The sequence below is a fragment of the Aristolochia californica genome, unplaced genomic scaffold, assembly GCF_029961685.1.
Source record: "Aristolochia californica isolate CCGP_79_NKW_82.1479 unplaced genomic scaffold, dmAriCali1.0.hap1 SCAF_8, whole genome shotgun sequence".
Lineage (NCBI taxonomy): Eukaryota > Viridiplantae > Streptophyta > Magnoliopsida > Piperales > Aristolochiaceae > Aristolochia > Aristolochia californica.
The window spans coordinates 19,407,257-19,479,345 of NW_027182279.1; positions in this window are offsets into that span (position 1 = coordinate 19,407,257).

The window sequence follows — 72,089 nt, forward strand, 5'->3', positions numbered from 1 at the left end:
CAAAATGAAAACTTTAGAGATTATGTATAGAAAGAATTTAAAGCAATAACCAATGTACGTAAAGAAAATTTATTCACACACCACAAATGAACACAAAGTTTTGTTAACCAAGTTTTGGAAATTCCACTAGTTCAACCCTAATAGCTCGGAAATTAATAAGAAAGAGATTTTCTACACTTGTTATAAAAAGTGATATGCATGCTTGAAACATGTTAAAGATGCAAATGACCTATGGATCCAAACATTTTAAAGAGAATAAAATTAAATTCCTAAGTGAACATGTGGTCGGATATTTACCCGAATCGAACAAGCCATTATTTTGCCCATTTACAAAAAGCAGACCTAACGATCAGAGATGATTGTAAAGTGATTTGTCATTCGTAACGGGCTATACTTTTGTAATAAATTACTTATGGGTTGGAGTCAACACTCAGTTAAAAATCCCCCACCTCCCCCTTTTCCCGACGATTGCAGAACCTGATATATAAAAACTAAAAAGACTTTACAATCCCAAAAAATTACAGAAACATTTTGGAATTATCTCTCTCTATATTTTTGCATTGTGCATTTCCATTTTAAATGCATAATTTTTTATTAAATCAAAACTTGAGTTTTCACTTGCCCTTCATCTTGTAAACAAAAAAAAGATAAAAGGCAAATAGATCACAAAAAATGAAAATTTTAGAGTTTTTGTATGGAAAGAATTTAAAGCAATAAGAAATGTAAATAAAGAAAATTTATTCACACACTACAAATGAACACAATAGTTTTGTTATCCAAGTTTGGGAAATTCCACTAGTACAACCCTAATAGCTCGAAATTTTATCAGAAAGAGATTTTTCTACACATGCTTTAAAAAATCGATATGCTTTCTTGAAACATGTTAAAGATGGAAATGACCTAAGGATCCAATCCCTTTAAAGAGAATAACATTAAATTCCCAAGTAAATTTGCGGTGGGATATTTACCCGAGTCAAACAAGCCATTATTTTGCCCATTTACAAAAAGCTGACCTAACGATCATACATGATTGTAAAGTGGTTTATCATGCGTAACGGGCTATATTTTTTTAAGGAATGACTTATGGATTAGGAGTCAACACACAGTTAAAAATCTCCCACTTCCCCCTTTTCTCGACGATTGCAGAACCTGATATATAAAAACTAAAAAGAGTTTACAATCCCAAAAAATTACAAACACTTTTTGGAATTATCACTCTCTAAAATTGTGCATTGTGCATTTCCATTTTAGATCTATACTTTTTTTATTAAATATAAACCTGATTTTTCAATTTCGCATCATCTCGTAAAAAAAAAAAAGGTAACAAGCAAATAGATCACAACAAAATGAAAATTTAAGAGTTTAATGTTTGCAAAGAATTTAAAGCAAACACAAATGTCAATAAACAAAATTTATTCACACACCTCAAATGAACACAAAAGTGTTGTTATCCAAGTTAGGAAAATTCCACTAGTTCAACCCTAATTGCTAGGAATTTTATAAGATGGATATGCATGCTTGAAACATGTTAAAGCTACAAATGACCTATGGATCCATACCTTTTAAAGAGAATAACATTAAATTTCCAAGTGAACATGCGGTGGTATATTTACCCGAGTCAAACAAGCCTTTATTTTGCCCATTTGAAAAAAGCTGACCTAACGATCATAGATGATTGTAAAGTGATTTATCATGCGTAATGGGCTATATTTTTATGAGGAATGACTTATGGATTGAGAGTCAACACTCAGTTAAAAATCCCCCACCTCCCCCTTTTCCCGACGATTGCAGAACTCGATATATGAAAACTAAAAGGAGTTTAGAATCCATAAAAATTACAGACACTTTTTGGAATTATATCTCTCTACATTTGTGCATTGTGCATTTCCATTTTTTATGTATACTTTTCTCTTAAATAAAAACTTGAGTTTTCACTTTCCCTTCATCTCTTAAACAAAAAAAGACATAAAAGGCCAATAGATCACAACAAAATGAAAATTTTAGAGTTTATGTATGGAAAGAATTTAAAGCAATAACAAATGTAAGAAAATAAGGATATACATGTTTGTAACATGTTAAAGATGCAAATGTCCTACGCATGTTTTAAAAAAAGGATATGCATGCTTGTAACATGTTAAAGATGTAATTGTCCTATGGATCCATACCTTTTAAAGAGAATAACTTAAATTCCCAAGTGAACGTGCAGTGGGATATTTACCCAAGTCAAACAAGCCATTGTGTTACCCATTTACAAAAAGCTGACCTAAGATCTTAAATGATTGTAAAGTGATTTATCATCCGTAACGGCCTATATTTTTGTAAGGAATGACTTATGGATTGGGAATCAACACTGAGTTAAAAATCCCCTGCCTCCCCCCTTTTTCTCGACGATTGCAGAACCAGATATATAAAAACTAAAAAGTGTTTAATATCCCTTAAAATTACAGACACTTTTTGGAATTATTACTCTCTACATTTGTGCATTGTGCATTTCCATTTTAGATGCATACTTTTTTCATAAATCAAAACTTGAGTTTTCACTTTCCCTTCATCTCGTAAACAAAAAAAGAGATAAAAGGCAAATAGATCACAACAAAATGAAAATTTTAAAGTTTATGTATGGAAAGAATTTAAAGAAATAAAAAATGCAAGAAAAAAAATTTATTGACACACCACAAATGAACACAAAAGTGTTGTTATCCAAGTTTGGGAAATTCCACTTGTTCAACCCTAATAGCTCGGATTTTTATAAGAAAGAGATTTTTCTCTGCACGTTTTAAAAAATGGATATTCATGCTTGATACATGTCAAAGATGGAAATGACCTAAGGATCCAAACCTTTTAAAGAGAATAAGATTAAATTCCCAAGTGAACGTGCGGTGGGATATTTACTCGAGTCAAACAAGCCATTATTTTCCCCATTTAGAAAAAGCTGACCTAACGATCACAGATGATTATAAAGTGATTTATCATGTGTAACGGGCTATATTTTTGTTAGGAATGACTTATGAATTGGGAGTCAACACTCAGTTAATAATCCCCCGCCTCCCTCTTTTCTGAGAATTGCAGAACTTGATATATTAAAACTTAAAAGAGTTTACAATCCCTAAAATTACAGACACTTTTTGGAATTATCTCTCTCCAAATTTTTGCATTCTGCCTTTCCATTTTAGATCTATACTTTTCTCCTAAATCAAAACTTGAGTTTTCACTTTTCCTTCATCTCGTATACACAAAAAGAGATAAAACGCAAATAGATCACAACAAAATAAAATTTTTAGAGTTTATGTAGGAATAGAATTTAAAGCATTCACAAATTTAAGAAAAGAAAATTTATTCACACTTGTTTTAAAAAATGGATATGGATGCTTGGAACATGTGAAAGATGCAAATGACCTATGGATCCAAACCTTTTAAAGAAAATAACATTAAATTCCCAAGTGAACGTGCGGTGGGATATTTACCCGAGTCAAAGCAGCCATTATTTTGCCCATTTTCAAAAATCTGACGATCATAGATGATTGTAAAGTGATTTATCATGCGTAACCGGCTATATTTTTGTAAGGAATGACTTATGCTTTGGAAGTCAACACTGAGTTAAAAATCCCCTGCCTCCCCATTTTCTGCATGATTGCAGAACCTTATATATAAAAACTAAAAAGAATTTACAATCCCCAAAAATTACAGACAGTTTTTGGATTTATCTCTCTCTACATTTGTTCTTTGTGCATTTCCATTTTAGATCTATACTTTTTTCTCAAATCAAAACATGTGCTTTCACTTTCGCTTCATCAAGTAAACAAAAAAAGAGATAAAAGGCAAATAGATCACAAAAAAATGAAAATTTAGAGTTTATGTGTGGAAAGAATTTAAAGCAATAACTAATGTATGTAAACAAAATTTATTCACACGAAAAATTAACACAAAAGTGTTGTTATCCAAGTTTGGGAAATTTCACTAGTTCAACCCTAATAGCTCGGAATTTTATAAGATAGAGATTTTTCTACTAAAGTTTAAAAAAAATGGACATGCATGTTTGAAACATATTAAAGATGCAAATGACTTATGGATCCAAACCTTTTAAAGAGAATCACATTAAATTCCAAAGTGAACGAGCGGTGGGATATTTACCCGAGTCGAACAAGCCATTATTTTGCCCATTTAGAAAAAGCGGACCTAACAATTATAGATTATTGTAAAGTGATTTATCATACGTAACGGGCTATATTTTTGTCAGGATTGAGTTTTCACTTTCCCTTCATCTCGTAAACAAACAAAAGAGATAAAAGGCAAAAAGATAACAACCAAATGAAAAATTTTCAGTTTATGTATGGAAAGAATTTAAAGCAATAACAAATGTAAGTAAAGAAAATTTATTGACACACCACAGATGAACACAAGTTTTGTTATCCAAATTTGGGAAATTTCACTAGTTCAGCCCTAATAGCTCGGAATTTTATAAGAAAGAGATTTTTCTATACATGTTTTAAAAAATGGATATGGATGCTTGAAACATGTTAATGATGCAAATGACCTATGGATCCAAACCTTTTAAAGAGAATAACATTAAATTCCCAAGTGAACGTGCAGTGGGATATTTACCCGAGTTAAACAAACCTTTATTTTGCCCATTTACAAAAAGATGACCTAACGATCATAGATGATTGTAAGTGATTTATCATACGTAACAGCTATATTTTTGTAAGGAATGACTTATGGATTGGGATTCAACACTCAGTTTAATATCCCCCGCCTTCCCCATTTCCTGGAGATTGCAGAACCTGATATATAAAAACTAAAAAGAGTTTACAATCCCTAAAAATTGCAAACACTTTTTGGAATTATATCTTTCTACATTTCTGCAATGTGCATTTCCATTTAAGATGTATACTTTTTTCTTAAATCAAAACTTGAGTTTTCACTTTCCCTTCATCTCGAAACCAAAAAAAGAGATAAAAGGCAAATAGATCACAACAAAATGAAAATTTTAGAGTTATGTATGGAAAGAATTTAAAGCAGTAAAAATGTAAGTAAAGAAAATTTATTCACACACCACAAATGAACTCAAAAGTTTCGTTACACAAGTTTGGGAAATTCCACTAATTCAACTCTAATAGCTCGGAATTTTATAAGAAAGAGATTTTTCTACGTTAGTTTTAAAAAATGGATATGCATGCTTGAAAAATGTTAAATATGCAAATTACCTATGGATCCAAACCTTTTAAAGAGAATAACAATAAATATCCAAGTGTGCAGTGGGATATTTACCCGAGTCGAACAACCCATTATTTATCCCATTTACAAAAAGCTAACCTAACGATATTAGATATTTTAAAGTGATTTATCATGCATAATGGGCTATATTTTTCTAAGGAATGACATATGGATTGGGAGTCAAAACTCAGTTAAAAATCCCCGCCTCCCCCTTTTCACGATGATTACAGAACCTGATATATAAAAACTAAAAAGAGTACACAATCCCTAAAAATTATAGACACTTTTTTGAATTATCTCTCTCTAAATTTGTGCATTGTGCATTTCCATTTTAGATGTAAAATTTTTTCTCAAATCAAAACTTGAGTTTTCACTTTCCCTTTATCTCGTAAACAAAAAAAGACATAAAAGGCAAATAGATCACAACAAAATGAAAATTTTAGAGTTTATCTATGGGAAGAATTTAAAGCAATAACAAAGGTAAGTAAAGAAAATTTATTCACACACCATGAAGGAACACAATGGTTGTTATCCAAGTTTGGGAAATTCCACTAGTTCCACCCTAATAGTTCAGAATTTTATAAGAAAGAGATTTTTTTACGCATGTTTTAAAAAATGGATATGCATGCTTGGAATTTGTTAATGATTCAAATGACTTATTTATCCAAACCTTTTTAAGAGAATAATATTAAATTCCCAAGTGAACGTGCGGTGGGATTTTTACCCGAGTCAAACAAGCCATTATTTTGCCCATTTACAAAAAGCTAACCTAATGATCATAGATGATTGTAAAGTGATTTATCATGCATAATGGGCAAGATTTTTTTAAGGAAAGACTTATGCATTGGAAGTCAACACTGAGTTAAAAATCCCCCACCTCCCCCTTTTCCCCATATTGCAGAACCTTATATATAAAAACTAAAAAAAGATTACAATCCCTAAAACTTACAGACACTTTTTCGAATTATCTCTCTCTACATTTGTGCATTGTGCATTTCCATTTTTTATGTTTATTTTTTTCTTAAAACAAAACTTGAGTTTTCACTTTCCCTTCATCTCGTAACCAAAAAAATTGATAAAAGGCAAATAGAATACAACAAAAAGAAAATTTTATAGTTTAAGTTAGGAAAGAATATCAAGCAATCAAAATTTATCTAAAGAAAATTTATTCACACACCACAAATGAACACAAAAATTTTGTTATCGAAGTTTGGGAAATTCTACTAGTTCAACCGTAATAGCTCAGAATTTTATCAGAAAGAGATTTTTTTACGCATGTTTTAAAAAATGGATGTACATGCTTGGAACATGTTAAAGATTCAAATGACCTATGGATCCAAACCTTTTAAAGAGATTAACATTAAATTCCCAAGTGAATGTGCAGTGAGATATTTACCCGAGTCAAATAAGCCATTATTTTGCCCATTTACAAAAAGCTGACCTAAGGATCATAGAAGATTGTCAAGTGATTTATCATGCACGATGGGCTATATTTTTTTAAAGAATGAGTTATGGATTGGGAGTCAACAATCAGTTAAAAATCTCTCACCTCCCCCTTTTCCCGACGATTGCTGAACCTGAAATTAAAACTAAAATGAACTTAAAATCCCTAAAAATTATAGACATTTTTTCGAATTATCTCTCTCTACATTTGTGCATTGTGCACTTTCATTTTAGATGCAAACCTTTTCCTTAAATCAAAACTTGTGTTTTCATTTTCCCTTCACCTCGTAAACAAAAAAAAAAAAGAGATAAAAAGCAAATAGATCACAACAAAATTAAAATTTTTGAGTTTATGTATGGAAAAAATTTAAAGCAATAAAAAATGTAAGTAAAGATAATTTATTCACACACCACAAATAAACACAAAAGTTTTGTTGTCCAAGTTTTGGAAATTCCACAAGCTACCCCCTAATAGCTCGAAATTTTATAAGAAATAGATTTACATATGCAATTTTTAAAAAATGGATATGCATGCTTGTAACATTTTAAAGATGCAAATGTCCTATGGATCCAAACCTTTTAAAGAGAATAACTTAAATTCCCATGTGAAGGTCCGGTAGGATATTTACCCTAGTCAAACAAGCCATTATTTTGGCCATTTACAAAAAGCTAACCAAACGATCGTAAATGATTGTAAAGTGATTTATCATGCGTAACGGGCAATATTTTTGTAAGGAATGACTTATGTATTGGGAGTCAACACTCAGTTAAAAATCCCCCACCTCCCCCTTTTCTCGACGATTGCAGAACTAGATATATAAAAACTAAAAAGACTTTACAATCCCTAAATATTATAGACACTTTTAGGAATTATCTCTCACTACATTTGTGCATTGTGCATTTCCATTTTAGATGGATACTATTTTCTGATATCAAAACTTGAATTTTCACTTTCCCATCATCTCGTAAACAAAAGGCAAATAAATCACAACAAAATGACAATTTTAGAGTTTTTGTATGGGAAGAATTTAAAGAAACAACAAATGTAAGTAAAGAAAATTTATTCACACACCACAAATGAACACAAGTTTTGCTATCCTAGTTTGGGAAATTCCACTAGTTCAACCCTAATAGCTCAAAATTTTATTAGAAAGAGAATTTTCAATGCATGTTTTAAAAAATGGATATCCATGCTTGAAACTTGTTAAAGATGCAAATTAACTATGATTCCAAACCTTTTAAAGAGAATAATATTAAATTCCCAAGTGAACGTGTGGCGGGATATTTACCCTAGTCAAACAAGCCCTTATTTTGCCCATTTACAAAAAGTTGAGCTAACGATCATAGAAGATTGTAAAGGGATTTATCATGCGTAACGGGCAATATTTTTGTAAGGAATGACTTATGGATTGGGAGTCCACACTCAGTTAAAAATCCCCCGCCACCCCTTTTTCCAACAATTACAGAACCTAATATATAAAAAACAAAAAAAATTTGCAATCCCTAAAATTTACAGTCACTTTTTGGAATTATCTCTCTCTACTTTTGTGCATTGTTAATTTCCATTTTAGATGTATACTTTTTTTTAAATAAAAAATCGAGTTTTCACTTTCCCTTCATCTCGTAAAAAAAAAAAAAAAAAAAAAAGAGATAAAAGGCAAATAGATCACAACAAAATGAAAATTTTAGAGTTTATCTATGGAAAGAATTTAAAGCAATAAAAAATGTAAGTAAAGAAAATTTATTCACACACCACAAATGAACACATAAGTTTTGTTGTCCAAGTTTGGGAAATTCCACTTGTTCAATCCTAAAAGCTCGAAATTTTATAAGAAAGAGTCTTTTCTCTGCATGTTTTGAAAAATGGATATGCATGCTTGAAACATGTTAAAGTTGTGAATGACCTATGGATCCAAATCTTTTAAAGTGAATAACGTTAAATTCCCAAGTGAACGTGCGGTGGGATATTTACCCAAGTCAAACAAGCCAGTATTTTTCCCATTTACAAAAATTGTCCTAACAATCATAGAATATTGTAAAGTGATTTATCTTGCGTAGTCGGGTATATTTTTTTAAGGAATGACTTAATGATCAAGAGTCAACACTCAGTTAAAATTCACCCGCCTCACCCTTTTCCCGACGATTGCAGAACCTGATAAATAAAAACTAGAAAGAGTTTACAATCCCTAAAAATTAGAGACACTTTTTTGAATTATCTCTCTCTACATTTGTGCACTTTGCATTGATGTATACTTTTTTCTTAAATCAAAACATGTGCTTTCACTTTCGCTTCATCTCGTAAACAAAAAAAGAGATAAAAGGCAAATAGATCACAACAAAATAAAAATTTAGAGTTTATGTGTAGAAAGAATTTAAAGCAATAACTAATGTATGTAAATAAAACATGTTAATGATGCAAATGACCTATGGATCCAAACCTTTTAAAGAGAATAACATTAAATTCCCAAGTGAACGTGCAGTGGGATATTTACCCGAGTTAAACAAACCTTTATTTTGCCCATTTACAAAATGATGACCTAATGATCATAGATGATTGTAAGTGATTTATCATACGTAACAGCTATATTTTTGTAAGGAATGACTTATGGATTGGGAGTCAACACTCAGTTTAATATCCCCCGCCTCCCCCATTTCCTGGAGATTGCAGAACCTGTTATATAAAAACTAAAAAGAGTTTACAATCCCTAAAAATTGCAAACACTTTTTGAAATTATATCTTTCTACATTTCTGCAATGTGCATTTCCATTTAAGATGTATACTTTTTTCTTAAATCAAAACTTGAGTTTTCACTTTCCCTTCATCTCGAAACCAAAAAAAGAGATAAAAGGCAAATAGATCACAACAAAATGAAAATTTTAGAGTTATGTATGGAAAGAATTTAAAGCATTAAAAATGTAAGTAAAGAAAATTTATTCACACACCACAAATGAACTCAAAAGTTTCGTTACCCAAGTTTGGGAAATTCCACTAGTTCAACTCTAATAACTCGGAATTTTATAAAAAAAGAGATTTTTCTACGTTAGTTTTAAAAAATGGATATGCATGCTTGAAAAATGTTAAATATGCAAATTACCTATGGATCCAAACCTTTTAAAGAAAATAACAATAAATTTCCAAGTGAATGTGCAGTGGCATATTTATCCGTGTCGAACAAGCCATTATTTATCCCATTTAAAAAAAACTAACCTAACAATATTAGATGATTGTAAAGTGATTTATCATGCGTAATGGGCTATATTTTTCTAAGGAATGACATATGGATTGGGAGTCAAAACTCAGTTAAAAATCCCCGCCTTCCCCTTTTCACGACGATTACAGAACCTGATATATAAAAACTAAAAAGAGTACACAATCCCTAAAAATTATAGATACTTTTTTGAATTATCTCTCTCTAAATTTGTGCATTGTGCATTTCCATTTTTGATGTAAAATTTTTTCTCAAATCAAAACTTGAGTTTTCACTTTCCCTTCATCTCGTAAACAAAAAAAGAGATAAAAGGCAAATAGATCACAACAAAATGAAAATTTTAGAGTTTATCTATGGAAAGAATTTAAAGCAATAACAAAGGTAAGTAAAGAAAATTTATTCACACACCACAAAGGAACACAATGGTTGTTATCCAAGTTTGGGAAATTCCACTAGTTCCACCCTAATAGCTTAGAATTTTATAAGAAAGAGATTTTTTTACGCATGTTTTAAAAAATGGATATGCATGCTTGGAATTTGTTAAAGATTCAAATGACTTATTTATCCAAACCTTTTAAAGAGAATAATATTAAATTCCCAAGTGAACGTGCGGTGGGATATTTACCCGAGTTAAACAAGCCATTATTTTCCCCATATTGCAGAACCTTATATATAAAAACTAAAAAAAGATTACAATCCCTAAAAATTACAGATACTTTTTCGAATTATTTCTCTCTACATTTGTCCATTGTGCATTGCCATTTTTTATGTTTATCTTTTTCTTAAATCAAAACTCGAGTTTTCACTTTCCCTTCATCTTGTAACCAAAAAAATTGATAAAAGGCAAATAGAATACAACAAAAAGAAAATTTTATAGTTTAAGTTAGGAAAGAATATCAAGCAATAAAAATGTATCTAAAGAAAATTTATTCACACACCACAAATGAAAACAAAAGTTTTGTTGTCGAAGTTTGGGAAATTCTACTAGTTCAACCGTAATAGCTCAGAATTTTGTCAAAAAGAGATTTTTTTATGCATGTTTTAAAAAATGGATGTACATGCTTGGAACATGTTAAAGATGCAAATGACTTACGGATCCAAACCTTTTAAAGAGATTAACATTAAATTCCCAAGTGAACGTGCAGTGAGATATTTACCTGAGTCAAACAAGCCATTAATTTGCCCATTTACAAAAAGCTGACCTAACGATCATAGAAGATTGTCAAGTGATTTATCATGCACTATGGGCTATATTTTTTTAAAGAATGAGTTATGGATTGGGAGTCAACACTCAGTTAAAAATCTCTCACCTCCCCCTTTTCGCGACGATTGCAGAACCTGAAATTTAAAAACTAAAATGAATTTAAAATCCCTAAAAATTATAGACATTTTTTCGAATTATCTCTCTCTACATTTGTACATTGTGCACTTCCATTTTAGATGCAAACCTTTTCCTTAAATTAAAACTTGTGTTTTCATTTTCCCTTCACCTCATAAAGTAAAAAAAAAAAGAAATAAAAGCAAATAGTTCACAACAAAATTAAAATTTTTGAGTTTATGTATGGAAAGAAATTAAAGCAATAAGAAATGTAAGTAAAGATAATTTATTCACACACCACAAATAAACACAAAAGTTTTGTTGTCCATGTTTTGGAAATTCCACAAGCTACCCCCTAATAGCTCGAAATTTTATAAAAAATAGATTTACATACGCAATTTTTAAAAAATGGATATGCATGCTAGTAACATTTTAAAGATGCAAATGTCCTATGGATCCAAACCTTTTAAAGAGAATAAATTAAATTCCCATGTGAAGGTCCGGTGGGATATTTACCCTAGTCAAACAAGCCATTATTTTGCCCATTTACAAAAAGCTGACCAAACAATCGTAAATGATTGTAAAGTGATTTATCATGCGTAAAGGGCAATATTTTTGTAAGGAATGACTTATGTATTGGGAGTCAACACTCAGTTAAAAATCCCCCGCCTCCCCCTTTTCTCGACGATTGCAGAACTAGATATATAAAAACTAAAAAGACTTTACAATCCCTAAAAATTATAGACACTTTTAGGAATTATCTCTCACTACATTTGTGCATTGTGCATTTCCATTTTAGATGGATACTATTTTCTAAAATCAAAACTTGAATTTTCACTTTCCCTTCATCTTGTAAACAAAAGGCAAGTAGATCACAACAAAATGACAATTTTAGAGTTTTTGTATGGGAAGAATTTAAAGCAACAACAAATGTAAGTAAAGAAAATTTATTCACACACCACCAATGAACCCAAAAGTTTTGCTATCCTAGTTTGGGAAATTCCACTAGTTCAACCCTAATAGCTCAAAATTTTATTAGAAAGAGAATTTTCAATGCATGTTTTAAAAAATGGATATCCATGCTTGAAACTTGTTAAAGATGCAAATTAACTATGATTCCAAACCTTTTAAAGAGAATAATATTAAATTCCCAAGTGAACGTGTAGCGGGATATTTACCCTAGTTAAACAAGCCATTATTTTGCCCATTTACAAAAAGTTGAGCTAACGATCATAGATGATTGTAAAGTGATTTATCATGCGTGACGGGCTATATTTTTGTAAGGAATGACTTATGGATTGGGAGTCCACACTCAGTTAAAAATCCCCCGCCACCCCTTTTCCCAACAATTACAGAACCTAATATATAAAAACAAAATTTTTTTGCAATCCCTAAAAATTACAGTCACTTTTTGGAAATATCTCTCTCTAATTTTGTGCATTGTTAATTTCCATTTTATATGTATACTTTTTTTTAAATAAAAACTTGAGTTTTCACTTTCCCTTCATCTCGTAAAAAAAAAAAAAGAGATAAAAGGCAAATAGATCACAACAAAATGAAAATTTTAGAGTTTATCTATGGAAAGAATTTAAATCAATAACAAATGTAAGTAAAGAAGATTTATTCACACACCACAAATGAACACATAAGTTTTGTTGTCCAAGTTTGGGAAATTCCACTAGTTCAATCCTAAAAGCTCGAAATTTTATAAGAAAGAGTCTTTTCTCTGCATGTTTTGAAAAATGGATATGCATGATTGTAACATGTTAAAGTTGTGAATGACCTATGGATCCAAATCTTTTAAAGTGAATAACGTTAAATTCCCAAGTGAACGTGCGGTGGGATATTTACCCAAGTCAAACAAGCCAGTATTTTTTCCATTTACAAAAATTGTCCTAACAATCATAGAATATTGTAAAGTGATTTATCTTGCATAGCGGGGTATATTTTTTTAAGGAATGACTTAATGATTGGGAGTCAACACTCAGTTAAAATTCACCCGCCTCACCCTTTTCCCGACGATTGTAGAACCTGATAAATAAAAACTAGAAAGAGTTTACAATCCCTAAAAATTAGAGACAATTTTTTGAATTATCTCTCTCTACATTTGTGCACTGTGAATTGATGTATACTCTTTTCTAAAATCAAAACATGTGCTTTCACTTTCGCTTCATCTCGTAAACAAAAAAAGAGATAAATGCCAAATAGATCACAAGAAAATGAGAATTTAGAGTTTATTTGTAGAAAGAATTTAAAGCAATAACTAATGTATATAAATAAAATTTATTCACACACCAACAATTAACACAAAATTTTTTTATCCAAGTTAGGGAAATTCCACTAGTTCAACCCTAATAGCTCGGAATTTTATAAGAAAGAGATTTTTCTACGCATGTTTTAAAAAATGGATATGCATGCTTGAAACATGTTAAAAATGCAAATGACCTATGGATCCAAACATTTTAAAGAGAATAACATTAAATTCCCAAGTGAACGTGCAGTGTGATATTTACCGAAGTCAAACAAGCCATTATTTTACCCATTTACAAAAAGTTGACATAACGATCATAGATGATTGAAAAGTGATTTATCATGTGTAATGGGCTATATTTTTATAAGGAAAGACTTATGGATTGGGAGTCAACACTTAGTTAAAAATCCCATGCCTCCCCATTTTCCTGACCATTGCAAAACCTGATATATAAAAACTAAAAACAGTTTACAATTTCCAAAAGTTACGGACACTTTACGAATTATCTCTCTACATTTGTGCATTCTCCATTTTAATTTTAGCTGAATACTTTTTTCTTAAATCAAAACTTGAGTTTTCTCTTTCCCATCATCTCGTAAAAAAAAAGAGATAAAAGGCAAATAGATCTCAACAAAATTAAAATTTTAGAGTTTCTGTATGGAAAGAATTTAAAACAATAAAATGTAAGTAACGAAAATTTATTGACACACCACAAATGAACACAAAAATTGATTGACCCTAAACCCTACACCCTAAATTCCACTAGTTCAACTCTAATAGCTTGGAATGTTATAAGAAAGAGATTTTTCTACACATGTTTTAAAAAATGGATATGCATTCTTGAAACATGTTAAAGATGCAAATACCTTTGGATCCAAACCTTTTAAATAGAATAACAATAAATTCCGAAGGGACTTTGCGATCGGATATTTACCTGAGTCAAATAAGCCATTATTTTGCCCATTTACAAAAGCTGACCTAACGATCATAGATGATTGTAAAGTAATTTATAATACGTAAAGGGCCATTTTTTTAAGGAATGACATATGGATTGGGAGTCAATACTTAGTTAAAAATCCCCAGCCACCTCCATTTCTTGACGATCGCATAAACTGATATATTAAAAAAAAATTACAATCTCTAAAAATTATAGACGCTTTTTGAATTATCTCTCTCTACATTTGTGCAATGTGCATTTCCATTTTAGATGTATACTTTTTTCTTAAATCAAACTAGATTTTTCAGTTTACCTTTATATCGTAAACCAAAAAAGAGATAAAAGGCAAATAGATTACAACAAAATGAAAATTTTAGAGCTGATGTGTTGAATGAATTTAAATAAATGACAAATGTAAGTAAAGAAAATTTATTCACATACCACAAATATACACAAAAATTTTGTTATCTAAGTTTACGAAAATTCCACTAGTTCAACCGTTATAGCTCAGAATTTTATAAGAAAGAGATTTTTCTACACATGTTTTAAAAAATGGATATGCATGCTTGAAACATGTTAAAGATGCAAATGACCTATGGATCCAAAACCTTTAATGAGAATAACATTAAATTCCCAAGTGAACGTGCGGTTGGATAATTATCTGAGTTAAACAGGTGATTATTTTGCCCATTTACAAATAGCTGACTTAACGATCATAGATGATTGTAAAGTGATTTATCATGCGTAACGGGCTATATTATGTTAAGGAATGACTTATGGATTGGGAGTCAACACTCAGTTAAAAATCCCCCACCTTTGCCTTTTCCCGACGTTTTCAGAACCTTATATATAAAAACTAAAAAGAGTTCACAATCTCTAACAATTAAAGACACTTTTGAGAATTATTTCTCTCAAAATTTGGGCATTGTGCATTTCCATTTTAGATGTATGCTTTTTTCTTTAATAAAAACTTGAGTTTTCACTTTCCCTTCATCTCGTAAACAAAAAAAAGAGATAAAAGGCAAATAAATCACAACCAAATGAAAATTTTAGAGTTTATGTATGGAAAGAATTTAAAGCACTAACAAATGTAAGTGAATAAAATTTAAATTAACACAAAAATTTTGTTATCCAATTTTGGGAAATTCCACTAGTTAAATCAAAATAGCTCGGAATTTTATTAAAAAGAGATTTTTCTACACATGTTTTAAAAAATGGATATGCATGCTTGAAACATGTTAAAGATGCAAATGACCTATGGATCCAAACCTTTTAAAGAGAACAAAATTAAACTCCCAAGTGAACGTGCGATGGGATATTTACCCGAGTAAAACATACCATTATTTCGCCCGTTTACAAAAAGTTGACCTAACGATCATAGATGATTTTAAAATGATTTATCTTGCATAATGGGCTATATTTTTTTAAGGAATGACTTATAGATTGAGAGTCAACACTCAGTTAAAAATTCTCCGCCTCCCCCTTTTCCCGATGATTGCAGTACTTGAAATATAAAAACTAAAAAGAGTTTAAAATCCCTAAAAATTACAGACACTTTTTTGGAATTATCTCTCTCTACATTTGTGTATTGTGCATTTCCATTTTAGATGTATACTTTTTTCTCAAATCAGAACTTGAGTTTTCACTTTCCCTTCATCTCGTTAACAAAAAAAGAGATTAAACGCAAATAGATCACAACAAAATAAAAATTTTAGAGTTTATGTATGGAAAGAATTTAAAGCAATAACAAATGTAAGTAAAGATAATTTATTCATACACCACAAATGAACACAAAAGTTTTTTAATCCAAGTTTCGAAAATTTCACTACTTTACCCTAATAGCTCAGAATTTTATAAGAAAGAGATGTTTCTACACATGTTTTAAAAAATGGATATGCATGCTGGAAACTTGTTAAACATGAAAATGACCTATGGATCCAAACCTTTTAAACAGAAGAACATTAAATTTGCAAGTGAAAATGCAGTGGGATATTTACCTGAGTTAAACAAGCCAATATTTTTCCCATTTACAAAGAGCTGACCTAACGATCATAGATGATTGTAAACTGATTTATCATGCGTACCGGGCTATATTTTTGCCAGGAATGACTTATGGATTTGGTGTCAGCACTCAGTTAAAAATCCCTTGCCTCCAATTTTTGGCGACGATTGCAGAACCGAATATATAAAAACAAAAAGAGTTTGCAATCCCTAAAAATTACAGACACTTTTTGGAATTATCTTTCTCAACTTTTGTACATTATGAATTTCCATTTTTGATGTATACTTTTTTCTAAAATCAAAACTTGAGTTTTCACTTTCCCTTCAGCTCGTAAAATAAAAAAGAGAAAAAAGGCAAATAGATCACAACAAAATGAAAATTTTAGAGTTTATGTAATGAAATAATTTAAAGCAATAACGAATGTAAGTAAAGAAAATTTATTCACTCAGCAAAAATGAACACAAAAGTTTTGTTATCCAGTTTTGGAAATTCCACTAGTTCAACCCTAATAGATCTGAATTTTATAAGAAAGAGATTTTTCTACACATGTTTTAAAAAATGGATATGCATGCTTGAAACACGATAAAGATGCAAATGACCTATGGATCCAAACCTTTTAAAGAGAATAACATTAAATTCCCAAGTGAACGTTTGGTGGGATATTTACCCTAGTCAAACAAGCCAGTAGTTTGCCCATTTACAAAAAGTTGACCTAACGATCATATATGATCTTAAAGTGATTTATCATACGCAACAAGCTATATTTTTGTAAGGAATGACTTATGGACTGGGAGTCAACACTCAGTTAAAAATCCACCGCCTCCCCCTTTTTCCGACGATTGCAGAACCTGAAATGTAAAAAGCTAAAACGAGTTTACAATCCCGAAAAATTATAGGCACTTTTTGGAATTATCTCTCTTTACTTTTTTGTATAGTGTATTTTCATTTTAGATGTATACTTTTTTCTTAATTCAAAACTTGTGTTTTTACTTTCTTTTCATCTCGGATTCAAAAAAATATATAAAAGGCAAATAGATCACAACAAAATGAAAATTTTAGAGTTTACGTATGGAAAGAATTTAAAGCGATAAAAAATGTAAGTAAAGAAAAATTTATTCACACACTAGAAATTAACTCAAAGTTTTGTTATCCAAGTTTGGGAAATTCCACTAGTTCAACCCTAATAGCTCAGAATTGTATAAGAAAGAGATTTTTCTACACAAGTTTTAAAAAATGGATATGCATGCTTGACACATGTTATAAATCAAAATGACCTATGGATCCAAACCTTTTAAAGAGATTAACATTAAATTCGCAAATGAACGTGCGGTGGATATTTATCCGAGTCAATCAAGACATTATATTGCCCATTTACAAAAAGATGACATAACGATCGTACGTGATTGTAAAGTGATTTATCATGCATAATAGGCTATATTTTGGTAAGGAATAACTGATTGATTGGGTGTCAACACTCAGTTAAAAATCCCCCGCCTTCCCCTTTTCCCGACGATTGCAGAACCTGATATAAAAAAACTAGAAAAATTTTACAATCCCCAAAAAGTACAGACACTTTTTTGAATTATCTCTCTCTACATTTAACCATTGTGCATTTCTATTTTAATGTAAACTTTTTTATTAAATCAAAACATGAGTTTTCACTTTTCTTTCATCTCGTAAATACAAAAAGAGATAAGAGGCAAATAGATCACAACAAAATAAAATTTTTAGAGTTTATGGATGGAAAGAATTTAAAGCAATAAAAAATTTAAGTGAAGAAAATTTATTCACACACCACAAATTAACACAAAATTATAGTTATCTAAGTTTGGAAAATTCCACTAGTTCAACCCTAATAGCTTGAAATTTTATAAGAAAGAGATTTTTCTACACATGTTTTAAAAAATGGAAATGCATGCTTGAAACATGTTTAAGATGCAAATGACCTATGGATCCAAAACTTTTAAAAAGAATAACATTAAATTCCCCAGTGAACGTGCGGTGGGATATGTACTCGAGTCAAACAAGCAATTATTTTTCCCGTTTACAAAAAGTTGACATCACGATGAAAGATGATTGTAAAGTGATTTATCATGCGTAATGGGCTATATTTTTTTAAGGAATGACTTATGGATTGGGTCTCAACACTCAGTTAAAAATCCCCCGCCTCCCCCTTTTTTTGACGATTGCAGAACCAGATATAAAAAAAGTATAAAGAGTTTACAATCCCTAAAAAAATACACACACTTTTTGGAATTATCTCACTCTACATTTTTAATTGTGCATTTCTATTTTAGATTTATACTTTTTTCTTAAATACAAACTTGATTTTTCACTTTCCCTTCTTCTCGTAAAAAAGAGAGAGAGAAAAGGAAAATAGATTAGAACAAACTGAAAATTTTAGATTTTTTGTAAGACAAGAATTTCAAGCAATACAAATGTAACTAAAGAAAATTTATTCACAAAGTTAAAATGAACACAAAATTTTTGTTATCCAAATTAGGGGAATTCCACTAGTTCAACCATAATTGCTTGGAATTTTATAAGAAAGAAATTTTTCTACACATGTTTTAAAAAATGGTTATGGATGCTTGAAAGATGTTAAAGATGCAAATGAGCTATGGATCCAAACATTTTAAAGAGAATAACATTAAATTCCCAAGTGAACGTGTGGTGTGATATTTACCCGAGTCAAACAAGGCATTATTTTTCCAATTTCCAAAAAGTTGACCAAACGGTCGTGGGTGATTGTATTTGATTTATCATGCGTAACGGGCTATATTTTTGTAAGGAAATGACTTATGGATTAGGAGTCAACACTCAGTTAAAAATCCCACGCCTCCCCCTTTTCCCAACGATTGCAAAACCAGATATATAAAAACTAAAAAGTGTTTACAATCTCTAAAAATTACAGACACTTTTTGGAATTATCTCTCTCTACATTTGTGCATTGTGCATTTCCATTTAAGATGTATATGTTTTTCTTCAATCAAAACTTGAGTTTTCACTTTCCCTTCATCTTGTAAAAAAAAAATTAGAAAAAAGGCAAATATATCACTTCAAAAAGAAAATTTTAGAGTTTATGTATTGAATGAATTTAAAGCAATAACAAAAGTTAGTAAAGAAAATTTTTTCACACACCACAAAAGAACACAAAAGTTTTGTTATCCAAGTTTGGGAAATTCCACTAGTTAAACCCTAATAGCTCAGAGATTTATAAGGAACAGATTTTTCTACTCATGTTTTAAAAAATGGATATGCATGCTCAAAACATGTTAAAGATGCGAGTGACCTACGGATCCAAACCTTTTAAAGAGAATAACAACAAATTCCCAAGTGAACGTGCGGTGGGATATTTACCCGAGTCAAATAAGCCATTATTTTGCCCATTTAAAAAAAGCTGACCTAACGATCATATATGATTGTAAAGTGACTGATCATGTGTAACGGGCTATATTTTTGTGAGGAATGACTAATAGATTGGGAGTCAACACTCAGTTAAAAATCCTCTGCCTCCCCCTTTTCCCGATGATTGCAGTACCTGAAATATAAAAACTAAAAAGAGTTTACAATCCCTAAAAATTACAGACACTTGTTGGAATTATCTATCCCAACATTTGTGTATTGTGCATTTCCGTTTTAGGTGTATACTTTTTTCTTAAATCAGAACTTGAGTTTTCACTTTCCCTTCATCTCGTAAACAAAAAAAGATATAAAAGGCAAATAGATCACAAAAAAATGAAAATTTTAGAGTTTATGTATAGAAAAAATTTAAAGCAATAACAAATGAACACAAAAGTTTTGTTACCTAAGTTTGGGAAATTCTACTAGTTCAACCCTAATAGCTCGGAATTTTATAAAAAAAAGAATTTTCAACACATGTTTTAAAAAATGGATATGCATGCTGGAAACATGTTAAACATGAAAATGACCAATGGATCCAATCCTTTTAAAGAGAATAACTTTAAATTCGCAAATGCACGTGCGGTAGGATATTTACCCGACTCAAACAATCCATTATTTTGCCCATTTAAAATAAGATGACATAACGATCGTAGATGATTGTAAAGTGATTTATCATGTATAATGGGCTATATTTTCGTAAGGAATGACTATTGGATTGGGTGTGAACTCTCAGTAAAAAATCCCCCGCCTCCCCCTTTTCCCGACGATTGCAGAACCAGATATAAAAAAACTAAAAAGAGTTTAAAATCCCTAAAAATTACTGAATTTTTTTCAAATTATCTCTCTCTACATTTGTGAATTGGGCATTTCCATTTTAGATATATACTTTTTTCTTAAATAAAAACTTGAGTTTTCACTTTCCCTTCATCTCTTAAAAAAAAAGAGAGAAAAGGCAAATAGATCACAACAAAATAAAAATTTTAAAGTTTATGTAAGGAAAGAATTTAAAGCAATAATTAATGTAAGTAAAGAAAATTTATTCACACAACACAACTGAACCCAAAATTTTTGTTATCCAAGTTTGGGAAATTCCACTTGTTCAACCCTAATAGCTCAGAATTTTAGAAGAAAGATTTTTCGACACCTGTTTTAAAAAATGGATATACATTCTTGAAACATGTTTAAGAAGAAAATGACCTAACGATCCAAACCTTTTAAAAAAAATAACATTAAATTCCCTAGCGAACGTGCGGTGGGATATTTACCTGAGTCAAACAAGTCATTATTTTTCCCATTTGCAAAAAATAGACAGAACGATCAAGGATGATTGTAAAGTTATTTATCACGTGTAACGGGCTATATTTTTTTAAGGAATGACTTATGGATTGGGAGTCAACACTCAGTTAAATATCCCTCATCTTTCCCTTTTCCCGACGATTGCAAAACCAGATATAAAAAAACTAAAAACAGTTTACAATCTCTAAAAAATACTGACACTTTTTGGAATTATCTCTCTCCAAATTTGTGCATTGTGCATTTCTATTTTAGATGTATACTTTTTTCTTAAATCAAAACTTGAGTTTTCACTTTCCCTTCATCTTGTGAAAAAAAAAGAGAGAAAAGGCAAACAGATCACAACAAAATGAAAATTTTAGAGTTAATGTATGGAAAAATTTAAAGAATTGACAAAAGTAAGTAAAGAAAATTTATTCACAAACCTAAAATGAACACACAATTTTTGTTATCCAAGTTTGGAAAATTCCACTAGTTCAACCCTAATAGCTCAGAATTTGATAAGAAAGAGATTTACAAAAAAGGATATGCATGCTTGAAACATGTTAAAGCTGCAAATGACCTTTGGGTCCAAACCTTTTAAAGAGAATAACATTAAATTCCCAAGTGACCCTGAGTCAAACAAACCATTATTTTTCTCGTTTACAAAAAGTTGACCTAACCATCATAGATGATTGTAAGTGATTTATCATGCGTAATGGGCCATATTTTTGTAAGAAATGACTTATGGATTGGGAGTCAACACTCAGTTAAAAATCCCCTACCTCCCCCTTTTCCCGACGATTGCAGAACTTGATATATAAAAAATAAAAAGAGATTACAATCCCTAAAAATTACAGACACTTTTTGGAATTATCTCTCTCTTCATTTGTGTATTGTGCATTTCCTTTTAAGATGTGTACTTTTTCTTAAATAAACACTTGAGTTTTCACTTTCCCTTCATCTCGTTAAAAAAAAAAAGAGAAAAAAGGCAAATAGTTCACAACAAAATGAAAATTTTAGAGTTTATGTATGGAAATAATTTAAAGAAATAAGAAATTTTAGTAAAGAAAATTTATTTGCACACCACAAATGAACACAAAAGTTTTGTTATCCAAGCTTGTGATATTCCACTAGTTCAACCCTAATAGCTTGGAATTTTATAAGAAAAAAAGATTTTTCTGCACATGTTTTAAAAAATAAATATGCATGTTAGAAACATGTTAAAGATGCAAATGACCAATGGATCCAAATATTTCAAAGAGAATAACATTAAATTCCTAAGTGAATGTGCGGTGGGATATCTACAAGAGTCAAACAAGCCATTATTTTGCCCATTTACAAAAAAACTGACCTAACGATCATAGATAATTGTAAAATGATTTATCATCCATAATGGGCTATATTTTAATAAGGAATGACTTATGGATTGGGTATCAACACTCAGTTAAAAATCCCTGCCTCCTCCTTTTCCTCACAATTGCAGAACCTGATGTATAAAAACTAAAAATAGTTTATATTCCCTAAAAATTACAGACACTTTTTGGAATCATCTCTCTCCAGATTTGTGCATTGTGCATTTCCATTTTAGATGTATACTTTTTTCTTAAATCAAAACTTGTGTTTTCACTTTCCTTCATCTCGTTAACTAAAAAAGAGAAACAAGGCTAATTGATCATAACAAAATGAAAATTTTAGAGTTTATGTATGGAAAGAATTTAAAGCAATAACAAATGTAAGTAAAGAAAATTTATTCCCACACCACAAATGAACACAAAAGTTTTGTTATCCAAGCTTGGGAAATTCCACTAGTTCAACCCTAATAGCTCAGAATTTTATAAGAGAGATTTTTCAACACATGTTTTAAAAAATGGATATGCATGCTCGAAACATGTTAAAGATTCAAATAACCTATGGATCCAAACCTTTTAAAGAGAATAACATTAAATCCCCAAGTGAACGTGCGGTAGGATATTTACACGAATCAAACAAGCCATTATTTTGCCCATTTACAAAAACTGACCTAACGATCATAGTTGATTGTTAAGTGATTGATCATGTGTAAAGGGCTATATTTTTTTAAGGAATGACTTATGGATTGGGAGTCAACACTCAGTTAAAAATCCCCCGCACCCCTCTTTTCCCAACGACTACTAAAAATACTAAAAACCTGATATATAAATACTAAAAAGATTTTGGAATCCCTAAAATTTACTGACTTTTTTTTGAATTATCTCTCTATACATTTGTGCATTGTGCATTTCAATTTTAGATGTATACTTTTTTCTTAAATCAAAACTTGAGTTCTCACTTTCCCTTCATCTCGTAAACAAAAAAAGAAATAAAAGGAAAAAAAGATCACAAGAAAATGAAAATATTAGAGTTTATGAATGGAAAGAATTTAAGAACAAAATGCAAGTAAAGAAAATTTATTCACACTCTAACAATGAACACAAAAGTTTTGTTATCAGAGTTTGGGAAATTCCTCTAGTTCAACCCTAATATCTTGGAATTTTATAAGAAAGCGATTTTTCTACACATGTTTGAAAAACTGGATTTGCATGCTTGAAACATGTTAAAGATCCAAATGATGTATGGATCCAAACCTTTTAAAGAGAATGATATTAAATTCTCAAGTGAGCGTGCTGAGGTTGATTTACCCGAGTCAAACAGCCATTATTTTGCCCATTTACAAAAAGTTGACCTACTGATCATAGATGATTATAACATTATTTATCATGTGTAACGGGCTATATTTTTGTAAGGAATGACTTATGTATTGGGAGTCAACACTCAGTTAAAAATCCCATGCCTCCCCCTTTTCCCGACGATTGCAAAACCTTATATATAAAAACTAAACAGAGTTTACAATCCCCAAAAATTAAAGACACGTTTTTGAATTATCTCTCTCTAGATTTGTGCATTGGTCATTTACATTTTAGTTCTATACTTTTTTCTGTTACGGTCCCGGATCTGGGGTCTACCACGGGTTACGGGTCTTCCAAGCATTACCATAGGGGTAGTAGGAAGACATGGGGAAGACGAAAATGAAGATCAAGCCAAAGGGAAGCTTGAAAACCCTAGAGCTCATTGAGGAGAACTCTAAGCCTCTTTACGCTAGATTTAACCTAATTCTTAATGCTTCAATGTTTTTTTTTTTCATTACTCTTACCCCTTAAATAGGGTTCACGCTGTTAGGGTTTAATAAAATATTACAAAAATATCCCTTTGAATAAAATATTCTAAGAATATCCCTATTAATAAATAATTCCCAAAATACCCCTGTGACCTAAAACTGAAATAAAATAAAGTAAATTAAAGAAAACACTAAAATAATAATGTTATTGCATGCATAACATTTTCTTAAATCAAAACTTGAGTTTTCACTTTCACTTCATCTCGAAAACAAAAAAAGTGATTAAAGGAAAAAATAGATCACAACAAAATGAAAATTTAAGAGTTTATGTATGGATTAAATTTTGAAGCAATAAAAAATACAAAGTAAAGAAAATTTTTTCACACACCACAAATGAACACAAAATTTTTGTTATTAGAGTGTGGGAAATTGCACTTGTTCAACCCTAATAGCTTGGAATTTTATAAGAAAGAGATTTTTCTACTCATGTTTTAAAAAATGGATATGTATGCTTGAAACATGTTAAAGATAAAAATGACCTATGGATCCAAACTTTTTAAAGAGAATAACTTTAAATTCTCAAGTGAACGTGGGGTGGGATATTTACCCAAGTCAAACAAGCCATTTTTTTCCCATTTACAAAAAGTTGACCTAACAATCATATATTATTGTAAAGTGATTTATTATGCATAACGGGAGATATTTTTGTAAGGAATGACTTATGGATTAGGAATCAACTCTCAGTTAAAAATCCGCCGCCTCCCCCTTTTCTCAACGATTGTAAAACCTGATATATAGAAACGAAAAAGAGTTTACAATCCCTAAAAATTACAGTCTCGTTTTGGAATTATCTCTCTCTACATTTGTGCATTGTGTATTTCCTTTTTAGATATATACTTTTTCCTTAAATCAAAACTTGAGTTTTCACTTTCCCTTCATCTCGTAAACAACAAAAGAGAATAAAAGGCAAATAAATCACAACGAAACGAAAATTTTAGAGTTTATGTATGGAAAGATTAAAGCAATAACAAATGTTAGTAAAGAAAATTTATTCACACACTACAAATGAACACAAAAGTTTTGTTATTCAAGTTTGGGAAATTCCACTAGTTCAATCCTAATAGCTTGGAATTTTATAAGAAAGAGATTTTTCTACATATGTTTTAAAAAACGATATGCATGCTTATAACATGTTAAAGATGCAAATGACCGATGGATCCAAACCTTTTAAAGAGAACAACAATATATTCTCAAGTGAACGTGTGTGGGATTTTTACCCGTGTTAAACAAACCAATATATTGCCCATTTACAAAAAACTGACCTAACAATCATAGATGATTGTAAAGTGATTTATCATGCATAACTGGCAATAGTTTTGTAAGGAATGACTTGTGGATTGGGAGTCAATACTCAGTTAAAAATTCCTCGCCTCCCCTTTTTTCTTGACGATTGCAAAACCTGATATATAAAATCTAAAAAAAGTTTACAATCCCTAAAAATTACAAACACTTTTTGGAATTATCTCTCTCTACATTTCTGCATTGTGTATTTCCATTTTAGATGTATACTATTTTCTTAAATCAAAGCTTGAGTTTTCACTTTCCCTTCATCCATTAAACCAAACATGAGATAAAAGGCAAATAGATCACAACAACATGCAAATTTTCGAGTTTATGTATGGAAAGAATTTAAAGCAATAAAAAATGTAAGTAAATAAAATTTATTCACACACACAAATGAACACAAATGTTTTGTTATCCAAGTTTGGGAAATTCCACTAGTTCAACCCAAATAACTTGGAATTTTATAAGAAAGAGATTTTTCTACACATGTTTTAAAAAATGGATATGCATGCTTGAAACATGATAAAGATGCAAATTACCTTTGGATCCAAACCTTTTAAAGAGAATAACCATAAATTCTCAAGTGAACGTGAGGTGGGATATTTACCCGACTCAAACAAGCCATTATTTTGCCCATTTACAAAAAACTGACCTAACGATCATACATGATTGTAAAGTGATTAATCATGCATAACGGGCTAAAGTTTTGTAAGGAATGACATATGGATTGGGAGCCAACACTTTAGTTAAAAATCCCCCACCTCCCCCTTTTCCCTACGATTACAAAACTTGATAAAAAACTAAAAAGAGTTAACAATCCCTAAAAATTACAGACACATTTTGGAATTATCTCTCTCTACATTTGTGCATTGTGTATTTCCATTTTAGCTGTATATTTTTTTCTTAAATCAAAACTTGAGTTTTCACTATCCCTTCGTAACAAAAAAAGAGATAAAAGGGAAAAATAGATCACAACAAAATGAAATTTTTAGATTTTATGTATGGAAAGAATTTAAATAAATAACAAATGTAAGTAAAGTAAATTTATTCACACAACACAAATGAACATAAAAGTTTTGTTATCCTAGTTTGGAAAATTTCACTAGTTCAACCCTAATAGCTTGGAATTTTATAAGAAAGAGATTTTTCTACACATGTTTTAAAAAATGGATATACATGTTTGAAACATGTTAAATATGCAAATGACCTATGGATCCATACAATTTAAAGTGAATAACGTTAAATTCTCAAGTGAACGTGCGGTGGGATATTTTCCTGAGTCAAACAAGCCACTATTTGTCTCATTTACAATAAGTTGACCTAACGATCATAGATGATTGTAAAGTAATTTATATTTTGTAACGGGCAATATTTTTGTTAGGAATGACTTATGGATTTGGAGTTGACACTCAGTTAAAAACCCTGCCTCCCCCTTTTCTCGACGATTGCAAAACCTGATATATATCAAAACTAAAAACAGTTTACTATCCCTAAAAATTACTAACATTTTTTGGAATTATCTCCATGTACATTTTTTCATTGTGCATTTCCTTTTTATATGTATACTTTTTTCTTAAATCAAAACATAAGTTTTAACTTTCCCTTTATCTCGTAAACAAAAAATGAGATAAAAAGCAAATTGATCACAACATAATGAAAATTTTAGAGTTTATGTATGGAAAGAAAATAACGCAATAAAAAATGTAAGGAATGACGTATGGATTGGGAGTTAACGCTCAGTTAAAAATCCTTCGCCTCCCCCTTTTCCCGATTATTGTAGAACCTAATATATAAAAAATAATAAGAGTTTACAATCCCTAAAACTTATAGACACTTTTTGGAATTATCTCTCTCTATATTTTTGCATTGTGCATTTCCGTTTTAGATGCATACTTTTTTCTTAAATCAAAACATGAGTTTTCACTTCCTCTTCATCTCGTAAATGAAAAAAGAGATTAAATGCAAATAGATCACAACAAAAAGAAAATTTTAGAGTTTTGTGTATGAAAAGAATTTAAAGCAATAACAAATGGAAAATTTTAGAGTTTTGTGTATGGAAAGAATTTAAAGCAATAACAAATGTAAGTAAAGAAAATTTATTCACTCACCACAAATGTACACAAAATATTTTTTTTCCAAGTTTTGGAAATTCCACTAGTTCAACCCTAATAGCTCAGAATTTTATAAGAAAGATATTTTTCTACACATGTTTCAAAAAATGGATTTGCAAGCTTGAAACATGTTAAGGATGCAAATGACCTATGGATCCAAAGCTTTTAAAGGGAATAACATTAAATTCCCAAGCGAACGTGCATTGGGATATTTACCCGAGTCAAACAAACTATTATTTTCCCCATTTAAAAAAATTTTACCTAACGATCATAGATTATTGTTAAGTGATTTATCATGTGTAACAGACTATATTTTTTTAAGAAATGACTTTTGAATTGGGAGTCAACACTCAGTTAAAAATTCCCCGCCTCCCCTTTTCTCAACGATTGCAGAACCTGATATGTAAAAACTAAAAAGAGTTTACAATCCCTAAAAATTACAGACACTATTTGGAATTATATCTCTCTACATTTGTGCATTGTGCATTTACATTTTAGATGTTTAAATCAAAACTTGAGTTTTCACTTCCCCATCATCTTGTAAACAAAAAAAGATATAAAAGGCAAATTAAACACAACAAAAGGAAAATTTTAGAGTTTATATATGGAAAGAATTTAAAGAAATAAAAAATGTAAGTAAATAAAATTTATTGAAATGCCAGAAATTTACACAAAAGTTTTGTTAACCAAGTTTTGGAAATTCCACTAGTTCAACCCTAATAGCTCGGAATTTTATAAATAAGAGATTTTTCTTCACTTGTTTTAAAAAATGGATATGCTTGCTTGAAATATATTAAAGATGCAAATGACCTATGGATCCAAACCTTTTAAAGAGAATAAGATTAAATTCCCAAGTGAACGTGGGGTGGGATATTTACCTGAGTCAAACAAGCCATTATTTTGCCCATTTACAAAAAACTGACTTAACGATCATAGATGATTGTAAAGTGATTTATGATGCGTAATGGGCTTAATTTTTCTAAGGAATGACTTTTGGAACACTAAGTTAGAAATCCCCCCCTCCCCTCTCCTTTTCCGGACAATTGCAGAACCTGATATATAAAAACTAAAAATAGTTTACAATCTCTTAAAAGTACAGACACTTTTTGGAATTATCTCTCTCTACATTTTTGCATTGTGCATTTACATTTTAGATATAGACTTTTTTCTTAAATAAAAAATTGAGTTTTCACTTCCCCATAATAGATCGTAAAAAAAAGAGATAAACGCCAAATAGATCACAACAAAAATGAAAAGTTTAGAGTTTATGTATGGAAAAAATTTAAAGCAATCACAAATGTAAGTAAAGAAGATATAATCACACACCAAAAATGTACACAAAATTTTGTTATCCAAGTTTGGGAAATTCCAGTAGTTCAACCCTAATAGATCGAAATTTTATAAGAAAGATATTTTTCCACACATGTTTTAAAAAATGGTTATGCGTGCTTGAAACATGTTTAAGAAGCAAATGACCTCTGGACCCAAACCTTTTAAAGAGAATAACATTAAATTCCTGAGTCAAACAAGCCATTAATTTGCCCATTTAGAAAAAGTTGTCCTAATAATCATAGATGAATGGAAAGTGATTTATCATGCCTAACGGGCTATATTTTTGTAAGGAATGACTTATGGATTGGGAGTCAACACTCTGTTAAAAATCCCCCAACTCCCCCTTTTCTCGATGATTGTAGAACCTAATATATAAAATCTAAAACGATTTTTTAATCCCTCAAAATTACAGAAATTTTTTGGAATTTATCTCTCTCTACATTTCTGCATTGTGCATTTCCATTTTAGATGTATACTTTTTTCTTAAATATAAACTAGAGTTGTCACTTTCCCTTTCTCGTCAGCAAAAAAAAAGAAAAAAAAAAGGCAAATAGATCACAACAAAATAAAAATTTTAGAGTTTATGTATGGTAAGAAAATTTATCCTCACACCACAAATGGACAAAAAAATTTTGTTATCCAATTTTGGGAAATTCCACTAGTTCAACCCTAATAGCTCAAAATTTAATAAGATAGAGATTTTTCTACCCATGTTTTAAAATATTGATATGCATGCTTGAAACTTGTTAAAGATGCAAATGACCTTTGGATCAAAACCTTTTAAAGAGAATAACATTAAATACCCATGTGAACGTGCGGTGGGAAATTTACCCGAGTCAAACAAGCCATTATTTTGCCCATTTACAAAAAGCTGACCTTACAATCATAGATGATTGTAAAGTGATTTATCATGCATAAAGGGATAAATTTTTGTAAGGAATGACTTATGGATTGGGAGTCAACACTCAGTTAGAAATTCTCCGCCTCCACCTTTTCCCGATGATTGTAGAACTTGATATATAAAAATTATAAACACTTTTTGGAATTATCTCTTTCTACATTTGTGCATTGTGGATTTAAATTTTAGATGTATATTTTTTTCTTAAATCAAGAGTTTTCACTTCCCCATCATCTTGTAAACAAAAAAAGAGATAAAAGGCAATTAGATCACCAATGAAAATTTTAGAGTTTATGTACAGAAAGAATTTAAAGCAATAAAAAATGTTAGTAAATAAAATTTATTTACACACCACAAATGTACACAAAAGTTTTGTTATCCAAGTTTGGGAAATTCCACTAGTTCAACCTTAATAGCGCGGAATTTTATAAAAAAGAGATTTTTCTTCACATTTTTTAAAAAATGGATATGCAAGCTTGAAACATGTAAAAGATGGAAATGACCTACGGATCCAAACCTTTTAAAGAGAATAAAATTTAATTCTCAAGTGAACATGCGGTGTAATACTTACCTGAGTCCAACAAGCTATTATTTTGCCCTTTTACAAAAAACTGACCTAACGGTCAAAGATAATTGTAAAGTGATTTATCATGCTTAGCGGGCTATATTTTTATAAGGAATGACTTATAGATTGGGAGACAACACTCAGTTAAAAATCCCTCGCCTCCCCCTTTTCCCGACGATTGCAGAACCTGATATATAAAAATAAAAAAGAGTTTACAATCCTTAAAAATTAGAGACACTTTTTGGAATAATCTCTCTCTACATTTGTGCATTGTGCTTTTTAATTTTAAAACTATACTTTTTTCTTAAATCAAAACTAGAGTTTTCACTTCCCCTTCATCTCATAAACAAAAAAAGAGATAAAACCAAAATAGATCACAAAAAATAAAAATTTTAGAGTTTATATATAGAAATAATTTAAAGAAATAACAAATGTAAGTTAAGAAAATTTATTCACACACCACAAATGAAAATAAAAGTTTTGTTATCCAAGTGTTGGGAAATTCCACTAGTTCAACCCTAACAGCACGGAATTTTATAAGAAAGAGATTTTTCTATAAATGATTTAAAAAATGGATGAGCAAGCTTGAAACATGTTAAAGATTCAAATGACCTATGGATCCAAACCTTTTAAAGAGAATAACATTAAATTCACGAGTGAACGTGCGGTGGGATATTTTCCCGAGTCAAACAAGCCATTAATTTTTTCATTTACAAAAAGCTGACCTAACGATCATAGGTCACTGTAAAGTGATTTATCATGAGTAACGGGTTATATTTTTGTAAGGAATGACTTATCGATTGGGAGTCAACACTCGGTTTAAAATCCCCTGCCTCCCCCTTTTCCCGACAATTGCAGAACCTGATAGAGTTACAATCGCTAAAAATTACTGACACATTTGGGATTTATCTCTCTCTACATTTGTGCACTGTGCATTTAAATTCTAGATATATTCTTTTTTCTTAAATCAAAACTTGAGTTTTCACTTCCTCTTCATCTTGTAAACAAAAAAAGAGATAAAAGCCAAATAGATCACAACAAAATGAAAATTTTAGAGTTTATGTATGGAAATAATTTAAAGCAATAAAAAATGTAAGTAAAGAAAATTTATTCACACACCACAAAGCTACACAAAAGTTTTTTTATCAAAGTTTGGGAAATTCCACAGGTTCAACCTAATAGCTCGGAATTTTATAAGAAAGAGATTTTTCTACACATGTTTTAAAAAATGGATATGCTTGCTTGAAACATGTTAAAAATGAAAATGACCTATGGATCCATACCTTAGAAAGAGAATAACATTAAATTCCCAAGTGAACGTGCGGTGGGATATTTACTCGTGTCAAACAAGCCATTATAATGCCCCACTTACAAAAAGCTGACCTAACGATCATAGAAGATTGTAAAGTGATTTACCATGTATAACGCGCTATATTTTTCTAAGGAATGACTTATGGATTGTGAGTCAAAACTCAGTTAAAAATCCCTTGCCTCTCCCTTTTCCTGACGATTATAGAACCTAATATATAAAAACTAAAAAGAGTTTACAATCCCTAAAAATTACAAAAACATTTTTCGAATTATCTCTCTCTAAATTTGTGCATTGTGCATTTCAATTTTAGTTGTAACATTTTTTCTGAAATCAAAACTTGAGTTTTCACTTTCCCTTCATCTCATAATCAAAAAAGGAGATAAAAGGCAAATATATCACAACAAAATGAAAATTTTAGAGTTTATGTATGGAAAGAATTTAAAGCAATAACAAATGTAAGTAAAGAAAATTTACTCACACCCCACAAAAGAACACAAAAGTTTTGTTATCCAAGTTTAGGGAAATTCCACTAGTTCAACCCTAACTGCTCCGAATTTTATAAGAAAGATATTTTTCTACACATATTTTAAAAAATGGATTTGCATGCTTGAAACATGTTAAAGATTCAAATAACCTATGGATCCAAACCTTTTAAAGAGAATAAAATTAAAGTCCCAAATGAATGAGCTGTGGGATATTTACTAGAGTCAAACAAGCCCTTATTTTGCCTATTTACAAAAAGTTGACCTAACAATCATAGATGATTTTAAAGAGATTTATCATGAGTAACGGGCTATATTTTTTTAAGGAATGACTTATGGATTGGGAGTCAAAAATCAGTTAAAAATCCCCCGTCTCCCCCTTTTCCCGACGTTTGCAGAACCAGATATATAAAAACTAAAAAGAGTTTACAATCCCTAAAAATTACAGAAAATTTTTGGAAAGATCTCTCTCTACATTTGTGCATTGTGTATTTCCATTTTAGATGTATACTTTTTTCTTAAATCAAAACTTGAGTTTTCACCTCGTAAAAGAAAAAAAAGATAAAAGGCAAATAGATCACAACAAAATGAAATTTTAGAGTTTATGTATGGAAAGAATTTAAAGCAATAACAAATTTAAGTAAAGAAAATTTAATTACATACCACAAATGAACAAAACAGTTTTGTTATCCAAGTTTAGGAAATTCCTCTACTTCAACCCTAATAACTCGGAATTTTATAAAAAAGAGATTTTTCTACCAATGTTTTAAACAAATCGATATGCAACCTTGAAACATGTTAAAGATGCAAATGACCTATGGATCCAAACCTTTTAAAGAGAATAAAATTAAATTCCCAAGTGAACATTTTGTGGGATATTTACTCGAGTCAAACAAAGCCATTATTTTGGCAATTTACAAAAAACTGACCTAACGATCATAGATGACTGTAAAGTGATTTATCAAGCGTAACTGGCTATATTTTTGTAAGGAATGAATTATGCATTGGGAGTCAACACTCAATTGAAAATTCCCCGCCTCCCCCTTTTCCCTACATTGCAGAACCTGATATATAAAAAATAAAAAGATTTTACAATCTCTAAAAATTACAGACACTTTTTGGAATTAACTCTCTCTACATTTTTGCATTGTGCATTTCCATTTTAGATGTGTACTTTTTTCTTAAATCAAAACTCGAGTTTTCACTTTCCCTTCATCTCGTAAACAAAAAAAGAGATAAAAGGCAAATAGATCACAACAAAATGAAAATTTCAGAGTTTATGTATGGCAAGAATTTAGAGTAATAAAAAATTTAAGTAAAGAAAATTTATCCACAAACCACAAATGAACACAAAAGTTTTGTTATCCAGGTTTGGGAAATTCCACTAGTTCACCCCTATTTGCTCGGAATTTTATAAGAAAGAGATTTTTCTACACATGCTTTTAAAAATGGATATGCATGCTTGAAACATGTTAAAGATGCAAATGACCTATGGATCCAAACTATTTAAAGTGAATAACTTTAAATTCCCTAGTGAACGTGTGATGGGATATTTACCTGAGTCAAACAAGCCATTATTTTGCCCATTTACAAAAAGCTGACCTAACGATCATAGATGTTGTAAAGTGATTTATCATGCATAATGGGCTATATTTTTTAAAGGAATGACTTATGGATTGGGAGTCGACACTCAATTAAAAATCCCCCGCCTCCCCCTTTTCTCAACGATTGCAGAACCTGATATAAAAAAACTAAAAATAATTTAGAATACCAAAAAATTACAGACACTTTTTTGGAATTATCTCTGTATAACGTTGTGCATTTCTATTTTAGATGTATACTTTTTTCTTAAATCAAAACTTGGGTTTTCACTTTCCCGTCATCTTGTAAAAAAAAAAAAGACATAAAAGGCAAATAGATCACCACTAAATGAAAATTTTAGAGTTTATGTATGGAAAGAATTTAAAGCAATAACAAATGTAAGTAAAGAAAATTTATTCACACACCATAAATGAACACAAAAATTTTGTTATCCAAGTTTGGGAAATTCCACTAGTTGAACCCTAATAGCTCAGAATTTTACTAGAAAGAGATTTTTCTACTCATTTTTAAAAATGGATATGCATGCTTGAAACACGTTAACGATAGAAATGACCAATGGATCCAAACATTTTAAAGAGAATAACATTAAATTCCCAAGTGAACGTGCACTGGGATATTTACCCGAGTAAAACCAGCCATTATCCTGCGTAACGGCCTATATTTTTGTAAGGTATTGATGATTGGAAAATGATTTAACATGCGTAGAGGGCTATATTTTTGTAAGGATTGACTTATGGATTGGGAGTCAACACTCAGTTAAAAATCCCTCGCCTCCCCCTTTTCCCGACGATTGCAGAACCTGATATATAAAATCTAAAAAGAGTTTACAATCCCTAAAAATTATAGAAACTTTATGGAATTATCTCTCTCTACATTTGTGCAATGTGCATTTCCATTTTAGATGTATACTTTTTTCTTAAATCAAAACTTGAGTTTTCACTTTCCCTTCATCTCGTAAGCAAAAAAAGAGATAAATGGCAAATAAATCACAACAAAATGAAAATTTTAGAGTTTAATTATGGAAAGAATTTAAAGCAATAACAAATGTAAGTAAAGAAAATTTATTCACAGACCCCAAATGAACACAAAAGTTTTGTAATCCAAGTTTGGGAAATGCCACCAGTTCGACGCTAATATCTAGGAATTTTATAAGACAGAGATTTTTCTAAGCATGTTTTAAAAAATGGATATGCAAGGTTGAAACATGTTTAAGATGAAAATAACTTATGGATCCAAACCTTCTAAAGAGAATAACCTTAAATTCCGAAGTGAACGTGCGGTGGGATATTTACTCGAGTCAAACAAACCATTATTTTGCCCATTTACAAAAAGCAGACTTAACGATCATAGATGATTGTAAAGTGATTTATCATGGGTAATGGGCGATATTTTTTATAGGAATGACTTATCGATTCGGAGTCCTCCGCCTTTTCCCGACGATTGCACAACCTGGTATATAAAAACTAAAAAGAGTTGACAATCCCTAAAAAGTACAGACACTTTTATGAATTATCACTCTCTACATTTGTGCATTGTGCATTTCCATTTTAGATGTATACTTGTTTCTTAAATCAAAACTTGAGTTTTCACTTTCCCTCTTTCTCGTAAACAAAAAAAGATATAAATAGATCACAACAAAATTAAAATTTTAGAGTTTATGTATGGAAAGAATTTAAAGCAATAATAAATTTAAGTAAATAAAATTTATTCACAGACCACAAATGACCACAAAATATTTGTTATCCTAGTTTGGGAAATTCCCCTTGTTGAACCCTAATAGCTTGGAAGTTTTTAAGAAAGAGATTTTTCTACGCATGTTTTAAAAAATGGATATGCATGCTTGAAACATGTTAAAGATGCAAATGATCTATGGATCCAAACCTTTTAAAGAGAATAACATTAAATTCCCAAGTGAACGTGCGGTGGGATATTTACTCGAGTTAAAAAGGACATTATTTTGCCCATTTACAAAAAGCTGACCTAACGATCATAGACAATTGTAAAGATTTTTATCTAGCATGATAGGCTATATTTCTTTATGGAATGACTTATGGATTTGGAGTCAACACTCAGTTAAAAATCCCCCACCTTCCCCTTTTTCCGAAGATTGCAAAACCTGATATATAAAAGCTAAAAAGTGTTTACAATCCCTAAAAATTACAAACACTTTTTGGAAATATCTGTCTCTACATTTATGCATTGTGCGTTTCCATTTTAGATGGATACTTTTTTCTTAAATCAAAACTAGAGTTTTCACTTTACCTTCATCTCGTAAAAAAAAATGAGATAAAAGGCAAATAGATCACCCCTAAATGAAAATTTTAGAGTTTATGTATGGAAAGAATTTAAAACAATAGAAAATTTAAGTAAAGAAAATTTATTGACACACCACAAATGAACTCAAAAATTTTGTTATCCAAGTTTGGGAAATTCTTCTAGTTGAACCAGAATAGCTCGGAATTTTATGAGAGAGAGATTTTTCTACTCAAGTTTTAAAAAATGGATATGCATGCTTGAAAGTTGTTAAAGATGCAAATGACCTTTGGATCCAAACCTTTTAAAGAGACTAAAATTAAATTCCCAAGCGAACGTGCAGTGGGATATTTACCTTAGTCAAACAAGCCATTATTTTGCTCATTTACAAAAGCTGACCTAACGAACATAGATGATTGTAAAGTGATTTATCATGCCTAACGGGCTATATTTTTGTAAGGAATGACTACTAGTATGGGAGTCCAGACCCAATGAAAAATCCCCTGCCACTTTTCCTGACGATCGCATAACCTAATATATAAAAACTAGAAAGATTTTACTATCCGTAAAAATTATAGTCATTTTTTGGAATTATATCTCTCTATATTTGTGCATTGTGCATTTTCATTTTAGATGTATACTTTTTTCTTAAATCAAAACTTGAGTTTTCAGTTTCCCTTCATATCGTAAACAAAAAAAGAGATGAAAGGCAAATAGATCACAACAAATGAAAATTTTAGATTTTATGTGTGGAAAGAATTTAAAGAAATAAAAAATGTAAGTAAAGAAAATTTATTCATACACCACAAATTTACACAAAAGTTTTGTTATCTAAGTTTGGGAAAATTCCACTAGTTCAACCCTTATAGCTCAGAATTTTATAAGAAAGAGATTTTTCTACACAAGTTTTAAAAAATGGATATGCATTCTTGAAACATTTTAAAGATGCAAATGACTTATGGATCCAAACCTTTTAAAGAGAATAACATTTAATTCCCAAGTGAACGTGCAGTTGGATATTTATTCGAGTTAAACAAGCGATTATTTTGCCCATTTACAAAAAGCTGACCTAACGATCATAGATGATTGTAAAATGATTTATCATGCATAACAGGCTATATTTTTGTAAGGAATAACTTATGGAATGGGAGTCAACATTCAGTAAAAAATCCCCCGCCTCCCCCTTTTCCTGACGAGTTCAGAACCTGATATATAAAAACTAATAAGAGTTTACAATCCCTAAAAATTACATACACTTTTTAGAATTATTTCTCTCTACATTTGTTCATTGTGAATTTCCATTTAAGATGTATACTTTTTTCTTAAATAGAAACTTGAGTTTTCACTTTCGCTTCATCTCGTAGAACAAAAAGAGAGATAAAAGGAAAATAGATCACAATGAAATGAAAATTTTAGAGTTTATATATGGAACAAATTTAAAGGAATAACAAATGTAAGTAAAGAAAATTTAAATGAACACAAAAGTTTTTTTAGCCAAGTTATGCCACTAGTTCAACCCTAATAGCTCGGAATTTTATAAGAAAGAGATTTTTCTACAAATATTTTAAAAAAGGGATATGCATGCTTGCATGTTAAAGAGGCAAATGACCTATGGATCCAAACCTTTTAAAGAGAATAACATTGAATTCCTAAGTGAACGTTTGGTAGGATTTTTACCCGAGTCTAACAAGCCATTATTTTGTCCATTTACTAAAAGCTGACCTTACGATCATAGATGATTGTAATGTGATTTATCATGTGTAACTGACAATATTTTTGAAAGGAATGACTTATGGATTGGGAGTCAACACTCAGTTAAAAATCCCTTGCCTCCCCCTTTTCTCGACAATCGCAGAACCTGATATATAAAAACTAAAAAGAGTTTACAATCCCTAAAAATTATAGACACTTTTTGGAATTATCTCTCTCCACATTTTTCCATTTTTCATTTAAATTTTACATGTATACTTTTTTCTTTAATCAAAACTTGAGTTTTCACTTTCCCTTCATCTCGTAAACAAAAAAAAGAGATAAAAGGCAAATAGATCACAACAAAATGACAATTTTAGAGTTTATGTATGGAAAGAATTTAAAGAAATAACAAATGTAAGTAAAGAAAATTTATTCACACACCAAAAATGTGCACAAAAGTTTTGTTATCTAAGTTTGGGAAAATTCCACCAGTTCAACCCTAATAGCTTGGAATTTTATAAGAAAGAGATTTTTCTACACATGTTTTAAAAAATGGATATGCATGCTTGAAAAAAATTAAATATTCAAATGACCTATGGATCCAAACCTTTTAAAGAGAATAACATTAAATTCCCATGTGAACTTGCTGTGGGATATTGACCCGAGTCAAACAAGCCAATATTTCACTCATTTACAAAAGGCTAAGCTAGCGATCATAGATGATTGTAACGTGATTTTCATGCGTAATGGGCTATATCCTTGTAAGGAAAGACTTATGGATTTGGAATAAACACTCAGTTAAAAATCCACAGCCTCCCCCTTTTCCCGACGATTACAGAACCTGATATATAAAAACTAAAAAGAGTTCACAATCCCAAAAAATTACAAACACTTTTTGGAATTATCACTCTCTAAATTTGTGCATTGTGCATTTCCATTTTAGATCTATACTTTTTTTTTATTAAATATAAACCTGATTTTTCACTTTCCCATCATCTCGTAAACAAAAAAAAGGTAACAAGCAAATAGATTACAACAAAATGAAAATTTAAGAGTTTAATGTTTGCAAAGAATTTAAAGCAAACATAAATGTAAGTAAACAAAATTTATTCACACACCTCAAAAGAACACAAAAGTGTTGTTATCCAAGTTAGGGAAATTCCACTAGTTCAACCCTAATTGCTAGGAATTTTATAAGATGGATATGCATGCTTGAAACATGTTAAAGATACAAATGACATATGGATCCATACCTTTTAAAGAGAATAACATTAAATTCCCAAGTGAACATGTGGTGGTATATTTACCCGAGTCAAACAAGCCTTTATTTTGCTCATTTAGAAAAAGCTGACCTAACGATCATAGATGATTGTAAAGTGATTTATCATGCGTAATGGGCTATATTTTTGTACGGAATGACTTATGGATTGAGAGTCAACACTCAGTTAAAAATCCCCCACCTCCCCCTTTTCCCGACGATTGCAGAACCTGATATATAAAAACTAAAAGGAGTTACAATCCCTAAAAATTACAGACACTTTTTGGAATTATATCTCTCTACATTTGTGCATTGTGCATTTCCATTTTTTATGTATACTTTTTTCTTAAATAAAAACTTGAGTTTTCACTTTCCCTTCATCTCTTAAACAAAAAAGAGATAAAAGGCAAATAGATCACAACAAAATGAAAATTTTAGAGTTTATGTATGGAAAGAATTTAAAGCAATAACAAATGTAAGAAAATAAGGATATACATGTTTGTAACATGTTAAAGATGCAAATGTCCTACGCATGTTTTAAAAAAAGGACATGCATGCTTGTAACAAGTTAAAATGCAATTGTCCTATGGATCCATACCTTTTAAAGAGAAGAACTTAAATTCCCAAGTGAACGTGAGGTGGGATATTTACCTAAATCAAGCAAGCCATTGTTTTACCCATTTACAAAAAGCTGACCTAACGATCTTAAATGATTGTAAAGTGATTTATCATCCGTAATGGGCTATATTTTTGTAAGGAATGACTTATGGATTGGGAGTCAATACTCAGTTAAAAATCCCATGCCTCCCCCCTTTTTCTCAACGATTGTAGAACAAGATATATAAAAACTAAAAAGAGTTTAATATCCCTTAAAATTACAGACACATTTTGGAATTATTACTCTCTACATTTGTGCATTGTGCATTTCCATTTTAGATGTATACTTTTTTCATAAATCAAAACTTGAGTTTTCACTTTCCCTTCATCTCGTAAACAAAAAAAGATATAAAAGGCAAATAGATCACAACAAAATGAAAGTTTTAGAGTTTATGTATGGAAAGAATTTAAAGAAATAAAAAAATGTAAGAAAAAAAATTTATTCACACACCACAAATGAACACAAAAGTGTTGTTATCCAAGTTTGGAAAATTCCACTTGTTCAACCCTAATAGCTTGGATTTTTATAAGAAAGAGATTTTTCTATGCACGTTTTAAAAAATGGATATTCATGCTTGATACATGTTAAAGAAGGAAATGAGCCAAGGATCCAAACCTTTTAAAGAGAATAAGATTAAATTCCCAAGTGAACGTGCGGTGGGATATTTACTCGAGTCAAACAAGCCATTATTTTCCCCATTTAGAAAAGCTGACCTAACCATCACAGATGATTGCAAAGTGATTTATCATGTGTAATGGGCTATATTTTCGTTAGGAATGACTTATGAATAATCCCCCCCTCCCTCTTTTCCCGAAAATTGCAGAACCTGATATATTAAAACTTAAAAGAGTTTACAATCGCTAAAATTACAGACACTTTTTGGAATTATCTCTCTCCAAATTTGTGCATTGTGCCTTTCCATTTTAGATCTATACTTTTCTCCTAAATCAAAACTTGAGTTTTCACTTTCCCTTCATCTCGTACACAAAAAAAGAGATAAAACGCAAATAGATCACAACAAAATGAAAATTTTAGAGTTTATGTATGGATAGAATTTAATGCATTCACAAATTTAAGAAAAGAAAATTTATTCACACTTGTTTTAAAAAATGGATATGGATGCTTGGAACATGTGAAAGATGCGTATGACCTATGGATCCAAACCTTTTAAAGAAAATAACATTAAATTCCCAAGTGAACGTGCGGTGGGATATTTACCCGAGTCAAAGCAGCCATTATTTTGCCCATTTTTGAAAAGCTGACCTAACGATCATAGATGATTGTAAAGTGATTTATCATGCGTAACTGACTATATTTTTTTATGGAATGACTTATGCTTTGGAAGTCAACACTGAGTTAAAAATCCCCTGCCTCCCCCTTTTCTGCATGATTGCAGAACCTTATATATAAAAACTAAAAAGAATTTACAATCCCCAAAAATTACAAACAATTTTTGGAATTATCTCTCTCTACATTTGTTCATTGTGCATTTCCATTTTAGATCTGTACTTTTTTCTCAAATCAAAACATGTGCTTTCACTTTCACTTCATCAAGTAAACAAAAAAAGAGATAAAAGGCAAATAGATCACAAATAAATGAAAATTTAGAGTTTATGTGTGGAAAGAATTTAAAGCAATAACTAATGTATGTAAACAAAATTTATTCACACGAAAAATTAACACATAAGTGTTGTTATCCAAGTTTGGGAAACTTCACTAGTTCAACCCTAATAGCTCGGAATTTTATAAGATAGAGATTTTTCTACGCAAGTTTAAAAAAATGGATATGCATGTTTGAAACATATTAAAGATGCAAATGACTTATGGATCCAAACCTTTTAAAGAGAATCACATTAAATTCCTAAGTGAACGAGCGGTGGGATATTTACCCGAGTCGAACAAGCCATTATTTTGCCCATTTAGAAAAAGTTGACCTAACGATCATAGATTATTGTAAAGTGATTCATCATGCGTAACGGGCTATATTTTTGTTAGGATTGAGTTTTCGCTTTCCCTTCATCTCGTAAGAGATAAAAGGCAAAAAGATAACAACCAAATGAAAAATTTTCAGTTTATGTATGGAAAGAATTTAAAGCAATAACAAATGCAAGTAAAGAAAATTTATTGACACACCACATATGAACACAAAAGTTTTGTTATCCAAGTTTGGGAAATTTCACTAGTTCAGCCCTAATAGCTCGGAATTTTATAAGAAAGAGATTTTTCTATACATGTTTTAAAAAATGGATATGGATGCTTGAAACATGTTAATGATGCAAATGACCAATGGATCAAAAACTTTTAAAGAGAATAACATTAGATTCCCAAGTGAACGTGCAGTGGGATATTTACCCGAGTTAAACAAGACATTATTTTGCCCATTTTCAAAAAGATGACCTAATGATCATGGATGATTGTAGGTGATTTATCATGTGTAAAAACTATATTTTTTTAAGGAATGACTTATGGATTGGGAGTCAACACTCAGTTTAAAATCACCCGCCTCCCTCATTTCCTGGCGATTACAGAACCTGATATATAAAAACTAAAAAGAGTTTACAATCCCTAAAAATTACAAACACTTTTTGGAATTATATCTCTCTACATTTCTGCAACGTGCATTTCCATTTAAGATGTATACTTTTTTCTTAAATCAAAACTTGAGTTTTCACTTTCCCTTCATCTCGAAACCAAAAAAGGAGATAAAAGGCAAATAGATCACAACAAAATGAAAATTTTAGAGTTATGTATGGAAAGAATTTAAAGCAATAACAAATGTAAGTAAAGAAAATTTATTCACACACCACAAATGAACTCCAAAGTTTCGTTATCCAAGTTTGGGAAATTCCACTAGTTCAACTCTAATAGCTTGGAATTTTATAAGAAAGAGATTTTTCTACGTTAGTTTTAAAAAATGGATATGCATGCTTGAAACATGTTAAATATGAAAATAACCTATGGATCCAAACCTTTAAGAGAATAACAATAAATTCCCAAGTGAACGTGCAGTGGGATATTTACCCGAGTCGAACAAGCCATTGTTTATCCCATTTACAAAAAGCTAACCTAACGATATTAGATGATTGTAAAGTGATTTATCATGCGTAATGGGCTATATTTTTCTAAGGAATGACATATGGATTGGGAGTCAAAACTCAGTTAAAAATCCCCGCCTCCCCCTTTTCACTACGATTACAAAACCTGATATATAAAAACTAAAAAGAGTATACAATCCCTAAAAATTATAGACACTTTTTTGAATTATCTCTCTCTAAATTTTTTTCATTGTGCATTTCCATTTTAGCTGTAAAATTTTTTCTCAAATCAAAACTTGAAGTTTCACTTTCTCTTCATCTCGTAAACAAAAAAAGAGATAAAAGGCAAATAGATCATAACAAAATGAAAATTTTAGAGTTTATCTATGGAAAGAATTTAAAGCAATAACAAAGGTAAGTAAAGAAAATTTATTCACACACCACAAAGGAACACAATGGTTGTTATCCAAGTTTGGGAAATTCCACTAGTTCCACCCTGATAGCTCAGAATTTTATAAGAAAGAGATTTTTTTACGCATGTTTTAAAAAATGGATATGCATGCTTGGAATGTGTTAAAGATTCAAATAACCTATTTATCCAAACCTTTTAAAGAGAATAATATTAAATTCCCAAGTGAACGTGCGGTGGGATATTTACCCGAGTCAAACAAGCCATTATTTTGCCCATTTACAAAAAGCTAACCTAACGATTATAGATAATTGTAAAGTGATTTATCACGCATAACAGGCAAGATTTTTGTAAGGAATGACTTATGCATTGGAAGTCAACACTGAGTTAAAAATCGCCCACCTCCCCCTTTTCCCCATATTGCAGAACCTTATATATAAAAACTAAAAAAAGTTTACAATCCCAAAAAATTACAGACACTTTTTCGAATTATCTCTCTCTACATTTGTGCATTATGCATTTCCATTTTAGATGTTTATTTTTTTCTTAAATCAAAACTTGAGTTTTCACTTTCCCTTCATCTCGTAACCAAAAAAATTGATACAAGGCAAATAGGTTACAACAAAAAGAAAATTTTATAGCTTAAGTTAGGAAAGAATATCAAGCAACAAAAATGTATCTAAAGAAAATTTATTCACACACCACAAATGAACACTAAATTTTTATTATCGAAGTTTGGGAAATTCTACTAGTTCAACCGTAGTAGCCCAGAATTTTATCAGAATGATATTTTTTTACACATGTTTTAAAAAATGGATATACATGCTTGGAACATGTTAAAGATGCAAATGACCTATGGATCCAAACCTTTTAAAGAGATTAACATTAAATTCCCAAGTGAACGTGCGGTGAGATATTTACCCGAGTCAAACAAGCCATTATTTTGCCCATTTACAAAAAGCTGACCTAACGATCATAGATGATTGTCAAGAGATTTATCACGCAAGATGGGCTATATTTTTTTAAAGAATGACTTATGGATTGGGAGTCAACACTCAGTTAAAAATCTCCCACCTCCCCCTTTTCCCGACGATTGCAGAACCTAAAATTAAAAACTAAAATGAATTTAAAATCCCTAAAAATTATAGACATTTTTTTGAATTATCTCTCTCTACATTTGTGCATTGTGCACTTCCATTTTAGATGCAAAAATTTTCCTTAAATCAAAACTTGTGTTTTCATTTTCCCTTCACCTCGTAAACAAAAAAAAAAGAGAAAAAGCAAATAGATCACAACAAAATTAAAATTTTAGAGTTTATGTATGGAAATAATTTAAAGCAATAAAAAATGTAAGTAAAGATAATTTATTGACACACCACAAATAAACACAAAAGTTTTGTTGTCCAAGTTTTGAAAATTCCACAAGCTACCCCCAAGTAGCTCGGAATTTTATAAGAAATAGATTTACATACGCATGTTTTAAAAAATGGATATGCATGCTTGTAAGATGTTAAAGATGCAAATGTCCTATGGATCCAAACCTTTTAAAGGGAATAACTTAAATTCCCATGTGAGGGTCCGGTGGGATATTTACCTAGTCAAACAAGCCTTTATTTTGCCCATTTACAAAAAGATGACCAAACGATCGTAAATGATTGTAAAGTGATTTATCATGCGTAACGGGCAATATTTTTGTAAGGAATGACTTATGTATTGGGAGTCAACACTTAGTTAAAAATCCCCCGCCTCCCCCTTTTCTCGATGATTGCAGAACCAGATGTATAAAAACTAAAAAGACTTTACAATCCCTAAAAATTATAGACACTTTTTGGAATTATCTCTCACTACATTTGTGCATTGTGCATTTCCATTTTAGATGGATACTATTTTCTTAAATCAAAACTTGAGTTTTCACTTTCCCATCATCTCGTAAACAAAAGGCAAATAGATGACAACAAAATGACAATTTTAGAGTTTATGTATGGGAAGAATTTAAAACAATAAAAAATTTAAGTAAAGAAAATTTATTCACACACCACAAATGAACACAAAAGTTTTGCTAACCAAGTTTGGGAAATTCCACTACCCTAATAGCTCGAAATTTTATTAGAAAGAGAATTTTCAACGCATGTTTTAAAAAATGGATATCCATGCTTGAAACTTGTTAAAGATGCAAATTAACTATGATTCCAAACCTTTTAAAGAGAATAACATTAAATTCCCAAGTGAACGTGTGGCGGGATATTTACCCTAGTCAAACAAGCCATTATTTTGCCCATTTAAAAAAAGCTGAACTAACGATCATAGATGATTGTAAAGTGATTTATCATGCGTAACGGGCTATATTTTTGTATGGAATGACTTATGGATTGGGATTCCACACTCAGTTAAAAATCCCCTGCCACCCCTTTTCCCGAAAATTATAGAACCTAATATATAAAAACAAAAAAAATTTGCAATCCCTAAAAACTACAGTCACTTTTTGGAATTATCTCTCTCTACTTTTGTGCATTGTTAATTTCCATTTTAGATGTATACTTTTTTTTTAAATAAAAACTTGAGTTTTCACTTTCCCTTCATCTTGTAAAAATGAAAAAAAGAGATAAAAGGCAAATAGATCACAACAAAATGAAAATTTTAGAGTTTATGAAAATGAAAATTTTAGAGTTTATGTATGGAAAGAATTTAAAGCAATAACAAATGTAAGTAAAGAAAATTTATTCACACACCAAAAATGAACACATAAGTTTTGTTGTCCAAGTTTGGGAAATTCCACTAGTTCAATCCTAAAAGCTCGAAATTATAAGAAAGAGTCTTTTCTCCACATGTTTTGAAAAATGGATATGCATGCTTGAAACATGTTAAAGATGTAAATGACCTATGGATCCAAATCTTTTAAAGTGAATAACGTTAAATTGCCAAGTGAACGTGTGGTGGGATATTTACCCAAGTCAAACAAGCCAGTATTTTTCCCATTTATAAAAATTGTCCTAACAATCATAGAATATTGTAAAGTGATTTATCTTGCGTAATGGGGTATATTATTTTAAGGAATGACTTAATGATTGGGAGTCAACACTCAGTTAAAATTCCCCAGCCTCACCCTTTTCCCGATGATTTCAGAACCTGATAAATAAAAACTAGAAGGAGTTTAAATCCCTAAAAATTAGAGACACTTTTTGGAATTATTTCTCTCTTCATTTGTGCATTGTGCATTGATGTATAATTTTTTTTTAAATCAAAACATGTGCTTTCACTTTCGCTTCATCTCATAAACAAAAAAATAGATAAAAGGCAAATAGATCACAACAAAATAAAAATTTAGAGTTTATGTGTAGAAAGAATTTAAAGCAATAAATAATGTATGTAAAGAAAATTTATTCACACACCAACAATTAACACAAAAGTTTTTTTATCCAAGTTAGGGAAATTCCACTAGTTCATCCCTAATAGCTCGGAACTTTATAAGAAAGAAATTTTTCTACGCATGTTTTAAAAAATGGATATGCATGCTTGAAACATGTTAAAAATGCAAATGACCTATGGATCCAAACATTTTAAAGTGAATAACATTAAAATCCGAAATGAACGTGCAGTGTGATATTTACCGAAGTCAAACAAGCCATTATTTTGCCCATTTACAAAAAGTTGACATAACGATCTTAGACGATTGTAAAGTGATTTATCATGTGTAATCGGCTATATTTTTGTAAGGAATGACTTATGGATTAGGAGTCAACACTTAGTTAAAAATCCCCTGCCTCCCCATTTTCCTGACCATTGTAGAACTTGATATATAAAAACTAAAAAGATTTTACAATCTCCAAAAATTACGGACACTTTTTGAATTATCTCTCTACATTTGCGCATTCTCCATTTTAATTTTAGCTGAATACTTTTTTCTTAAATCAAAACTTGAGTTTTCTCTTGCCCATCATCTTGTAAACAAAAAAAGAGATAAAAGGCAAATAGATCTCAACAAAATTAAAATTTTAGAGTTTATGTATGGAAAGAATTTAAAGCAATAAAAATGTAAGTAACGAAAATTTAGTGACACACCACAAATGAACACAAAAATTGATCGACCCTAAACCCTACACCCTAAATTCCACTAGTTCAACTCTAATAGCTTGGAATGTTATAAGAAAGAGATTTTTCTACACATGTTTTAAAAAATGGATATGCATTCTTGAAACATGTTAAAGATGCAAATGACCTTTGGATCCAAACCTTTTAAACAGAATAACATTAAATTCCGAAGGGACTTTGCGATCGAATATTTACCTGAGTCAAATAAGCCATTATTTTGCCCATTTACAAAAGCTGACCTAACGATCATAGATGGTTTTAAAGTAAATTATAATGCGTAAAGGTCCATTTTTTTAAGGAATGACATATGGATTGGGAGTCAATACTTAGTTAAAAATCCCATGCCACCCCCTTTTCTTGACGATTGCATAAACTGATATATAAAAAAAAAATTACAATCTCTAAAAATTATAGACACTTTTTGGAATTATCGCTCTCTAAATTTTTGCATTGTGCATTTCCATTTTAGATGTATACTTTTTTCTTAAATCAAACTAGATTTTTCAGTTTACCTTTATATCGTAAAACAAAAAAGAGATAAAAGGCAAATAGATCACAACAAAATGAAAATTTTAGAGTTGATGTGTTGAATGAATTTAAAGAAATGACAAATTTAAGTAAAGAAAATTTATTCACATACCACAAATGTACACAAAAGTTTTTTTATCTAAGTTTAGGAAAATTCCACTAGTTCAACCGTTATAGCTTGGAATTTTATAAGAATGAGATTTTTCTACACATGTTTTAAAAAATGGATATGCATGCTTGAAACATGTTAAAGATGCAAATGACCTATGGATCCAAACCTTTTAATGAGAATAACATTAAAATCCCAAGTGAACGTGCGGTTGGATAATTTTCTGAGTCAAACAAGTGATTATTTTGCCCATTTTCAAAAAGTTGACCTAATGATCATAGATGATTGTAAAGTGATTTATCATGCATAACGGGCTATATTATGTTAAGGAATGACTTATGGATTGGGAGTCAATACTCAGTTAAAAATACCCCACCTTCGCCTTTTCCCGACATTTTCAAAACCTTATATATAAAAACTAAAAAGAGTTCACAATCCCTAAAAATTAAAGACACTTTTTGGAATTATTTCTCTCAACATTTGGGCATTGTGCATTTCCATTTTAGATGTATACTTTTTTCTTTAATAAAAACTTGAGTTTTAACTTTCCCTTCATCTCGTAAACAAAAAAAGAGATAAAAGGCATATAAATCACAACAAAATGAAAATTTTAGAGTTTATGTATGGAAAGAATTTAAAGCAATAACAAATGTAAGTGAAGAAAATTTAAATTAACACAAAAGTTTTGTTATCCAATTTTGGGAAATTCAACTAGTTAAATCCAAATAGCTCGGAATTTTATTAGAAAGAGATTTTTCTACACATGTTTTAAAAAATGGATATGCATGCTTGAAACATGTTAAAGATGCAAATGACTTATGGATCCGAACCTTTTAAAGAGAACAACATTAAATTCCCAAGTGAACGTGCGATGGGATATTTACCCGAGTAAAACATACCATTATTTCGCCCGTTTACAAAAAGTTAACCTAACGATCATAGATGATTTTAAAATGATTTATCTTGCGTAACGGGCTATTTTTTTGTAAGGAATGACTTATAGATTGGGAGTCAACACTCAGTTCAAAATTCTCCACCTCCCCCTTTTCCCGATGATTGCAATACTTGAAATATAAAAACTTAAAAGAGTTTTAAATCCCTAAAAATTACAGACACTTTTTTGGAATATCTCTCTCTACATTTGTGTATTGTGCATTTCCATTTTAGATGTATACTTTTTTCTTAAATCAGAACTTGAATTTTCACTTTCCATTCATCTCGTAAACAAAAAAAGATATAAATGGCTAATAGATAATAACAAAATGAAAATTTTAGAGTTTATGTATGGAAAGAATTTAAAGCGATAACAAATGTAAGTAAATATAATTTATTCACACACCACAAATGAACACAAAATTTTTTTAATCCAAGTTTTGGAAATTCCACTACTTTACCTTAATAGCTCAAAATTTTATAAGAAAGAGATTTTTCTACACATGTTTTAAAAAATGGATATGCATGCTGGAAACTTGTTAAACATCAAAATGACCTATGCAGTGGGATATTTACCCGAGTTAAACAAGCCATTATTTTTCCCATTTACAAAGAGCTGACCTAACGATCATAGATGATTGTAAACTGATTTATCATGCATAACGGGCTATATTTTTGCCAAGAATGACTTATGGATTTGGAGTCAACACTCAGTAAAAAATCCCCTGCCTCCAACTTTTGCAACCGATTGCATAACCGAATGTATAAAAACAAAAAGAGTTTGCAATCCCTAAAAATTATAGACACTTTTTGGAATTATCTTTCTCAACTTTTGTACATTGTGAATTTCCATTTTTGATGTATACTTTTTTCTAAAATCAAAACTTGAGTTTCCACTTTCCCTTCATCTCGTAAAATAAAAAAGAGAAAAAAAGTAAATAGATCACAATAAAATGAAAATTTTAGAGTTTATGTAGTGAAATAATTTAAAGCAATAACAAATGTAAGTAAATAAAATTTATTCACTCACCAAAAATGAACACAAAAGTTTTGTTATCCAGTTTTGGAAATTCCACTAGTTCAACCCTAATAGATCTGAATTTTATAAGAAAGAGATTTTTCTACACATGTTTTAAAAAATGGATATGCATGCTTGAAACATGATAAAGATGCAAATGACCTATGGATCCAAACCTTTTAAAGAGAATAACATTAAATTCCCAAGTGAACGTGCGATGGGATATTTACCCTAGTCAAACAAGCCAGTAGTTTGCCCATTTTCAAAAAGTTGACCTAACGATCATAGAGGATCTTAAAGTGATTTATCATACGCAACAAGCTATATTTTTTTAAGGAATGACTTATGGACTAGGAGTCAACACTCAGTTAAAAATCCTCCGCCTTCCCCTTTTCCCGACGATTGCAGTACCTAAAATATAAAAACTAAAAAGAGTTTACAATCCCTAAAAATTACAGACACTTGTTGGAATTAGCTCTCTCAACATTTGTGTATTGTGCATTTCCATTTTAGGTGTATACTTTTTTCTTAAATCAAAACTTGAGTTTTCACTTTCCTTTCATCTTGTAAACAAAAAAAGATATAAAAGGCAAATAGATCACAAAAAAATGAAAATTTTAGAGTTTATGTATAGAAAAAATTTAAAGAAATAATAAATGAACACAAAAGTTTTATTATCTAAGTTTGGGAAATTCTACTAGTTCTACCCTAATAGCTCGGAATTTTATAAGAAAGAGATTTTTCTACACATGTTTTAAAAAATGGATTTGCATGCTGGAAACATGTTAAACATGAAAATGACCAATGGATCCAAACCTTTTAAAGAGAATAACTTTAAATTCACAAGTGCACTTGCGGTAGGATATTTACCTGAGTCAAACAATCCATTATTTTGCCCATTTACAATAAGATGACAAAACGATCGTAGATGATTGTAAAGTGATTTATCATGTATAATGGCCTATATTTTTGTAAGGAATGACTATTGGATTGGGTGTGAACTCTCAGTAAAAAATCCCATGCCTCCCCCTTTTCTTGACGATTGCAGAACCTGATATAAAAAAACTAAAAAGAGTTTAAAATCCCTAAAAATTACGAAAACTTTTTAGAATTATCTCTCTCTACATTTGTGAATTGGGCATTTCCATTTTAGATATATACATTTTTCTTAAATAAAAACTTGAGTTTTCACTTTCCCTTCATCTCGTGGAAAAAAAGAGAGAAAAGGCAAAAAAATCACAACAAATTGAAAATTTTAGAGTTAATGTATGGAAAAATTTAAAGCATTGACAAAAGTAAGTAAAGAAAATTTATTCACAAACCTAAAATGAACACACAATTTTTGTTATCCAAGTTTGGAAAATTCCACTAGTTCAACCCTAATAGCTCGGAATTTGATAAGAAAGAGATTTTTCTAGACATGTTTAAAAAAAAGGAAATGCATGTTTGAAACATGTTAAAGCTGCAAATGACCTTTGGGTCCAAACCATTTAAAGAGAATAACATTAAATTCCCAAGTGAACCTGAGTCAAACAAGCCATTATTTTTCTCATTTACAACAAGTTGACCTAACAATCATAGATGATTGTAAGTGATTTATCATGCGTAATGTGCCATATTTTTGTAAGGAATGACTTACGGATTGGGAGTCAACACTCAGTTAAAAATCCCCTGCCTCCGCCTTTTCCCGACCATTACAGAGTTTGATATATAAAAAATAAAAAGAGTTTACAATCCCTAAAAATTACAGACACTTTTTGGAATTATCTCTCTCTACATTTGTGCATTGTGCATTTCCTTTTAAGATGTGTACTTTTTCTTAAATAAAAACTTGAGTTTTTACTTTCCCTTCATCTCGTAATGGAAATAATTTAAAGCAATAAGAAATGTTAGTAAAGCAAATTTATTTGCACACCACAAATGAACACAAAAGTTTTGTTATCCAAGCTTGTGATATTCCACTAGTTCAACCCTAATAGCTCGGAATTTTAAAAAAAAAAGGTTTTTCTGCACATGTTTTAAAAATAAATTTTCATGTTAGAAACATGTTAAAGATGCAAATGAACAATGGATCCAAATCTTTCAAAGAGAATAAAATTCCCAAGTGAATGTGCAGTGGGATATCTACAAGAGTCAAACAAGCCATTATTTTGCCCATTTACAAAAATCTGACCAAACGATCATAGATAATTGTAATATGATTTATCATCCGTAACGGGCTACATTTTTGTAAGGAATGACTTATGGATTGGGTGTCAACACTCAGTTAAAAATCCCTGCCTCCCCCTTTCCTCACGATTGCAGAACCTGATATATAAAAACTAAAAATAGTTTATATTCCCTAAAAATTACAGACTCTTTTTGGAATTATCTCTCTCTAGATATGTGCATTGTGCATTTCCATTTTAGATGTATACATTTTTCTTAAATCGAAACTTGTGTTTTCCTTTTCCCTTCATCTCGTTAACTAAAAAAGAGAAACAAGGCAAATAGATAACAACAAAATGAAAATTTTAGAGTTTATGTATGGAAAGAATTTAAGGAAATAAAAAATGTAAGTAAAGAAAATTTATTCCCACACCACAAATGAACACAAAAGTTTTGTTATCCAAGCTTGGGAAATTCCACTAGTTCAACCCTAATAGCTCGAAATTTTATAAGAGAGATTTTTCTACACATGTTTTAAAAAATCGATATGCATGCTCGAAACATGTTAAAGATGCAAATGACGTATGGATCCAAATCTTTTAAAGAGAATAACATTAAATCCTCAAGTGAACGTGCGGTAAGATATTTACACGAGTCAAACAAGCCATTATTTTGCCCATTTACAAAAACTGACCTAACGATCATAGATGATTGTAAAGTGATTGATCATGTGTAAAGGGCTATATTTTTTAAGGAATGACTTATGGATTGGGAGTCAACACTCAGTTAAAAATCCCCCGCCTCCCCCTTTTCCCGACGATTACTGAACAAAATATCTAAAAACTAAAAAGAGTTTACAATCCCTAAAAATTATAGACACTTTTTGGAATTATCTCTCTCTACTTTTGTGCATTTTGCATTTCCATTTTAGATCTGTACTTTTTTCTTAAATCAAAACTGAGTTTTCATTTTCCCTTCATCCCGTAAACAAAAAAGTGATAAAAGGCAAATAGATCACAGCAAATTGAAAATTTTAGAGTTTATGTATGGAAAGAATTTAAAGCAATAACAAATTTAAGTAAAGAAAATTTATTCACACACCACAAATGAACACAAAAGTTTTGTTATCCAAGTTTGGGAAACTCCACTAGTTCAACACTAATAGCTCAAAATTTTATAAGCAAGACTCTGTTCTCCGCATGTTTTAAAAAATGGATATTCAAGTTTGAAACATGTTAAAGATGTAAATGACCTATGGATCCAAACCTTTTAAAGATAATAACATTAAATTCCCAAGTGAACGTGCAGTGGGATATTTGCCTGAGTCAAACAAGCCATTATTTTTCCCAATTTCAAAAATTATCCTAACAATCATAGAATATTGTAAAGTGATTTATCTTTCGTAACGGGGTACATTTTCTTAAGGAATGACTTAATGATTGGGAGATAACACTCAGTTAAATTTCCCCCACCACACTCTTTTCCTGACGATTGCAGAACCTGATAAATTACAATCCCTAAAAATTAAAACTATAAAATTAAAATTAAAATTGTCCTTAAATTAATAGACACTTTTTAAAATTATCTCTCTCTACATTTTGGCATTGTGAATTTCCATTTTAGTTGTATACCTTTTTCTTAAATCAAAACTATAGTTTTCAGTTTATCTTTATTTTGTAAACCAAAAAAGTGATTAAAGGCGAATAGATCACAACAAAATCAAAATTTTAGAGTTGACATGTGGAAAGAATTTAAATAAATTACAAATGTAAGTAAAGAAAATTTATTCCCACACCACAAATGTGCACAAAAGTTTTGTTATCTAAGTTTAAGAAAATTCCACTAGTTCAACCCTTATAGCTCGGAATTTTATAACAAAGAGATTTTTCTACACATGTTTTAAAAAATGGATATGCATGCTTGAAACATGTTAAAGATTCAGACGACCTATGGATCCAAACATTTTAATGAGAATAACATTAAATTCCCAAGTGAACGTGTGGTTGGATATTTATTTGAGTGAAACATGCCATTATTTTGCCCATTTACAAAAAGCTGACCTAACGATCATATATGATTTTAAAGTGATTTATCATTCGTAATGGGCTATATTTTTGTTAGGAATGATTTATACATTGGGAGTCAACACTCAGTTAAAAATCCTTCGCCTCCCCCTTTTCCCGAATGTTGCAGTAATTGAAATATAAAAACTAAAAAGAGTTTACAATCCCTAAAAATTACAGACACTTTTTGGAATTATCTCTCTCTACATTTGTGTATTGTGTTTTTTCATTTTAGATGTATACTTTTTTCTTAAATCAAAACTTGAGTTTTCACTTTCCCTTCATCTCGTAAACAAAAAAAGTTATAAAAGGCAAATAGATAATAACAAAATGAAAATTTGAGAGTTTATGTATGGAAAGAATTTAAAGCGATAAAAAATGTAACTAAAGATAATTTATTCACACACCACAAATGAATACAAAAGTTTTGTAATCCAAGTTTGGGAAAATTCCACTAATTCAACCCTAATAGCTCAGAATTTTATAAGGAAGTGATTTTCTACACATGTTTAAAAAAATGGATATGCAAGCTGGAAAATTTTTAAACATGAAAATTACCTTTGGATCCAAACCTTTTAAAGAGAATAACATTAAATTCCCAAGTGAACATGCGGTGGGATATTTACCCGAGTCAAACAAGCCATTATTTTTCCCATTTACAAAAGTATGACATAACAATCATAGATGATTGTAATTTATCATGCGTAACAGGCTATATTTATTTAAGGAATGACTCATGGATTGGGTGTCAACACTCAGTTAAAAATCCCCCGTCTCCCCCTTTTCCCGTCGATTGCAGAACCGGATATAAAAAAACTTAAAAGAGTTTACAATCCACAAAAATTACAAATAATTTTTGGAGTTATCTCTCTCTACATTTGTGCATTGGGTATTTCCATTTTAGATGTATACTTTTTTCATAAATAAAAACTTGAGTTTTCAATTTCCCTTCATCTCGTAAAAAAAAAGAGATAAAAGGCAAATAGATCACAACAAGATAAAAATTTTAGAGTTTATGTATCTAAAGAATTTAAAACAATACCAAATGTAAGTAAAGAAAATTAATGAACACACCACAAATGAATTCAAAAGTCTTGTTATCCAAGTTTGGGAAATTCCACTAGTTCAACCATCATAGCTTGGAATTTTATCAGAAAGAGATTCTTCTACACATGTTTTAAAAAATTGATATGCATGCTTAAAACATGTTAAAGATGCAAATGAACTATGGATCCAAACCTTTTAAAGATAATAACAATAAATTACCAAGTGAATGTGCGATGGGATATTTACCCCAGTCAAACAAGCCATTATTTTGCCTATTTACAAAAAGCTGACCTAAAGATCATAGATGATTGTAAAGTGATTTATCATGCATAACGGGCTATATTTTTTTAATGAATGACTTATGGATTGGGAGTCAAAACTCAGTTAAAAATCCCTGCCTCCCCCTTTTGCCAACGATTGTAAAACCTAATATATAAAAATAAAAGGGTTTGCTATCCCTAAAAATTACAGACACTTTTTGGAATTATCTCTCTTTACTTTTATGCATTGTGAATTTCCATTTTTGATGTATACTTTTTTCTTAAATCAAAACTTGAGTTTTCACTTTCCCTTCATCTCGTAAAAAAAAAAAAGAGATAAAAGGCAAATAGATCACAACAAAATGAAAATTTTAGAGTCTATGTATGGAAATAATTTAAAGCAATAAAAAATGTAAGTAAATAAAATTTATTCACTCACCACAAATGAACACAAAAGTTTTGTTATCTAGTTTTGAAAATTCCACTAATTCAACCCTAACAGATTGGAATTTTATAAGAATGAGATCTTTCTACACATGTTTTAAAAAATAGTTATGCATCCTTTAAACATGTTAAAGACGCAAATGACCTATGGATCCAAACCTTAGAAAGAGAATAACATTAAATTTCCAAGTGAATGTGCGGTGGGATATTTATCCAAGTCAAACAAGCCATTATTTTGCCCATTTATAGAAAGCTGACCTAACGATCATAGATGATCTTAAAGTGATTTATCGTGCATAACGGGCTATATTTTTGTAAGGAATGACTTATGGACTGGGAGTCAACACTCAGTTAAAAATCCCCCGCCTCCCCCTTTTCCCGACGATTGAAGAACGTAAAATATAAAAAATTAAAACGAGTTTATAATCCCTAAAAATTACAGAAACTTTTAGGAATTATCTCTTTCTACCTTTTTGTATTGTGTATTTCCATTTTAGATATATACTTTTTTCTTAAATCAAAACTTGTGTGTTTACTTTCACTTTATCTCGTATACAAAAGAAGATATAATATGAAAATAGATCACAACAAAATTAAAATTTTAGAGACTATGTATGATAACAAATGTAAATAAAGAAAATTTATTCACACACCACAAATGAACACAAAAGTTTTGTTATCCAAGTTTGGGAAATTCTACTAGTTCAACCCTAATAGCTCGGAATTTTATAAGAAAGAGATTTTTCAACACATGTTTCAAAAAATGGATATGCATGCTGGAAACATGTTAAACATGAAAATGACCTATGGATCCAAACCTTTTAAAGAGAATAATATTAAATTCGCAAGTGCACATGCGGTGGGATATTTACTCGAGTCAAACAATCCATTATCTTGCCCATTTACAAAAAGATAACGTAACGATCATAGATGATTATAAAGTGATTTATCATGCATAACAGGCTATATTTTTTAAGGAATGGCTAATTTATTGGGTGTCAACAGTCAGTTAAAAATCCCCCGCCTCCCCCTTTTCCTGACGATTGTAAAACCTGATATAAAAAAAAACTAAAAAGAGTTTACAATCCCACAAAATTACGGACACCTTTTAGAATTATCTCTCTCTACATTTGTGCATTGGGAATTTACATTTTAGATATATAATTTTTTCTTAAATAAAAACTTGAGTTTTCACTTTCCCTTCATCTCGTAAAAAAACAGAGAGAAAAGGCAAATAGATCAAGACAAAATAAAAATTTTAGAGTTTATGTAAGGAAAGAATTTATAGCAATAACAAATGTAAGTAAAGAAAATTTATTCACACACCACAAATGAATCAAAAATTATTGTTATGCAACTTTGGGAAACTCCACTAGTTCAACCCTAATAGCTCGGAATTTTAGAAGAAAGAGATTTTTCTACACATGTTTTAAAAAATGGATATGCATTCTTGAAATATGTTTAAGATGCAAATGACCTAAGGATCCAAAACTTATAGAAAGAATAACGTTAAATTCCCTAGTGAACGTGCGGTGGGATATTTACCTGAGTGAAACAAGCCATTATTTTTTCCATTTACAAAAAGTTGAAAAAACAATCAAAGATGATTGAAAAGTGATTTCTCATGCGTAACGAGCTATATTTTTGTATGGAATGACTTATAGATTGGGAGGCAACACTCAGTTAAATATCCCCCACCTCCCCCTTTTCCCGATGATTGCAGAACCAGATATAAAAAAACTAAAAAGAGTTTTCAATCCCTAAAAAATACTGACAGTTTTTGGAATTATCTCTCTCTACATTTGTGCATTATGCATTTCTATTTTAGCTGTATACTTTTTTTGTAAATCAAAACATGAGTTTTCACTTTCCCTACATCTGGTAAAAAAAAAAGAGAGAAAAGTTAAATAGATCACAACAAAATGAAAATTTTAGAGTTTATGTATGGAAAGAATTTAAAGCTTTAACAAATGTAAGTAAAGAAAATTTATTCACAAACCTAAAATGAACACACAATTTTTGTTCTCCAAGTTTGGGAAATTCCACTAGTTCAACCCTAATAGCTCGGAATTTTATCAGAAAGAGATTTTTCTACACATGTTTTAAAAACTGGATATGCTTGGAACATGTTAAAGATTCAAATGTCCTATGGATCCAAACCTTTTAAAGGGAATAACATTAAATTCCCATGTGAACGTGCGGTGGGATATTTACCCGAGTCAAACAAGCCATTATTTTTCCCATTTACAAAAAGTTGACCTAACGATCATAGATGATTGTAAGTGATATATCATGTGTAAGGGGCTATATTTTTGTAAGGAATTACTTATGGATTAGGAGTCAACACTCAGTTAAAAATCCCCCGCCTCCCCCTTTTCCCGATGATTGCAGAACTTGATACATAAAAACTAAAAAGAGTTCACAATCCCTAAAAATTATAGTCACTTTTTGGAATTATCTCTCTCTACATTTGTGCATTGGGAATTTCCACTTAAGATGTGAACTTATTCTTAAATAAAAACTTGAGTTGTCACTTTCCTTTCATCTCATAAAAAAAAAGAGAGAAAAGGCAAATAGATCACAACAAAAAGAAAATTTTAGAGTTTATGTATGGAAAGAATTTAAAGCAATAAAAAATGTTAGAAAAGAAAATTTATTCACACACCACAAATGAACACAAAATTTTTGCTATCCAAGCTTGGGATATTCCACTAGTTCAATCCTAATTGCTCGGAATTTTATAAAAAAAGAGATTTTTCAAAATATGTTTTAAAAAATAGATATGCATGTTAGAAACATGTTAAAGATGCAAATGACCTATGGATCCAAACCTTTTAAAGTGAATAACATTAAATTCCCAAGAAAACGTGATGTGAGATATTTACCCGAGTAAAACAAGCCAATGTTTTGCCCACTTACAAAAAGCTGACCTAATGATCAAAGAGGATTTTAAAGAGATTTGTCATGCGTAACAGGCTATATTTTTATAAGGAATGACTGATGGATTGGGAGTCAATACATAGTTAAAAATCCCCCGCCTCCCCCTTTTCCCGACGATTGCAGAACATGATATATAAAAACTAAAAAGAGTTTAAAATCCTAAAAAATTACAGACACTTTTTGGAATTATCTCTCTACATTTGTGCATTGTACTTTTCCATTTTAGATGTATACTTTTTTCTTAAATCCAAACTTGAGATTTCACTTTCCGTTCATCTCGTAAACAAAAAAAGATATAAAAGGCAAATAGATCACAAAAAAATGAAAATTTTAGAGTTCTTGTATGGAAAGAATTTTAAGCGATAACAAAAGCAAGTACAGAAAATTTATTCACACACCACAAATGAACACAAAATTTTTGTAATCCAAGTTTGGGAAATTCCACTCGTTCAACCCTAATAGCTCAGAATTTTATAAGAAAGAGATTTTTCTACACATGTTTTAAAAAATAGATATGCATGCTTGAAACATGTTAAACCTGAAAATGATCTATGGATCCAATCTTTTTAATGAGAATAACATTAAATCCCCAAGTGAACATGCGGTGGGATATTTACCCGAGTCGAACAAGCCATTCTATTGCTCATTTAAAAAATGCTAACCTAACGATCATAGATGATTGTAAAGTGATTTATCATGTGTAACAGGCTATATTTTTGTAAAGATTGTCTTATGGATTGGGACACAACACTCAGTAAAAAATCCTCCGCCTCCCCCTTTTCCCAACTATTGAAAAATCTTATATATAAGAACTAAACATAATTTAAAATCCCTAAAAATTACTAACACTTTTTGGAATTATCTCTCTCTAAATTCGTGCATTGGGCAATTCCATTTTAGATGTATAATTTTTTATTAAATAAAAACTTGAGTTTTCACTTTCCCATCATCTCGTAAACAAATAAAAAAAGATAAAAGGTAAATAGATCACAACAAAATGAAAATTTTAGAGTTTATGTATGGAAAGAATATAAAGCCATAACAAATGTACGTAAAGAAAATTTAATCACACCCCACAAATGAACACAAAAATTTTATTCTCCAAGTATGGGAAATTCCACTAGTTGAACCCAAATAGCTCGGAATTTTATAACAAAGAGATTTTTCTACACATGTTTTAAAAAATGGATATGCATGCTTGAAACATGTTAAACATGCAAATGACCTATGCTTCCAAACATTTTAATGTGAATAACATTAAATCCCCAAGTGAACGTGCGGTGGGATATTTACCCAAGTCAAACATGCCATTCTTTTGCTCATTTACAAAAAGCTGACCTAATGATCATAGATGATTGTAAAGTGATTTATCATGCGTTATGGGCTATATTTTTGTGAGGATTGTCTTATGGATTGGGAGTCAACACTCAGTTAAAAATGCCCTGCCTCCCCATTTACCTTACGATTGAAAAACCTGATATATAAAAAATAAAAAGAGTTCACTATCCCTAAAAATTACAAACACTTTTTGGAATTATCTCTCTCTAAATTTGTGCATTTAGCATTTCCATTCTAGATGTATATTTTTTTAATAAATCAAAACTTGAGCTTTCATTTTCCTATCATCTCGTAAACAAAAAAAGAGATAAAAGGCAAATAGATTACAACAAAATGAAAGTTTTAGATTTATGTACGGAAATAATTTAAAGCAATAACAAATGTAAGTAAAGAAATTTATTCAAACACCACAAACGAACACAAAATTTTTGTTATCCAAGCTTGGGAAATTCCACTAGTTCAACCCTAATAGCTCGAAATTTTTTAAGGAAGAGATTTTTCTACACATGTTTTAAAAAATGGATATGCATGCTTGAACAGGTTAAAAAATGGAAATGACCTATGGATCCAAACCTTAAAGCAAATAACATTAAATTCCCAAGTGAACGTGTGGTGGGATATTTACCTGAGTCCAACAAGCCATTATTTGGCCCGTTTACAAAAAGCAGACCTAACGATCATAGATGATTTTAAAGTGATTTATCATGCGTAACGGCTATATTTTTGTAAGGAATGACTTATGGATTGGGAGTCAACACTCAGTTAAAAATCCCCTACCTCCCTTTTTTCCCGACGATTGCAGAACTAGATATATAAAAACTAAAAAGATTTTATAATCCCTAAAAATTACAGAGACTTTATGGAATTATATCTCTCAACATTTGTGCAATGTGAATTGCCATTTTAGATCTATACTTTTTTCTTAAATCAAAACTTGAGTTTTCACTTTCCCTTCATCTAATAAACAAAAAAAGATATAAAAGGCAAATAGATCACAACAAAATGAAAATTTTAGAGTTTTTGTATGGAAAGAATTTAAATCGATAACAAATGTAAGTAAAGAAAATTTATTCACACACCACAACTGAACACGAAAGTTTTGTTGTCCAGGTTTGGGAAATTCCACTAGTTCAACCCTAATAGCTCGGAATTTTATAACGTTTTTTCTTCACAGGTTTTAAAAAATGGATATGCATGCTTGAAACATGTTAAACATGCAAATCACCTATGGATCCAAACCTTTTAAAGAGAATAACATAAAATTCCCAAGTAAACGTGCGGTGGGATATTTACCCAAGTCAAACAAACCATTATTTTGCCCATTTACAAAAAGTTGACCTAACGATCATTGGTGATTGTAAAGTGATTTATCATGCGTAACGGGCTACATTTTTGCAAGGAATGACTTAAAGATTGGGAGTCAACACTCAGTTAAAAATCCCTCGCCTCCCCCTTTTACCGACGATTGCAGAACCTAATAGATGAACATTAAAAAGAGTTTACAATTCCCAAAAATTATAGAAACTTTTTGGAATGATCTCTCTCTACATTTGTGCATTGTACATTTCCATTTTAGATGTATACTTTTTTCTTAAATAAAAACTTGAGTTCTCACTTTCCGTTCATCTCGTAAACAAAAAAAGGATATAAATGGCAAATAGATCACAACAAAATGAAAATTTTGAGAGTTCATGTATGGAATGAATTTAAAGCGATAGAAAATGCAAGTAAAGAAAATTTATTCACACACCACAAATGAACAAAAAAGTTTTGTTATCCAAGTTTTGTATATTCCATTTGTTCAACTCTAATAGCTCAGAATTTTATAAGAAAGATATTTTTCTTCTCATGTTTTTAAAAATGGATATGCATGCTTGAAACATGTTTAATATGGAAATCACCTATTGATCCAAATCATTTAAAGTGAATAATATTAAATTCCCAGGTGAACGTACGATGGGATATTTACTCGAGTCAATCAAGACATTATTTTACCCATTTACAAAAAGTTGAAATAACGATCATAGAGGATTGTAAAGTGATTTATCATACATAACGGACTATATTTTTGTAAGGAATGACTTATGGATTGAGATTCAACACTCGGTTAAAATTCCCCCACCTCCCCCTTCTACGACGATTGTTGAACCTAATATATAAAAACTAAAAAGAGTTTACAATCCCTAAAAATTACAGACACTTTTTCGAATTATCTCTCTCTACATTTTTGCATTGTGCATTTACATTTGAGATGTATACTTTTTTCTTAATTTAAAACTTGAGTTTTCACTTTCCCTTCATCTCGTAAAAAAAAAAAAGAGATTAAAGGAAAATAGATCACAACAAAATGAAAATTTTAGATTTTATGTATGGAAAGAATTTAAAGCAATAACAAATTTAAGTAAATAAAATTTATTCACACACCACAAATGAACCCAAAAGTTTTGTTATCCAAGTTTGGGAAATGCCACTTGTTCAATCCTAACAGCTTAGATATTTATAAGGAAAAGAATTTTCTAGATATGATTCAAAAATGGATATGCATGCTTGAAACATGCTAAAGATGCAAATGACCTATGGATCCAAACCTTTAAAAGAGAATAACATTAAATTTCAAAGTCAACGTGCGGTGGGATATTTCCTCGAGTCAAACAAGCCATTATTTTGCCCATTTACAAAAAGCTGACCTAACAATCATAGATGATTGTAAAGTGATTTATCATGCATAAAGGGCTATATTTTTTTAAGGAATGACTTATGGATTTGAAGTCAACACTCAGTTAAAAATCCCCAGCCTCCCCCTTTTCCCAACGATTGCAGAACCTGATATATAAAAGCTAAAAAGTGTCTACAATCCAAAAAAATTACACACTTTTTGGAATTATCTCTCTCTACGTTTGTGCATTGTGCATTTCCATTTTAGATGTATACTTTTTTCTTAAATAAAAAATTGAGTTCTCACTTTGCCTTCATCTCGTAAACAAAAAAAGACATAAAAGGCAAATAGATCGCAACAAAATGAAAATTTTAGAGATTATGTATGGAAATAATTGAAAGCAATCACAAATGTAAGTAAAGAAAATTTATTCACTCACCACAAATGAACACAAAAGTTTTCTTATCCAGTTTTGGAAATTCCACTATTTCAACCCTAATAGCTCGAAATTTTATAAGAAAGAGCATTTTCTATACATGTTTTAAAAAATGGATATGCAAGCTTGAAACATGTTAAAGATTCAAATGATCTATGGATCCAAACCTTTTAAAGAGAATAATATTAAATTCCCAAGTGACCGTGCAGTGGGATACTTACCTGAGTAGAATAAGCCATTATTTTGCCTATTTACGAAATCTGACCTAACGATTATAGATGATTTAAAGTTATTTATCATGCGTAACGAGCTTTATTTTGGTAAGGAATCACTTGTGGATTGGGAGTCAACACTCAATGAAAAATCCCCCGCCTTCCCCTTTTCCCAACCATTGCAGAACCTGATATAAAAAAACTAAAAAGAGTTTACAATCCGTAAAAATTATTGAAACTTTTTAGAATTATCTCTCTCTACATTTTTTCATTTGGCATTTCCATTTTAGATATACTTTTTTCTTAAATAAAAACTTCAGCTTTCACTTTCCCTTCATCTCGTAAAAAAAAAAAAGAGAAAAGGCAAATAGATCACAACAAAATGAAAATTTTAGAGTTTATGTACGGAATGAATTTAAAGCAATAACAAATGTAAGTAAAGAAAATTTATTCACACACCACAAATGAACAAAAAAAATTTGTTATCCAAGTTTGGGAAATTCCACTAGTTCAACCCTAATAGATTGGAATTTTATAAGAAAGATATTTTTCTACACATGTCTTAAAAAATGGATATGAATACTTGAAACATGTTAAACATGCCAATGACCTATGGATCCATACCTTTTAAATAGAATAAAATTAAATTCCCAAATGAACGTGCGGAGGGATATTTACCTGAGTCAAACAAGCCATTATTTTTCCCATTTTCAAAAAGTTGACCTAACGATCATAGATGATTGTAAGTGATTTATCAAGCGTAACGAGCTATATTTTTTTAAGGAATGACTTATGGATTGGGAGTCAAGACTCAGTTTAAAATCCCCTGCCTCCACCTTTTCCCGATGATTACAGAACCTGATATATAAAAACTAAAAAGACTTTACAATCCCTAAAACTTACTGACACTTTCTGGAATTATCTCTCTCTACATTTGTGCATTGTACATTTTCATTTTAGATGTATACTTTTTTCTTAAATCAAAACTTGAGTTTTCTCTTTCCCTTCTACTCGTAAACAAAAAAATATATAAAAGGCACATAGATCACAACAAAATGAAAATTTTAGAGTTTATGTATGGAAAGAATTTAAAGCGATAAAAAATGTAAGTAAAGAAAATTTATTCACACACCACAAATGAACACTAAAGTTTTGTTATCCAAGTTTGGGAAAATTCCACTTGTTCAACCCTAATAGCTCGGAATTTTATAAGAAAAAAGATTTTTCTACACACGTTTTAAAAAATGGATATACATGCTTTAAAATAGTTAAAGATGGAAATGACCTATGGATCGAAACCTTTTAAAGAGAATAACATGAAATTCCCAAGTGAACATGCGATGGGATATTTACCCTAGTGAAACAAGCCACTATTTTGCCAATTTATAAAAATCTAACCAAATGATCATAGATGATTGTAAAGTGATTTATCATGCATAACGGGCTATATTTTTGTAAGGAATGAATTATGGATTGGGAGTTAACACTCAGTTAAAAATCTCACGCCTCCCACATTTCCCGACAATTGCAGAACCTGATATAAAAAAACTAAAAATAGTTTACAATCCCTAAAAATTTCAAACACTTTATGAAATTATCTCTTTCAAAATTTGTGCATTGTGCATTTCCAATTTAGATGTATACTTTTTTCTTAAATTAAAACATGAGTTTTCACTTTCCCTTCATCTCGTAAACAAAAAAAGAGATAAAAGCCAAATAAATCACAACAAAATGTAAATTTTAGAGTTTTTGTATGGAAAGAATTTAAGGCAATAAAAAATGTAAGTAAATAAAATTTATTCACACACCACAAATGAACACAAGAGTTTTGTGAACAAAGCTTGGGAAATTCCATTAGTTCAACCCTAAAAGCTCAGAATTTTTTAAGAAAAAGATTTCTCTAGACATGTTTTAAAAAATGGATATGCATTCTTGAAACATGTTAAAGATGCAAATGACCTATGGATCCAAACTTTTAAAGAGAATAACATTAAATTCCCAAAGTGAAGGTGCGGTGGGATATTTACCTGAGTCAGACAAGCCATTATTTTGCCCATTTACGAAAAGCAGACCTAACGATCATAGATGATTGTAAAGTGATTTATCATGCGTACCGAGCAATATTTTTGTATGGAATGAGTTACGGATTGGGCATCCACACTCTGTTAAAAATCCCACGACTCCCCCTTTTCCCGACGATTGCAAAACCTGATATATAAAAACTAAAAATAGTTTACAATCCCTAAAAATTACAGAAACTTTTTGGTATTATCTCACTCTACATTTGGGCATTGTGCATTTCCATTTTAGATGTACACTTTTTTCTTTAATCAAAAATTGAGTTTTCACTTTCCCTTTATCTTGTAAAAAAAAAAAAAGAGATAAAAGGCAAATAGATCACAACAAAATGAAAATTTTAGAGTTTATGATTGGAAAGAATTTAAAGCAATAACAAATCTAAGAAAAAAAAAATTATTCACACTCCTCAAATGAACACAAAAGTTTTGTTATCCAAGTTTGGGAAATTCCATTTGGTCAACCATTATAGCTCGGAATTTTATAAGAAAGAGATTTTTCGACACATATTTTTAAAAATGGCTATACATGCCTGAAACATGTTAAAGATGCCATTCACCTATGGAACCAAACCTTTTTAAGATAATAACATTAAATTCCCAAGTGAACGTGTGGTAGGATATTTACCCAAGCCAAACAAGCCATTATTTTGCCCATTTACTAATAGCTGACCTAACGATCATAGATGATTGTAAAGTGATTTATCATGTGTAACGGGCAATATTTTTTTAACGAATGATTTATGGATTGGGAGTCAATACTCAGTTAAAAATCCTCCACCTGCCCCTTTTCCCGACAAATGCTGAACTTGATAAATAAAAATTAAAAAGAGTTTACAATCGCTAAAAATTACAGACACTTTATGGAATTATCTCTCTACATTTGTGCATTGGGCATTTCAAGTTTAGATGTATACTTTTTTCTTAAATCTAAAACTGAATTTTCACTTTCCCTTCATCTCGTAAACAAAAAAAGAGATAAATGGCAAATAGATCACAACAAAATGAAAATTTTAGAGTTTATGTATGGAAAGAATTTAAAGCAATAACAAATGTAAGTAAAGAAAATTTATTCACACACCACAAATGAACACAAAATTTTTGTAAACCAAGATTTGGAAATTCCACTAGTTCAACCCTAATAGCTTGGAATTTTATCAGAAAGAGATTTTTCTACAACTTTTTTAAAAATGGATATGCATGCTTGAAACATGTTAAAGATTAAAATAACCTATGGATCCAAACCTTTTCAAGATAATAACATTAAATTTCCAAGTGAACGTTCAGTGGGATATTTCCCCGAGTCAAACAAGCCATTATTTTTCCCATTTACAAAACGTTGACATAACGATTATAGATGATTGTAAAGTGATTTATCATGCATAACAGTCTATATTTTTGTAAGGAATGACTTACGAATTGGGAGTCAACACTCATTTAAAAATCCCCCTCGTCGCCCTTTTCCCGACGATTGCAGAACCTATTATATAAAAACTAAAAAGAGTTTACAATCCCTAAAAATTATAGACACGTTTTTGGAATTATCTCTCTCTATATTTGTGCATTGTGCATTTCCATTTTAGATGTATCCTTTTTCTTAAATCAAAACTTGCGTTTTCACTTTCCCTTCATCTCATAAACAAAACATGAGATAAAAAGCAAAAAAGATCACAACAAAATGAAAATTTTAGAGTTTATGTGTGGAAAGAATTTAAAGCAATAACAAATGTTAGTAAAGAAAATTTATTCACACACCACAAATGAACGCAAAAGTTTTGTTAACCAAGTTTGGGAAATTCCACTAGTTCAACCCTAATAGCTCGGAATTTTATAAAAAAGAGATTTTTCTACACATGTTTTTAAAAATGGATATGCATGCTTGAAACATGTTAAAGATGCAAATGACCTATGGATCCAAACTGTTTAAAGAGAATAACATTAAATTCTCAAGTGATCGTGTGGTGGGATATTTACCCAAGTGAAACAAGCCATTATTTTGCCCATTTACAAAATTCTAACCTAACGATCATAGATCATTGTTAACGTGATTTATCATGTGTAACGGGCTATATTTTTGTAAGGAATGACTTATGGATTGGGAGTCAACACTAAGTTAAAAATCCCCCGCCTTCCCCTTTTTTCGACGTTTACAGAACCTGATATATAAAAACAGAAAAGAGTTTACAGTCCCTGAAATTTACAGATACTTTTTGGAATTATCTCTCTCTCCATTTGTGCATTGTGCATTTCCATTTTAGATGTATACTTTTTTCTTAAATCAAAACTTGAGTTTTCATTTTCCCTTCATCTCTTAAACAAAAAAAGAGATAAAAGGCAAATAGATCACAACAAAAAGAAAATTTTAGAGTTTATGTATGGAATGAATTTAACGCAATAACAAACATCAGAAAAGAAAATATATTCACACACCACAAATGCACACAAATGTTTTGTTATCCAAGTTTGGGAAAATTCCACTCGTTCAAAACTAAAAGCATTGAATTTTACAAGAAAGAAATTTTTCTACACATGTTTTAAAAAATGGATATGCCTGCTTGAAACATATTAAACATGCAAATGACCAATGGATCCAAACCTTTTAATGACAATAACATTAAATCCCCAAGTGAATGTGCGGTGGGATATTTACCCGAGTCAAACAAGCCATTAGTTTGCTCATTTACCAAAAGTTGACCTAACTATCATAGATGATTGTAAAGTGATTTATCATGCATAAGAGGCAATATTTTTGTAAGGAATGACTTACGGATAGGGAGTAAACACTCAGTTAAAAATCCCTAGCCTCCCCCATTTCCCGACGATTGCAGAATCGATATATTAAAACTACAAAGAGTTTACAATCCCTAAAAAGTATAGACACATTTTGGAATTATCTCTCTCTACATTTCTGCATTGTGCATTTCCATTTTAGATGTGTACTTTTTTCTTAAATCCAAACTTGAGTTTTCACTTTCCCTTCATCTCGTAAACAAAACATGAGATAAAAAGCAAAAAAGATCGCAACAAAATGAAAATTTTAGAGTTCAATAATGGAAATAATTTAAAGCAATAACAAATGTACATCAATAAAATTTATTCACACACCACAAATGAACACAAAAGTTTTGTTATCCAATATTGGAAAATTCCACTAGTTCAACCCTAATAGCTCGGAATTTTTTAAGAAAGAGATTTTTCTACACATGTTTTAAAAAATGGATATGCATGTTTGAAACATGTTAAAGATGCAAATGACCTATGGATCCAAACCTTTTGAAGAGAATAGCATTAAATTTCCAAGTGAAAGTGCGGTGGGATATTTACCAGTGTCAAACAAGCCACTATTTTGCCCATTTAGAAAAAAACTTACCTAACGATCATAGATGATTGTAAAGTGACTTATCATGTGTAACGGGCTATATTTTTGTAAGGAATGACTGATGGATTGGGCGTCAACACTCAGTTAAAAATCCGCCAAATCCCCCTTTTCTCGACGATCGCAAAACCTGATATATAATAACTAAAAATATTTTACAATCCCTAAAAATTATAGACAATTTTTGGATTTATCTCTCTCTACATTTGTGCATTGTGCATTTCCATTTTAGATGTATACTTTTTTCTTAAATCAAAACTTGAACTTTCACTTTCCCTTCATCTCGTAAGCAAAAAAAGAGATAAAAGGCAAATAGATCACAACAACATGAAAATTTTAGAGTTTGTGTATGGAAAGAATTTAAAGAAATAACAAATGTAAGTAAAAAAAAATTATTAACACACCACAAATGAACAGAAAAGTTTTGTTATCTAAGTTTGGGAAATTCCACTTGTTCAACCCTTATAGCTCGAAATTTTTTAAGAAAGAGATTTTGCTACACAAGTTTTAAAAAATGGCAATGCATGCTTGAAACATGTTAAAGATGCAAATGAGCTATGGATCCAAACCTTTTAAAGGTAATAACAATAAATTTCTAAGCGAATGTGCAGTGGGATATTTACCCAAGTCAAACAAGCCATTATTATGCCCATTTACAAATAGCAGTCCCAACGATCATAGATGATTGTATAGTGATTTATCATGTGTAACGGGCTATATTTTTGTAAGGTGATTTATGGATTGGGAGTGAACACTAAGTTGAAAATCCCCCGCCTCCCCATGTTCCCGAAGATTGCAGAACTTGATATATAAAAATTAAAAATAGTTTACAATCCCTAAAAATTACAGACACTTTTTGAAATTATCTCTCTCTACATTTGACCATTGTGCATTTCAATTTTAGATGTATACTTTTTTCCTAAATCAAAACTTGATTTTTCACTTTACCTTGACATCGTAAACAAAAAAAGAGATAAACGGCAAATAGATCACAACAAAATGAAAATTTTAGAGTTGATGTAAGGAAAAAATTTAATGCGATAACAAATGTTAGTAAATTAAATTTATTCACACACCACAAATGAACACAAAAGTTTTGTTAACCAAGTTTGGGATATTCCACTAGTTCAACCTTTTTAGTTCGGAATTTTATAAGAAAAAGATTTTTCAACACATGTTTTAAAAAATGGATATGCATGCTTCAAACATGTTAAAGATTCAAATGACCTATGGATCCAAACCTTTTAAAGAGAATAACTTTAAATTCTTAAGAGAACGTTCGGTGGGATAATTATTTTGCCCATTTACAAAAAGCTGACCAAATGATCATAGATGATTGTAAAGTGATTTATCATGCGTAACGGGCAATATTTTTGTAAGGAATGACTTATGGAATGCGAGTCAACACTCAGTTAAAAATTCCTCGCCTCCCACTTTTCCCGACGATTGCAGAACCTGATATATAAAAACAAAAAAGAGTTTAAAATCCCTAAAAATTACAGATACTTTCTGGAATTATCTTTCTCTACATTTTTGCATTGTACGTTTCCATTTTAGATGTATACTTTTATCTTATATTAAAACTTGAGTTTTCACTTTCCCTTCATGTCGTAAACAAAAAAAGAGATAAAAGGCAAATAGATCTCAATAAATTAAAATTTTTAGATTTTATGTATGGAAAGAATTTAAAGCAATAAAAAATGTAAGTAAAGAAAATTTATTCACACACCACAAATGAACACAAAAGTTTAGTTATCCAAGCTTGGGAAAATTCCACTAGTTCGACCCTAATAGCTCGGAATTTAATAAAAAAAAGATTTTTCTACACATGTTTTAAAAAATGGATATGCATGCTTTAAACATGTTAAGGATGCAAATAACCTATGGATCCAAACATTTTAGAGATAATAACATTAAATTCCCAAGTGAACGTGCGGTGGGATATTTACCCGAGTCAAACAAGCATTTATTTTGCTCATTTACAAAAAGCTGACCTAATGATCAAAGATGATTGTAAAGTGATTAACCAAGCGTCACGGGCTATATTTTTGTAAGGAATGCCTTATGGATTGGGAGTCAACACTCAGTTAAAAATCCCCCGCTTCCCCCTTTTCCCGTTGATTGCTAATTGAGATATATAAAAACAAAAAAGAGTTTACAATCCCTAAAAATTACAGACACTTTTGGAATTATCTCTCTCTACATTTGTGCATTGTGCATTTCCATTTTAGATGTATACTTTTTTCTTAAATCAAAACTTGAGTTTTCACTTTCCCTTCATCTCGTAAACCAAAAAGGAGATAAAAGGCAAATAGATCTCAACAAAATGAAAATTTTAGAATTTAGGTATGGAAATAATTTAAAGCAATAACAAATGTAAGTAAAGAAAATTTATACACACACCACAATTGAACACAAAAGTTTTGTCATCCGAGTTTGGGAAATTCCACTAGTTCAACCCAAATAGCTCGGAATTTTTTAAGAAAGATTTTTCAACACATGTTTTAAAAAATTGATATGCATGCTTGAGACATGTTGAAGATGCAAATGACCTATGGATCCTAACCACGTAAATATAATAACATTAAATTCCTAAGTCAACGTTCGGTGGGATATTTACCCGAGTGAAAGGGGTGATATTTTTGTAAGTAATTACTTATGGATTGGGAGTCAACACTCAGTTAAAAATCTCCCGCCTCCCCCTTTTCCCGATGATTGCAGAACATGATAAATAAAAAACTAAAAAGAGTTTAAAATCCCTAAAAATTCCTGACACTTTTTGGAATTATCTCTCTTTATATTTTTGCAATGTGCATTTCCATTTAAGGTGTATACTTTTTTCTTAAATTAAAACTTGAGTTTTCACTTTCACTTCATCTCGTAAACAAAAAAAGATATAAAAGTCAAATAGACCACAAAAAAATGAAAATTTTACAGTTTATGTATTGAAATAAATTAAAGCAATAACAAATGTAAGAAAAGAAAATTTATTCACACACCACAAATAAACACAAAAGTTTTGTTAACCAAGTTTGGGATATTCCACTAGTTCAACCTTTTTAGTTCGAAATTTTATAAGAAAGAGATTTTAAAAAATGAATATGCATGCTTGAAACATGTTAAAGATTCAAATGACCTATGGATCCAAACCTTTTAAAGAGGATAACTTTGAATTCCTAAGAGAACGTGCGGTGGGATAATTACCATAGTCAAACAAGGCAAATAAGTCAAACAAGCCATTATTTGCCCATTTACAAAAAGCTGACCTAACGATCATAG